General features: G+C 36.8%; 2 long non-coding RNA genes across 2 annotated transcripts; both read right to left on the reverse strand.

Annotated features, from left to right (window-relative positions):
• Positions 1-31,806: 31,806 nt before the first annotated feature.
• Positions 31,807-35,844, reverse strand: LOC130635552 (uncharacterized). Its single transcript, XR_008982172.1, has 2 exons — positions 33,586-35,844; positions 31,807-32,037 (listed from the first exon to the last, which is right to left on the reverse strand). It is a non-coding gene; the product is annotated as an uncharacterized LOC130635552 (long non-coding RNA).
• Positions 35,845-39,709: 3,865 nt separating this feature from the next.
• LOC130635553 (uncharacterized) lies at positions 39,710-41,977 on the reverse strand. The gene is made up of 2 exons (XR_008982173.1): positions 41,489-41,977; positions 39,710-39,940 (listed from the first exon to the last, which is right to left on the reverse strand). It is a non-coding gene; the product is annotated as an uncharacterized LOC130635553 (long non-coding RNA).
• Between the last annotated feature and the right edge of the window lie 30,112 nt (positions 41,978-72,089).

Here is a 72,089-nt window from a genome sequence, read left to right on the forward strand (position 1 = left end):
CGCATGAGACTTGTAGTTTTTAAAAATGTTTTCATTTTTGATGAGACGCTGAATAAAAGAAGTTTAATCGCCGGCAAACGAAAACCCGCGATTTCCCGTAAATCCCGGGCTTGGCCCGTATAGTCAAAAGTATACAAAGAAAGTACCCAGGGAGTAAACTCATTTCCCGAACGATTTTTTAAATTACTTTTTCACCACTAAAACGCATGACACTTGTAGTTTTTAAAAATGTTTTCATTTTTGATGAGACGCTGAATAAAAGAAGTTCAATCGCCGGCAAACGAAAACCTGCGATTTCCCGTAAATCTTGGACTCGGCCCGTATAGTCAAAAGTATACAAAGAAAGTACCCAGGGAGTAAACTCATTTCCCGAACGATTTTTTACATTATTTTTTACCACTAAACGCATGAGGCTTGTAGTTTTCAAAAAGGTTTTCATTTTTGATGAGACGCTGAATAAAAGAAGTTTAATCGCCGGCAAACGAAAACCCGCGATTTGCCGTAAATCCCGGGCTTGGCCCGTATAGTCGAAAGTATACAAAGAAAGTACCCAGGGAGTAAACTCATTTCCAGAACGATTTTTTAAATTATTTTTTCACCACTAAAACGCATAAGACTTGTAGTTTTTAAAAATGTTTTCATTTTTGATAAGACGCTGAATGAAAGAGGTTTAATCGCCGGAAAACGAAAACCCGCGATTTCCCGTAAATCCCGGGCTTGGCCCGTATAGTCGAATGTATACAAAGAAAGTACCCTGTGAGTAAACTCATTTCCAGAACGATTTTTTAAATTATTTTTTCACCACTAAAACGCATAAGACTTGTAGTTTTTAAAAATGTCTTCATTTTTGATGAGACCCTGAATAAAAGAAGTTTAATCGCCGGCAAAAGAAAACCTGCGATTTCCCGTAAATCCCGGCTTGGCCGTATAGTCAAAAGTATACAAAGAAAGTACCCAGGGAGTAAACTCATTTCCCGAACGATTTTTAAATTATTTTTTCACCACTAAAACGCATGAGACTTGTAGTTTTAAAAAATGTTTTTATTTTTGATGAGACGCTGAATAAAAGAAGTTTAATCGCCGGCAAACGAAAACCCGAGATTTCCCGTAAATCCCGGGCTTGGCACGTATAGTCGAATGTATACAAAGAAAGTTACCCTGTGAGTAAACTCATTTCCAGAACGATTTTTTAAATTATTTTTTCACCACTAAAGCCCATGAGACTTGTAGTTTTTAAAAATGTTTTCATTTTTGATGAGACGCTGAATAAAAGAAGTTTAATCGCCGGCAAACGAAAACCCGCGATTTCCCGTAAATCCCGGGCTTGGCCCGTATAGTCAAAAGTATACAAAGAAAGTACCCAGGTAGTAAACTCATTTCCCGAACGATTTTTTATATTATTTTTTTACCACTAAACGCATGAGACTTGTAGTTTTCAAAAATATTTTCATATTTAATGGGACGCTGAATAAAAGAAGTTTAATCGCCGGCAAAAGAAAACCTGCGATTTCCCGTAAATCCCGGCTTGGCCGTATAGTCAAAAGTATACAAAGAAAGTACCCAGGGAGTAAACTCATTTCCCGAACGATTTTTAAATTATTTTTTCACCACTAAAACGCATGAGACTTGTAGTTTTAAAAAATGTTTTTATTTTTGATGAGACGCTGAATAAAAGAAGTTTAATCGCCGGCAAACGAAAACCCGAGATTTCCCGTAAATCCCGGGCTTGGCACGTATAGTCGAATGTATACAAAGAAAGTTACCCTGTGAGTAAACTCATTTCCAGAACGATTTTTTAAATTATTTTTTCACCACTAAAGCCCATGAGACTTGTAGTTTTTAAAAATGTTTTCATTTTTGATGAGACGCTGAATAAAAGAAGTTTAATCGCCGGCAAACGAAAACCCGCGATTTCCCGTAAATCCCGGGCTTGGCCCGTATAGTCAAAAGTATACAAAGAAAGTACCCAGGTAGTAAACTCATTTCCCGAACGATTTTTTATATTATTTTTTTACCACTAAACGCATGAGACTTGTAGTTTTCAAAAATATTTTCATATTTAATGGGACGCTGAATAAAAGAAGTTTAATCGCCGGCAAACGAAAATCCGCGATTTCCCGTAAATCCCGGACTCGGCCCGTATAGTCAAAAGTATACAAAGAAAGTACCCTGTGAGTAAACTCATTTCCCGAACGATTTTTTAAATTATTTTTTCACCACTAAAACGCATGAGACTTGTTGTTTTCAAAAATGTTTTCATTTTTGATGAGACGCTGAATAAAAGAAGTTTAATCGCCGGCAAACGAAAACCCGAGATTTCCCGTAAATCCCGGGCTTGGCACGTATAGTCGAATGTATACAAAGAAAGTTACCCTGTGAGTAAACTCATTTCCAGAACGATTTTTTAAATTATTTTTTCACCACTAAAGCCCATGAGACTTGTAGTTTTTAAAAATGTTTTCATTTTTGATGAGACGCTGAATAAAAGAAGTTTAATCGCCGGCAAACGAAAACCCGCGATTTCCCGTAAATCCCGGGCTTGGCCCGTATAGTCAAAAGTATACAAAGAAAGTACCCAGGTAGTAAACTCATTTCCCGAACGATTTTTTATATTATTTTTTTACCACTAAACGCATGAGACTTGTAGTTTTCAAAAATATTTTCATATTTAATGGGACGCTGAATAAAAGAAGTTTAATCGCCGGCAAACGAAAATCCGCGATTTCCCGTAAATCCCGGACTCGGCCCGTATAGTCAAAAGTATACAAAGAAAGTACCCTGTGAGTAAACTCATTTCCCGAACGATTTTTTAAATTATTTTTTCACCACTAAAACGCATGAGACTTGTTGTTTTCAAAAATGTTTTCATTTTTGATGAGACGCTGAATAAAAGAAGTTTAATCGCCGGCAAACGAAAACCCGCGATTTGCCGTAAATCCCGGGCTTGGCCCGTATAGTCAAAAGTATACAAAGAAAGTACCCAGGGAGTAAACTCATTTCCAGAACGATTTTTTAAATTATTTTTTCACCACTAAAACGCATAAGACTTGTAGTTTTTAAAAATGTTTTCATTTTTGATGAGACGCTGAATAAAAGAAGTTTAATCGCCGGCAAACGAAAATCCGCGATTTCCCGTAAATCCCGGGCTTGGCCCGTATAGTCAAAAGTATACAAAGGAAGTACCCAGGGAGTAAACTCATTTCCCGAACGATTTTTTATATTATTTTTTTACCACTAAACGCATGAGACTTGTAGTTTTCAAAAATATTTTCATATTTGATGGGACGCTGAATAAAAGAAGTTTAATCGCCGGCAAACGAAAATCCGCGATTTCCCGTAAATCCCGGACTCGGCCCGTATAGTCAAATGTATACAAAGAAAGTACCCAGGGAGTAAACTCATTTCCCGAACGATTTTTTAATTTTTTTTTTCACCACTAAAACGCATGAGACTTGTAGTTTTCAAAAATATTTTCATTTTTGATGAGACGCTTAATGAAAGAGATTTAATCGCAGGAAAACGAAATCTGGCGTTTTCCCGTAAATCCGGGGCTTGGCCCGAATAGTCGAATGTATACAAAGAAAGTACCCAGGGAGTAAACTCATTTCCCGAACGATTTTTTAAATTTTTTTTTCACCACTAAAACGCATGAGACTTGTAGTTTTCAAAAATGTTTTCATTTTTGATGAGACGCTTAATGAAAGAGGTTTAATCGCCGGAAAACGAAAACCCGCGATTTCCCGTAAATCCCGGGCTTGGCCCGAATAGTCGAATGTATACAAAGAAAGTACCCTGTGAGTAAACTCATTTCCAGAACGATTTTTTAAATTCTTTTTTCACCACTAAAACGCATAAGACTTGTAGTTTTTAAAAATGTTTTCATTTTTGATGAGACGCTGAATAAAAGAAGTTTAATCGCCGGCAAAAGAAAACCCGCGATTTCCCGTAAATCCCGGCTTGGCCGTATAGTCAAAAGTATACAAAGAAAGTACCCAGGGAGTAAACTCATTTCCCGAACGATTTTTTAAATTATTTTTTCACCACTAAAACGCATGAGACTTGTAGTTTTAAAAAATGTTTTTATTTTTGATGAGACGCTGAATAAAAGAAGTTTAATCGCCGGCAAACGAAAACCCGCGATTTCCCGTAAATCCCGTGCTTCGCACGTATAGTCGAATGTATACAAAGAAAGTACCCTGTGAGTAAACTCATTTCCAGAACGATTTTTTAAATTATTTTTTCACCACTAAAGCCCATGAGACTTGTAGTTTTTAAAAATGTTTTCATTTTTGATGAGACGCTGAATAAAAGAAGTTTAATCGCCGGCAAACGAAAACCCGCGATTTTCCGTAAATCCCGGGCTCGGCCCGTATAGTCAAAAGTATACAAAGAAAGTACCCAGGTAGTAAACTCATTTCCCGAACGATTTTTTATATTATTTCTTTACCACTAAACGCATGAGACTTGTAGTTTTCAAAAATATTTTCATATTTGATGGGACGCTGAATAAAAGAAGTTTAATCGCCGGAAAACGAAAATCCGCGATTTCCCGTAAATCCCGGACTCGGCCCGCATAGTCAAAAGTATACAAAGAAAGTACCCAGGAAGTAAACTCATTTCCCGAACGATTTTTTAAATTATTTTTTCACCACTAAAACGCATGAGACTTGTTGTTTTCAAAAATGTTTTCATTTTTGATGAGACGCTGAATAAAAGAAGTTTAATCGCCGGCAAACGAAAACCCGCGATATGCCGTAAATCCCGGGCTTGGCCCGTATAGTCAAAAGTATACAAAGAAAGTACCCAGGGAGTAAACTCATTTCCCGAACGATTTTTTAAATTATTTTTTCACCACTAAAACGCATGAGACTTGTAGTTTTCAAAAATGTTTTCATTTTTGATGAGACGCTTAATGAAAGAGGTTTAATCGCCGGCAAACGAAATCCCGCGTTTTCCCGTAAATCCGGGGTTTGGCCCGTATAGTCGAATGTATACAAAGAAAGTACCCAGGGAGTAAACTCATTTCCCGAACGATTTTTTATATTATTTTTTTACCACTAAACGCATGAGACTTGTAGTTTTCAAAAATATTTTCATATTTGATGGGACGCTGAATAAAAGAAGTTTATACGCCGGCAAACGAAAACCCGCGATTTCCCGTAAATCCCGGACTCGGCCCGTATAGTCAAAAGTATACAAAGAAAGTACCCAGGGAGTAAACTCATTTCCCGAACGATTTTTTAAATTATTTTTTCACCACTAAAACGCATGAGACTTGTAGTTTTCAAAAATGTTTTCACTTTTGATGAGACGCTTAATGAAAGAGGTTTAATCGCCGGCAAACGAAATCCCGCGTTTTCCCGTAAATCCGGGGTTTGGCCCGTATAGTCGAATGTATACAAACAAAGTACCCAGGGAGTAAACTCATTTCCCGAACGATTTTTTAAATTTTTTTTTCACCACTAATACGCATGAGACTTGTAGTTTTCAAAAATGTTTTCATTTTTGATGAGACGCTTAATGAAAGAGGTTTAATCGCCGGAAAACGAAAACCCGCGATTTCCCGTAAATCCCGGGCTTGGCCCGTATAGTCGAATGTATACAAAGAAAGTACCCTGTGAGTAAACTCATTTCCAGAACGATTTTTTAAATTATTTTTTCACCACTAAAACGCATAAGACTTGTAGTTTTTAAAAATGTTTTCATTTTTGATGAGACGCTGAATAAAAGAAGTTTAATCGCCGGCAAACGAAAACCCGCGATTTCCCGTAAATCCCGGCTTGGCCCGTATAGTCAAAAGTATACAAAGAAAGTACACAGGGAGTAAACTCATTTCCCGAACGATTTTTTAAATTATTTTTTCACCACTAAAACGCATGAGACTTGTAGTTTTAAAAAATGTTTTTATATTTGATGAGACGCTGAATAAAAGAAGTTTAATCGCCGGCAAACGAAAACCCGCAATTTCCCGTAAATCCCGGGCTTGGCACGTATAGTCGAATGTATACAAAGAAAGTACCCAGGGAGTAAACTCATTTCCCGAACGATTTTTTAATTTTTTTTTTCACCACTAAAACGCATGAGACTTGTAGTTTTCAAAAATATTTTCATTTTTGATGAGACGCTTAATGAAAGAGATTTAATCGCAGGAAAACGAAATCTGGCGTTTTCCCGTAAATCCGGGGCTTGGCCCGAATAGTCGAATGTATACAAAGAAAGTACCCAGGGAGTAAACTCATTTCCCGAACGATTTTTTAAATTTTTTTTTCACCACTAAAACGCATGAGACTTGTAGTTTTCAAAAATGTTTTCATTTTTGATGAGACGCTTAATGAAAGAGGTTTAATCGCCGGAAAACGAAAACCCGCGATTTCCCGTAAATCCCGGGCTTGGCCCGAATAGTCGAATGTATACAAAGAAAGTACCCTGTGAGTAAACTCATTTCCAGAACGATTTTTTAAATTATTTTTTCACCACTAAAACGCATAAGACTTGTAGTTTTTAAAAATGTTTTCATTTTTGATGAGACGCTGAATAAAAGAAGTTTAATCGCCGGCAAAAGAAAACCCGCGATTTCCCGTAAATCCCGGCTTGGCCGTATAGTCAAAAGTATACAAAGAAAGTACCCAGGGAGTAAACTCATTTCCCGAACGATTTTTTAAATTATTTTTTCACCACTAAAACGCATGAGACTTGTAGTTTTAAAAAATGTTTTTATTTTTGATGAGACGCTGAATAAAAGAAGTTTAATCGCCGGCAAACGAAAACCCGCGATTTCCCGTAAATCCCGTGCTTCGCACGTATAGTCGAATGTATACAAAGAAAGTACCCTGTGAGTAAACTCATTTCCAGAACGATTTTTTAAATTATTTTTTCACCACTAAAGCCCATGAGACTTGTAGTTTTTAAAAATGTTTTCATTTTTGATGAGACGCTGAATAAAAGAAGTTTAATCGCCGGCAAACGGAAACCCGCGATTTTCCGTAAATCCCGGGCTCGGCCCGTATAGTCAAAAGTATACAAAGAAAGTACCCAGGTAGTAAACTCATTTCCCGAACGATTTTTTATATTATTTCTTTACCACTAAACGCATGAGACTTGTAGTTTTCAAAAATATTTTCATATTTGATGGGACGCTGAATAAAAGAAGTTTAATCGCCGGAAAACGAAAATCCGCGATTTCCCGTAAATCCCGGACTCGGCCCGCATAGTCAAAAGTATACAAAGAAAGTACCCAGGAAGTAAACTCATTTCCCGAACGATTTTTTAAATTATTTTTTCACCACTAAAACGCATGAGACTTGTTGTTTTCAAAAATGTTTTCATTTTTGATGAGACGCTGAATAAAAGAAGTTTAATCGCCGGCAAACGAAAACCCGCGATATGCCGTAAATCCCGGGCTTGGCCCGTATAGTCAAAAGTATACAAAGAAAGTACCCAGGGAGTAAACTCATTTCCCGAACGATTTTTTAAATTATTTTTTCACCACTAAAACGCATGAGACTTGTAGTTTTCAAAAATGTTTTCATTTTTGATGAGACGCTTAATGAAAGAGGTTTAATCGCCGGCAAACGAAATCCCGCGTTTTCCCGTAAATCCGGGGTTTGGCCCGTATAGTCGAATGTATACAAAGAAAGTACCCAGGGAGTAAACTCATTTCCCGAACGATTTTTTATATTATTTTTTTACCACTAAACGCATGAGACTTGTAGTTTTCAAAAATATTTTCATATTTGATGGGACGCTGAATAAAAGAAGTTTATACGCCGGCAAACGAAAACCCGCGATTTCCCGTAAATCCCGGACTCGGCCCGTATAGTCAAAAGTATACAAAGAAAGTACCCAGGGAGTAAACTCATTTCCCGAACGATTTTTTAAATTATTTTTTCACCACTAAAACGCATGAGACTTGTAGTTTTCAAAAATGTTTTCATTTTTGATGAGACGCTTAATGAAAGTGGTTTAATCGCCGGCAAACGAAATCCCGCGTTTTCCCGTAAATCCGGGGTTTGGCCCGTATAGTCGAATGTATACAAACAAAGTACCCAGGGAGTAAACTCATTTCCCGAACGATTTTTTAAATTTTTTTTTCACCACTAATACGCATGAGACTTGTAGTTTTCAAAAATGTTTTCATTTTTGATGAGACGCTTAATGAAAGAGGTTTAATCGCCGGAAAACGAAAACCCGCGATTTCCCGTAAATCCCGGGCTTGGCCCGTATAGTCGAATGTATACAAAGAAAGTACCCTGTGAGTAAACTCATTTCCAGAACGATTTTTTAAATTATTTTTTCACCACTAAAACGCATAAGACTTGTAGTTTTTAAAAATGTTTTCATTTTTGATGAGACGCTGAATAAAAGAAGTTTAATCGGCGGCAAACGAAAACCCGCGATTTCCCGTAAATCCCGGCTTGGCCCGTATAGTCAAAAGTATACAAAGAAAGTACCCAGGGAGTAAACTCATTTCCCGAACGATTTTTTAAATTATTTTTTCACCACTAAAACGCATGAGACTTGTAGTTTTAAAAAATGTTTTTATTTTTGATGAGACGCTGAATAAAAGAAGTTTAATCGCCGGCAAACGAAAACCCGCGATTTCCCGTAAATCCCGGGCTTGGCACGTATAGTCGAATGTACACAAAGATAGTACCCTGTGAGTAAACTCATTTCCAGAACGATTTTTTAAATTATTTTTTTACCACTAAAGCCCATGAGACTTGTAGTTTTTAAAAATGTTTTCATTTTTGATGAGACGCTGAATAAAAGAAGTTTAATCGCCGGCAAACAAAAACCCGCGATTTCCCGTAAATCCCGGGCTTGGCCCGTATAGTCAAAAGTATACAAAGAAAGTACCCAGGGAGTAAACTCATTTCCCGAACGATTTTTTATATTATTTTTTTACCATTAAACGCATGAGACTTGTAGTTTTCAAAAATATTTTTATATTTGATGGGACGCTGAATAAAAGAAGTTTAATCGCCGGCAAACAAAAATCCGCGATTTCCCGTAAATCCCGGACTTGGCCCGTATAGTCAAAAGTATACAAAAAAAGTACCCAGGGAGTAAACTCATTTCCCGAACGATTTTTTAAATTATTTTTTCACCACTAAAACGCATGGGACCTGTTGTTTTCAAAAATGTTTTCATTTTTGATGAGACGCTGAATAAAAGGAGTTTAATCGCCGGCAAACGAAAACCCGCAATTTCCCGTAAATCCCGGGCTTGGCCCGTATAGTCAAAAGTATACAAAGAAAGTACCCAGGGAGTAAACTCATTTCCCGAACGATTTTTTAAATTACTTTTTCACCACTAAAACGCATGATACTTGTAGTTTTCAAAAATGTTATCATTTTTGATGAGACGCTGAATAAAAGAAGTTTAATCGCCGGCAAACGAAAACCCGCGATTTCCCGTAAATCCCGGATTTGGCCCGTATAGTCAAAAGTATACAAAGAAAGTACCCAGGGAGTAAACTCATTTCCCGAACGATTTTTTAAATTATTTTTTCACCACTAAAACGCATGAGACTTGTAGTTTTCAAAAATATTTTCATATTTGATGGGACGCTGAATAAAAGAAGTTTAATCGCCGGCAAACGAAAACCCGCGATTTCCCGTAAATCCCGGACTCGGCCCGTATAGTCAAAAATATACAAAGAAAGTACCCAGGGAGTAAACTCATTTCCCGAACGATTTTTTAAATTATTTTTTCACCACTAAAACGCATGAGACTTGTAGTTTTCAAGAATGTTTTCATTTTTGATGAGACGCTGAATAAAAGTAGTTTTATCGCCGGCTAACTAAAACCCGCGATTTCCCGTAAATCCCGGGCTTGGCACGTATAGTCGCATGTATACAAAGAAAGTACCCTGTGAGTAAACTCATTTCCAGAACGATTTTTTAAATTATTTTTTCACCACTAAAACGCATAAGACTTGTAGTTTTTAAAAATGTTTTCATTTTTGATGAGACGCTGAATAAAAGAAGTTTAATCGCCGGCAAACGAAAACCTGCAATTTCCCGTAAATCCCGACTTGGCCCGTATAGTCAAAAGTATACAAAGGAAGTACCCTGTGAGTAAACTCATTTCCAGAACGATTTTTTAAATTATTTTTTCACCACTAAAGCCCATGAGACTTGTAGTTTTTAAAAATGTTTTCATTTTTGATGAGACGCTGAATAAAAGAAGTTTAATCGCCGGCAAACGAAAACCCGCGATTTCCCGTAAATCCCGGGATTGGCCCGTATAGTCAAAAGTATACAAAGAAAGTACCCAGGGAGTAAACTCATTTCCCGAACGATTTTTTATATTATTTTTTTACCACTAAACGCATGAGACTTGTAGTTTTCAAAAATATTTTCATATTTGATGGGACGCTGAATAAAAGAAGTTTAATCGCCGGCAAACGAAAATCCGCGATTTCCCGTAAATCCCGGACTTGGCCCGTATAGTCAAATGTATACAAAGAAAGTACCCAGGGAGTAAACTCATTTCCCGAACGATTTTTTAAATTATTTTTTCACCACTAAAACGCATGGGACTTGTTGTTTTCAAAAATGTTTTCATTTTTGATGAGATGCTGAATAAAAGAAGTTTAATCGCCGGCAAACGAAAACCCGCGATTTCCCGTAAATCCCGGGCTTGGCCCGTATAGTCAAAAGTATACAAAGAAAGTACCCAGGGAGTAAACTCATTTCCCGAACGATTTTTTAAATTACTTTTTCACCACTAAAACGCATGAGACTTGTAGTTTTCAAAAATATTTTCATATTTGATGGGACGCTGAATAAAAGAAGTTTAATCGCCGGCAAACGAAAACCCGCGATTTCCCGTAAATCCCGGACTCGGCCCGTATAGTCAAAAATATACAAAGAAAGTACCCAGGGAGTAAACTCATTTCCCGAACGATTTTTTAAATTATTTTTTCACCACTAAAACGCATGAGACTTGTAGTTTTCAAGAATGTTTTCATTTTTGATGAGACGCTGAATAAAAGTAGTTTTATCGCCGGCTAACTAAAACCCGCGATTTCCCGTAAATCCCGGGCTTGGCACGTATAGTCGCATGTATACAAAGAAAGTACCCTGTGAGTAAACTCATTTCCAGAACGATTTTTTAAATTATTTTTTCACCACTAAAACGCATAAGACTTGTAGTTTTTAAAAATGTTTTCATTTTTGATGAGACGCTGAATAAAAGGAGTTTAATCGCCGGCAAACGAAAACCCGCAATTTCCCGTAAATCCCGGGCTTGGCCCGTATAGTCAAAAGTATACAAAGAAAGTACCCAGGGAGTAAACTCATTTCCCGAACGATTTTTTAAATTACTTTTTCACCACTAAAACGCATGATACTTGTAGTTTTCAAAAATGTTATCATTTTTGATGAGACGCTGAATAAAAGAAGTTTAATCGCCGGCAAACGAAAACCCGCGATTTCCCGTAAATCCCGGATTTGGCCCGTATAGTCAAAAGTATACAAAGAAAGTACCCAGGGAGTAAACTCATTTCCCGAACGATTTTTAAAATTATTTTTTCACCACTAAAACGCATGAGACTTGTAGTTTTCAAAAATATTTTCATATTTGATGGGACGCTGAATAAAAGAAGTTTAATCGCCGGCAAACGAAAACCCGCGATTTCCCGTAAATCCCGGACTCGGCCCGTATAGTCAAAAATATACAAAGAAAGTACCCAGGGAGTAAACTCATTTCCCGAACGATTTTTTAAATTATTTTTTCACCACTAAAACGCATGAGACTTGTAGTTTTCAAGAATGTTTTCATTTTTGATGAGACGCTGAATAAAAGTAGTTTTATCGCCGGCTAACTAAAACCCGCGATTTCCCGTAAATCCCGGGCTTGGCACGTATAGTCGCATGTATACAAAGAAAGTACCCTGTGAGTAAACTCATTTCCAGAACGATTTTTTAAATTATTTTTTCACCACTAAAACGCATAAGACTTGTAGTTTTTAAAAATGTTTTCATTTTTGATGAGACGCTGAATAAAAGAAGTTTAATCGCCGGCAAACGAAAACCTGCAATTTCCCGTAAATCCCGACTTGGCCCGTATAGTCAAAAGTATACAAAGGAAGTACCCTGTGAGTAAACTCATTTCCAGAACGATTTTTTAAATTATTTTTTCACCACTAAAGCCCATGAGACTTGTAGTTTTTAAAAATGTTTTCATTTTTGATGAGACGTTGAATAAAAGAAGTTTAATCGCCGGCAAACGAAAACCCGCGATTTCCCGTAAATCCCGGGATTGGCCCGTATAGTCAAAAGTATACAAAGAAAGTACCCAGGGAGTAAACTCATTTCCCGAACGATTTTTTATATTATTTTTTTACCACTAAACGCATGAGACTTGTAGTTTTCAAAAATATTTTCATATTTGATGGGACGCTGAATAAAAGAAGTTTAATCGCCGGCAAACGAAAATCCGCGATTTCCCGTAAATCCCGGACTTGGCCCGTATAGTCAAATGTATACAAAGAAAGTACCCAGGGAGTAAACTCATTTCCCGAACGATTTTTTAAATTATTTTTTCACCACTAAAACGCATGGGACTTGTTGTTTTCAAAAATGTTTTCATTTTTGATGAGATGCTGAATAAAAGAAGTTTAATCGCCGGCAAACGAAAACCCGCGATTTCCCGTAAATCCCGGGCTTGGCCCGTATAGTCAAAAGTATACAAAGAAAGTACCCAGGGAGTAAACTCATTTCCCGAACGATTTTTTAAATTACTTTTTCACCACTAAAACGCATGAGACTTGTAGTTTTCAAAAATATTTTCATATTTGATGGGACGCTGAATAAAAGAAGTTTAATCGCCGGCAAACGAAAACCCGCGATTTCCCGTAAATCCCGGACTCGGCCCGTATAGTCAAAAATATACAAAGAAAGTACCCAGGGAGTAAACTCATTTCCCGAACGATTTTTTAAATTATTTTTTCACCACTAAAACGCATGAGACTTGTAGTTTTCAAGAATGTTTTCATTTTTGATGAGACGCTGAATAAAAGTAGTTTTATCGCCGGCTAACTAAAACCCGCGATTTCCCGTAAATCCCGGGCTTGGCACGTATAGTCGCATGTATACAAAGAAAGTACCCTGTGAGTAAACTCATTTCCAGAACGATTTTTTAAATTATTTTTTCACCACTAAAACGCATAAGACTTGTAGTTTTTAAAAATGTTTTCATTTTTGATGAGACGCTGAATAAAAGAAGTTTAATCGCCGGCAAACGAAAACCTGCAATTTCCCGTAAATCCCGACTTGGCCCGTATAGTCAAAAGTATACAAAGGAAGTACCCTGTGAGTAAACTCATTTCCAGAACGATTTTTTAAATTATTTTTTCACCACTAAAGCCCATGAGACTTGTAGTTTTTAAAAATGTTTTCATTTTTGATGAGACGCTGAATAAAAGAAGTTTAATCGCCGGCAAACGAAAACCCGCGATTTCCCGTAAATCCCGGGATTGGCCCGTATAGTCAAAAGTATACAAAGAAAGTACCCAGGGAGTAAACTCATTTCCCGAACGATTTTTTATATTATTTTTTTACCACTAAACGCATGAGACTTGTAGTTTTCAAAAATATTTTCATATTTGATGGGACGCTGAATAAAAGAAGTTTAATCGCCGGCAAACGAAAATCCGCGATTTCCCGTAAATCCCGGACTTGGCCCGTATAGTCAAATGTATACAAAGAAAGTACCCAGGGAGTAAACTCATTTCCCGAACGATTTTTTAAATTATTTTTTCACCACTAAAACGCATGGGACTTGTTGTTTTCAAAAATGTTTTCATTTTTGATGAGATGCTGAATAAAAGAAGTTTAATCGCCGGCAAACGAAAACCCGCGATTTCCCGTAAATCCCGGGCTTGGCCCGTATAGTCAAAAGTATACAAAGAAAGTACCCAGGGAGTAAACTCATTTCCCGAACGATTTTTTAAATTACTTTTTCACCACTAAAACGCATGAGACTTGTAGTTTTCAAAAATATTTTCATATTTGATGGGACGCTGAATAAAAGAAGTTTAATCGCCGGCAAACTAAAACCCGCGATTTCCCGTAAATCCCGGACTCGGCCCGCATAGTCAAAAGTATACAAAGAAAGTACCCAGGGAGTAAACTCATTTCCCGAACGATTTTTTAAATTATTTTTTCACCACTAAAACGCATGAGACTTGTAGTTTTTAAAAATGTTTTCATTTTTGATGAGACGCTTAATGAAAGAGGTTTAATCGCCGGCAAACGAAATCCCGCGTTTTCCCGTAAATCCGGGGTTTGGCCCGTATAGTCGAATGTATACAAAGAAAGTACCCAGGGAGTAAACTCATTTCCCGAACGATTTTTTAAATTTTTTTTTCACCACTAACACGCATGAGACTTGTAGTTTTCAAAAATGTTTTCATTTTTGATGAGACGCTTAATGAAAGAGATTTAATCGCAGGAAAACGAAATCCCGCGTTCTCCCGTAAATCCGGGGCTTGGCCCGTATAGTCGAATGTATACAAAGAAAGTACCCAGGGAGTAAACTCATTTCCCGAACGATTTTTTAAATTATTTTTTCACCACTAAAACGCATGAGACTTGTAGTTTTAAAAAATGTTTTTATTTTTGATGAGACGCTGAATAAAAGAAGTTTAATCGCCGGCAAACGAAAACCCGCGATTTCCCGTAAATCCCGGGCTTGGCACGTATAGTTGAATGTATACAAAGAAAGTACCCTGGGAGTAAACTCATTTCCAGAACGATTTTTTAAATTATTTTTTCACCACTAAAGCCCATGAGACTTGTAGTTTTTAAAAATGTTTTCATTTTTGATGAGACGCTGAATAAAAGAAGTTTAATCGCTGGCAAACGAAAACCCGCGATTTCCCGTAAATCCCGGGCTTGGCACGTATAGTCGAATGTATACAAAGAAAGTACCCTGTGAGTAAACTCATTTCCAGAACGATTTTTTAAATTATTTTTTCACCACTAAAGCCCATGAGACTTGTAGTTTTTAAAAATGTTTTCATTTTTGATGAGACGCTGAATAAAAGAAGTTTAATCGCTGGCAAACGAAAACCCGCGATTTCCCGTAAATCCCGGGCTTGGCCCGTATAGTCAAAAGTATACAAAGAAAGTACCCAGGGAGTAAACTCATTTCCCGAACGATTTTTTATATTATTTTTTTACCACTAAAACGCATGAGACTTGTAGTTTTCAAAAATGTTTTCATTTTTGATGAGACGCTTAATGAAAGAGGTTTAATCGCCGGCAAACGAAATCCCGCGTTTTCCCGTAAATCCGGGGTTTGGCCCGTATAGTCGAATGTATACAAAGAAAGTACCCAGGGAGTAAACTCATTTCCCGAACGATTTTTTAAATTTTTTTTTCACCACTAACACGCATGAGACTTGTAGTTTTCAAAAATGTTTTCATTTTTGATGAGACGCTTAATGAAAGAGATTTAATCGCAGGAAAACGAAATCCCGCGTTCTCCCGTAAATCCGGGGCTTGGCCCGTATAGTCGAATGTATACAAAGAAAGTACCCAGGGAGTAAACTCATTTCCCGAACGATTTTTTAAATTATTTTTTCACCACTAAAACGCATGAGACTTGTAGTTTTAAAAAATGTTTTTATTTTTGATGAGACGCTGAATAAAAGAAGTTTAATCGCCGGCAAACGAAAACCCGCGATTTCCCGTAAATCCCGGGCTTGGCACGTATAGTTGAATGTATACAAAGAAAGTACCCTGGGAGTAAACTCATTTCCTGAACGATTTTTTAAATTATTTTTTCACCACTAAAGCCCATGAGACTTGTAGTTTTTAAAAATGTTTTCATTTTTGATGAGACGCTGAATAAAAGAAGTTTAATCGCTGGCAAACGAAAACCCGCGATTTCCCGTAAATCCCGGGCTTGGCACGTATAGTCGAATGTATACAAAGAAAGTACCCTGTGAGTAAACTCATTTCCAGAACGATTTTTTAAATTATTTTTTCACCACTAAAGCCCATGAGACTTGTAGTTTTTAAAAATGTTTTCATTTTTGATGAGACGCTGAATAAAAGAAGTTTAATCGCTGGCAAACGAAAACCCGCGATTTCCCGTAAATCCCGGGCTTGGCCCGTATAGTCAAAAGTATACAAAGAAAGTACCCAGGGAGTAAACTCATTTCCCGAACGATTTTTTATATTATTTTTTTACCACTAAACGCATGAGACTTGTAATTTTCAAAAATATTTTCATATTTGATGGGAAGCTGAATAAAAGAAGTTTAATCGCCGGCAAACGAAAATCCGCGATTTCCCGTAAATCCCGGACTCGGCCCGTATAGTCAAAAGTATACAAAGAGAGTACCCAGGGAGTAAACTCATTTCCCGAACGATTTTTTAAATTATTTTTTCACCACTAAAACGCATGAGACTTGTAGTTTTCAAAAATGTTTTCATTTTTGATGAGACGCTGAATAAAAGAAGTTTAATCGCCGGCAAACGAAAATCCGCGTTTTCCTGTAAATCCGGGGTTTGGCCCGTATAGTGGAATGTATACAAAGAAAGTACCCAGGGAGTAAACTCATTTCCCGAACGATTTTTTAAATTTTTTTTTCACCACTAATACGCATGAGACTTGTAGTTTTCAAAAATGTTTTCATTTTTGATGAGACGCTTAATGAAAGAGATTTAATCGCAGGAAAACGAAATCCCGCGTTTTCCCGTAAATCCGGGGCTTGGCCCGTATAGTCGAATGTATACAAAGAAAGTACCCAGGGAGTAAACTCATTTCCCGAACGATTTTTTAAATTATTTTTTCACCACTAAAACGCATGAGACTTGTAGTTTTAAAAAATGTTTTTATTTTTGATGAGACGCTGAATAAAAGAAGTTTAATCGCCGGCAAACGAAAACCCGCGATTTCCCGTAAATCCCGGGCTTGGCACGTATAGTCGAATGTATACAAAGAAAGTACCCTGTGAGTAAACTCATTTCCAGAACGATTTTTTAAATTATTTTTTCACCACTAAAGCCCATGAGACTTGTAGTTTTTAAAAATGTTTTCATTTTTGATGAGACGCTGAATAAAAGAAGTTTAATCGCCGGCAAACGAAAACCTGCGATTGCCCGTAAATCCCGACTTGGCCCGTATAGTCAAAAGTATACAAAGGAAGTACCCAGGGAGTAAACTCATTTCCCGAACGATTTTTTATATTATTTTTTTACCACTAAAAGCATGAGACTTGTAGTTTTCAAAAATATTTTCATATTTGATGGGACGCTGAATAAAAGAAGTTTAATCGCCGGCAAACGAACATCCGCAATTTCCCGTAAATCCCGGACTCGGCCCGTATAGTCAAAAGTATACAAAGAAAGTCCTCAGGGAGTAAACTCATTTCCCGAACGATTTTTTAAATTATTTTTTCACCACTAAAACGCATGAGACTTGTAGTTTTTAAAAATGTTTTCATTTTTGATGAGACGCTTAATGAAAGAGGTTTAATCGCCGGCAAACGAAATCCCGCGTTTTCCCGTAAATCCGGGGTTTGGCCCGTATAGTCGAATGTATACAAAGAAAGTACCCAGGGAGTAAACTCATTTCCCGAACGATTTTTTAAATTTTTTTTTCACCACTAACACGCATGAGACTTGTAGTTTTCAAAAATGTTTTCATTTTTGATGAGACGCTTAATGAAAGAGATTTAATCGCAGGAAAACGAAATCCCGCGTTTTCCCGTAAATCCGGGGCTTGGCCCGTATAGTCGAATGTATACAAAGAAAGTACCCAGGGAGTAAACTCATTTCCCGAACGATTTTATAAATTATTTTTTCACCACTAAAACGCATGAGACTTGTAGTTTTAAAAAATGTTTTTATTTTTGATGAGACGCTGAATAAAAGAAGTTTAATCGCCGGCAAACGAAAACCCGCGATTTCCCGTAAATCCCGGGCTTGGCACGTATAGTCGAATGTATACAAAGAAAGTACCCTGTGAGTAAACTCATTTCCAGAACGATTTTTTAAATTATTTTTTCACCACTAAAGCCCATGAGACTTGTAGTTTTAAAAATGTTTTCATTTTTGATGAGACGCTGAATAAAAGAAGTTTAATCGCTGGCAAACGAAAACCCGCGATTTCCCGTAAATCCGGGGCTTGGCCCGTATAGTCAAAAGTATACAAAGAAAGTACCCAGGGAAAAAACTCATTTCCCGAACGATTTTTTATATTATTTTTTCACCACTAAAACGCATGAGACTTGTAGTTTTAAAAAATGTTTTTATTTTTGATGAGACGCTGAATAAAAGAAGTTTAATCGCCGGCAAACGAAAACCCGCGATTTCCCGTAAATCCCGGGCTTGGCACGTATAGTCGAATGTATACAAAGAAAGTACCCTGTGAGTAAACTCATTTCCAGAACGATTTTTTAAATTATTTTTTCACCACTAAAGCCCATGAGACTTGTAGTTTTAAAAATGTTTTCATTTTTGATGAGACGCTGAATAAAAGAAGTTTAATCGCTGGCAAACGAAAACCCGCGATTTCCCGTAAATCCCGACTTGGCCCGTATAGTCAAAAGTATACAAAGGAAGTACCCAGGGAGTAAACTCATTTCCCGAACGATTTTTTATATTATTTTTTTACCACTAAAAGCATGAGACTTGTAGTTTTCAAAAATATTTTCATATTTGATGGGACGCTGAATAAAAGAAGTTTAATCGCCGGCAAACGAACATCCGCAATTTCCCGTAAAACCCGGACTCGGCCCGTATAGTCAAAAGTATACAAAGAAAGTCCTCAGGGAGTAAACTCATTTCCCGAACGATTTTTTAAATTATTTTTTCACCACTAAAACGCATGAGACTTGTAGTTTTTAAAAATGTTTTCATTTTTGATGAGACGCTTAATGAAAGAGGTTTAATCGCCGGCAAACGAAATCCCGCGTTTTCCCGTAAATCCGGGGTTTGGCCCGTATAGTCGAATGTATACAAAGAAAGTACCCAGGGAGTAAACTCATTTCCCGAACGATTTTTTAAATTTTTTTTTCACCACTAACACGCATGAGACTTGTAGTTTTCAAAAATGTTTTCATTTTTGATGAGACGCTTAATGAAAGAGATTTAATCGCAGGAAAACGAAATCCCGCGTTTTCCCGTAAATCCGGGGCTTGGCCCGTATAGTCGAATGTATACAAAGAAAGTACCCAGGGAGTAAACTCATTTCCCGAACGATTTTATAAATTATTTTTTCACCACTAAAACGCATGAGACTTGTAGTTTTAAAAAATGTTTTTATTTTTGATGAGACGCTGAATAAAAGAAGTTTAATCGCCGGCAAACGAAAACCCGCGATTTCCCGTAAATCCCGGGCTTGGCACGTATAGTCGAATGTATACAAAGAAAGTACCCTGTGAGTAAACTCATTTCCAGAACGATTTTTTAAATTATTTTTTCACCACTAAAGCCCATGAGACTTGTAGTTTTAAAAATGTTTTCATTTTTGATGAGACGCTGAATAAAAGAAGTTTAATCGCTGGCAAACGAAAACCCGCGATTTCCCGTAAATCCGGGGCTTGGCCCGTATAGTCAAAAGTATACAAAGAAAGTACCCAGGGAAAAAACTCATTTCCCGAACGATTTTTTATATTATTTTTTCACCACTAAAACGCATGAGACTTGTAGTTTTAAAAAATGTTTTTATTTTTGATGAGACGCTGAATAAAAGAAGTTTAATCGCCGGCAAACGAAAACCCGCGATTTCCCGTAAATCCCGGGCTTGGCACGTATAGTCGAATGTATACAAAGAAAGTACCCTGTGAGTAAACTCATTTCCAGAACGATTTTTTAAATTATTTTTTCACCACTAAAGCCCATGAGACTTGTAGTTTTAAAAATGTTTTCATTTTTGATGAGACGCTGAATAAAAGAAGTTTAATCGCTGGCAAACGAAAACCCGCGATTTCCCGTAAATCCCGGGCTTGGCCCGTATAGTCAAAAGTATACAAAGAAAGTACCCAGGGAAAAAACTCATTTCCCGAACGATTTTTTATATTATTTTTTTACCACTAAACGCATGGGACTTGTAATTTTCAAAAATATTTTCATATTTGATGGGAAGCTGAATAAAAGAAGTTTAATCGCCGGCAAACGAAAATCCGCGATTTCCCGTAAATCCCGGACTCGGCCCGTATAGTCAAAAGTATACAAAGAGAGTACCCAGGAAGTAAACTCATTTCCCGAACGATTTTTTAAATTATTTTTTCACCACTAAAACGCATGAGACTTGTAGTTTTCAAAAATGTTTTCATTTTTGATGAGACGCTGAATAAAAGAAGTTTAATCGCCGGCAAACGAAAATCCGCGTTTTCCCGTAAATCTGGGGTTTGGCCCGTATAGTGGAATGTATACAAAGAAAGTACCCAGGGAGTAAACTCATTTCCCGAACGATTTTTTAATTTTTTTTTTCACCACTAATACGCATGAGACTTGTAGTTTTCAAAAATGTTTTCATTTTTGATGAGACGCTTAATGAAAGAGATTTAATCGCAGGAAAACGAAATCCCGCGTTTTCCCGTAAATCCGGGGCTTGGCCCGTATAGTCGAATGTATACAAAGAAAGCACCCAGGGAGTAAACTCATTTCCCGAACGATTTTTTAAATTATTTTTTCACCACTAAAACGCATGAGACTTGTAGTTTTAAAAAATGTTTTTATTTTTGATGAGACGCTGAATAAAAGAAGTTTATTCGCCGGCAAACGAAAACCCGCGATTTCCCGTAAATCCCGGGCTTGGCACGTATAGTCGAATGTATACAAAGAAAGTACCCTGTGAGTAAACTCATTTCCAGAACGATTTTTTAAATTATTTTTTCACCACTAAAGCCCATGAGACTTGTAGTTTTTAAAAATGTTTTCATTTTTGATGAGACGCTGAATAAAAGAAGTTTAATCGCTGGCAAACGAAAACCCGCGATTTCCCGTAAATCCCGGGCTTGGCCCGTATAATCAAAAGTATACAAAGAAAGTACCCAGGGAGTAAACTCATTTCCCGAACGATTTTTTATATTATTTTTTTACCACTAAACGCATGAGACTTGTAGTTTTCAAAAATATTTTCATATTTGATGGGAAGCTGAATAAAAGAAGTTTAATCGCCGGCAAACGAAAATCCGCGATTTCCTGTAAATCCCGGACTCGGCCCGTATAGTCAAAAGTATACAAAGAGAGTACCCAGGGAGTAAACTCATTTCCCGAACGATTTTTTAAATTATTTTTTCACCACTAAAACGCATGAGACTTGAAGTTTTCAAAAATGTTTTCATTTTTGATGAGACGCTGAATAAAAGAAGTTTAATCGCCGGCAAACGAAAATCCGCGATTTCCCGTAAATCCCGGACTCGGCCCGTATAGTCAAAAGTATACAAAGAAAGTACCCAGGGAGTAAACTCATTTCCCGAACGATTTTTTAAATTATTTTTTCACCACTAAAACGCATGAGACTTGTAGTTTTCAAAAATGTTTTCATTTTTGATGAGACGCTTGATGAAAGAGGTTTAATCGCCGGCAAACGAAATCCCGCGTTTTGCCGTAAATCCGGGGTTTGGCCCGTATAGTCGAATGTATACAAAGAAAGTACCCAGGGAGTAAACTCATTTCCCGAACGATTTTTTAAATTTTTTTTTAACACTAATACGCATGAGACTTGTAATTTTCAAAAATGTTTTCATTTTTGATGAGACGCTTAATGAAAGAAGTTTAATCGCCGGCAAACGAAAACCCGCGATTTCCCGTAAATCCCGGGCTTGGCACGTATAGTCGAATGTATACAAAGAAAGTACCCTGTGAGTAAACTCATTTCCAGAACGATTTTTTAAATTATTTTTTCACCACTAAAGCCCATGAGACTTGTAGTTTTTAAAAATGTTTTCATTTTTGATGAGACGCTGAATAAAAGAAGTTTAATCGCTGGCAAACGAAAACCCGCGATTTCCCGTAAATCCCGGGCTTGGCCCGTATAATCAAAAGTATACAAAGAAAGTACCCAGGGAGTAAACTCATTTCCCGAACGATTTTTTATATTATTTTTTTACCACTAAACGCATGAGACTTGTAGTTTTCAAAAATATTTTCATATTTGATGGGAAGCTGAATAAAAGAAGTTTAATCGCCGGCAAACGAAAATCCGCGATTTCCTGTATATCCCGGACTCGGCCCGTATAGTCAAAAGTATACAAAGAGAGTACCCAGGGAGTAAACTCATTTCCCGAACGATTTTTTAAATTATTTTTTCACCACTAAAACGCATGAGACTTGTAGTTTTAAAAAATGTTTTCATTTTTGATGAGACGCTGAATAAAAGAAGTTTAATCGCCGGCAAACGAAAATCCGCGATTTCCCGTAAATCCCGGACTCGGCCCGTATAGTCAAAAGTATACAAAGAAAGTACCCAGGGAGTAAACTCATTTCCCGAACGATTTTTTAAATTATTTTTTCACCACTAAAACGCATGAGACTTGTAGTTTTCAAAAATGTTTTCATTTTTGATGAGACGCTTGATGAAAGAGGTTTAATCGCCGGCAAACGAAATCCCGCGTTTTGCCGTAAATCCGGGGTTTGGCCCGTATAGTCGAATGTATACAAAGAAAGTACCCAGGGAGTAAACTCATTTCCCGAACGATTTTTTAAATTTTTTTTTAACACTAATACGCATGAGACTTGTAATTTTCAAAAATGTTTTCATTTTTGATGAGACGCTTAATGAAAGAAGTTTAATCGCCGGCAAACGAAAACCCGCGATTTCCCGTAAATCCCGGGCTTGGCACGTATAGTCGAATGTATACAAAGAAAGTACCCTGTGAGTAAACTCATTTCCAGAACGATTTTTTAAATTATTTTTTCACCATTAAAGCCCATGAGACTTGTAGTTTTTAAAAATGTTTTCATTTTTGATGAGACGCTGAATAAAAGAAGTTTAATCGCCGGCAAACGAAAACCCGCGATTTCCCGTAAATCCCGGGCTTGGCCCGTATATTCAAAAGTATACAAAGAAAGTACCCAGTGAGTAAACTCATTTTCCGAACGATTTTTTATATTATTTTTTTACCACTAAACGCATGAGACTTGTAGTTTTCAAAAATGTTTTCATTTTTGATGAGACGCTTAATGAAAGAAGTTTAATCGCCGGCAAACGAAAACCCGCGATTTCCCGTAAATCCCGGGCTTGGCACGTATAGTCGAATGTATACAAAGAAAGTACACTGTGAGTAAACTCATTTCCAGAACGATTTTTTAAATTATTTTTTCACCACTAAAGCCCATGAGACTTGTAGTTTTTAAAAATGTTTTTATTTTTGATGAGACGCTGAATAAAAGAAGTTTAATCGCCGGCAAACGAAAACCCGCGATTTCCCGTAAATCCCGGGCTTGGCCCGTATAGTCAAAAGTATACAAAGAAAGTACCCAGGGAGTAAACTCATTTCCCGAACGATTTTTTATATTATTTTTTTACCACTAAACGCATGAGGCTTGTAGTTTTCAAATATATTTTCATATTTGATGGGACGCTGAATAAAAGAAGTTTAATCGCCGGCAAACGAAAACCCGCGATTTCCCGTAAATCCCGGGCTTGGCACGTATAGTCGAATGTATACAAAGAAAGTACACTGTGAGTAAACTCATTTCCAGAACGATTTTTTAAATTATTTTTTCACCACTAAAGCCCATGAGACTTGTAGTTTTTAAAAATGTTTTTATTTTTGATGAGACGCTGAATAAAAGAAGTTTAATCGCCGGCAAACGAAAACCCGCGATTTCCCGTAAATCCCGGGCTTGGCCCGTATAGTCAAAAGTATACAAAGAAAGTACCCAGGGAGTAAACTCATTTCCCGAACGATTTTTTATATTATTTTTTTACCACTAAACGCATGAGGCTTGTAGTTTTCAAATATATTTTCATATTTGATGGGACGCTGAATAAAAGAAGTTTAATCGCCGGCAAACGAAAATCCGCGATTTCCCGTAAATCCCGGACTCGGCCCGTATAGTCAAAAGTATACAAAGAAAGTACCCAGGGAGTAGACTCATTTCCCGAACGATTTTTTAAATTATTTTTTCACCACTAAAACGCATGAGACTTGTAGTTTTCAAAAATGTTTTCATTTTTGATGAGACGCTGAATAAAAGAAGTTTAATCGCCGGCAAACGAAAACCCGCGATTTCCCGTAAATCCCGGGCTTGGCCCGTATAGTCAAAAGTATACAAAGAAAGTACCCAGGAAGTAAACTCATTTCCCGAACGATTTCTTAAATTACTTTTTCACCACTAAAACGCATAAGACTTGTAGTTTTTAAAAATGTTTTCATTTTTGATGAGACGCTGAATAAAAGAAGTTTAATCGCCGGCAAACGAAAACCTGCGATTTCCCGTAAATCCCGACTTGGCCCGTATAGTCAAAAGTATACAAAGGAAGTACCCAGGGAGTAAACTCATTTCCCGAACGATTTTTTATATTATTTTTTTACCACTAAAAGCATGAGACTTGTAGTTTTCAAAAATATTTTCATATTTGATGGGACGCTGAATAAAAGAAGTTTAATCGCCGGCAAACGAAAATCCGCGATTTCCCGTAAATCCCGGACTCGGCCCGTATAGTCAAAAGTATACAAAGAAAGTACCCAGGGATTAAACTCATTTCCCGAACGATTTTTTAAATTATTTTTTCACCACTAAAACGCATGAGACTTGTAGTTTTTAAAAATGTTTTCATTTTTGATGAGACGCTTAATGAAAGAGGTTTAATCGCCGGCAAACGAAATCCCGCGTTTTCCCGTAAATCCGGGGTTTGGCCCGTATAGTCGAATGTATACAAAGAAAGTACCCAGGGAGTAAACTCATTTCCCGAACGATTTTTTAAATTATTTTTTCACCACTAAAACGCATGAGACTTGTAGTTTTAAAAAATGTTTTTATTTTTGATGAGACGCTGAATAAAAGAAGTTTAATCGCCGGCAAACGAAAACCCGCGATTTCCTGTAAATCCCGGGCTTGGCACGTATAGTCGAATGTATACAAAGAAAGTACCCTGTGAGTAAACTCATTTCCAGAACGATTTTTTAAATTATTTTATCACCACTAAAGCCCATGAGACTTGTAGTTTTTAAAAATGTTTTCATTTTTGATGAGACGCTGAATAAAAGAAGTTTAATCGCCGGCAAACGAAAACCCGCGATTTCCCGTAAATCCCGGGCTTGGCCCGTATAGTCAAAAGTATACAAAGAAAGTACCCAGGGAGTAAACTCATTTCCCGAACGATTTTTTATATTATTTTTTTACCACTAAACGCATGAGACTTGTAGTTTTCAAAAATATTTTCATTTTTGATGGGACGCTGAATAAAAGAAGTTTAATCGCCGGCAAACGAAAATCCGCGATTTCCCGTAAATCCCGGACTCGGCCCGTATAGTCCAAAGTATACAAAGAAAGTACCCAGGGAGTAAACTCATTTCCCGAACGATTTTTTAAATTATTTTTTCACCACTAAAACGCAGGAGACTTGTAGTTTTCAAAAATGTTTTCATTTTTGATGAGACGCTGAATAAAAGAAGTTTAATCGCCGGCAAACGAAAATCCGCGATTTCCCGTAAATCCCGGACTCGGCCCGTATAGTCAAAAGTATACAAAGAAAGTACCCAGGGAGTAAACTCATTTCCCGAACGATTTTTTAAATTATTTTTTCACCACTAAAACGCATGAGACTTGTAGTTTTCAAAAATGTTTTCATTTTTGATGAGACGCTGAATAAAAGAAGTTTAATCGCCGGCAAACGAAAACCCGCGATTTCCCGTAAATCCCGGGCTTGGCCGTATAGTCAAAAGTATACAAAGAAAGTACCCAGGGAGTAAACTCATTTCCCGAACGATTTTTTAAATTATTTTTTCACCACTAAAACGCATGAGACTTGTAGTTTTCAAAAATGTTTTCATTTTTGATGAGATCCTCAATAAAAGAAGTTTAATCGCCGGCAAACGAAAACCCGCGATTTCCCGTAAATCCCGGACTCGGCCCGTATAGTCAAAAGTATACAAAGAAAGTACCCAGGGAGTAAACTCATTTCCCGAACGATTTTTTATATTATTTTTTTACCACTAAACGCATGAGACTTGTAGTTTTCAAAAATGTTTTCATTTTTGATGGGACGCTGAATAAAAGAAGTTTAATCGCCGGCAAACGAAAATCCGCGATTTTCAATAAATCCCGGACTCGGCCCGTATAGTCCAAGGTATACAAAGAAAGTACCCAGGGAGTAAACTCATTTCCCGAACGATTTTTTAAATTATTTTTTCACCACTAAAACGCATGAGACTTGTAGTTTTCAAAAATGTTTTCATTTTTGATGAGACCCTCAATAAAAGAAGTTTAATCGCCGGCAAACGAAAATCCGCGATTTCCCGCAAATCCCGGACTCGGCCCGTATAGTCAAAAGTATACAAAGAAAGTACCCAGGGAGTAAACTCATTTCCCGAACGATTTTTTAAATTATTCTTTCACCACTAAAACGCATGAGACTTGTAGTTTTCAAAAATGTTTTCATTTTTGATGAGACGCTTAATGAAAGAGGTTTAATCGCCGGCAAACGAAATCCCGCGTTTTCCCGTAAATCCGGGGTTTGGCCCGTATAGTCAAAAGTATACAAAGAAAGTACCCAGGGAGTAAACTCATTTCCCGAACGATTTTTTAAATTATTTTTTCACCACTAAAACGCATAAGACTTGTAGTTTTCAAAAATGTTTTCATTTTTGATGAGACGCTGAATAAAAGCAGTTTAATCGCCGGCAAACGAAAACCTGCGATTTCCCGTAAATCCCGGACTCGGCTCGTATAGTCAAAAGTATACAAAGAAAGTACCCAGGGAGTAAACTCATTTCCCGAACGATTTTTTATATTATTTTTTTACCACTAAACGCATGAGACTTGTAGTTTTCAAAAATATTTTCATATTTGATGGGACGCTGAATAAAAGAAGTTTAATCGCTGGCAAACGAAAATCCGCGATTTCCCGTAAATCCCGGACTCGGCCCGTATAGTCCAAAGTATACAAAGAAAGTACCCAGGGAGTAAACTCATTTCCCGAACGATTTTTTAAATTATTATTTCACCACTAAAACGCATGAGACTTGTAGTTTTCAAAAATATTTTCATATTTGATGGGACGCTGAATAAAAGAAGTTTAATCGCCGGCAAACGAAAATCCGCGATTTCCCGCAAATCCCGGACTCGGCCCGTATAGTCAAAAGTATACAAAGAAAGTACCCAGGGAGTAAACTCATTTCCCGAACGATTTTTTAAATTATTCTTTCACCACTAAAACGCATGAGACTTGTAGTTTTCAAAAATGTTTTCATTTTTGATGAGACGCTTAATGAAAGAGGTTTAATCGCCGGCAAACGAAATCCCGCGTTTTCCCGTAAATCCGGGGTTTGGCCCGTATAGTCAAAAGTATACAAAGAAAGTACCCAGGGAGTAAACTCATTTCCCGAACGATTTTTTAAATTATTTTTTCACCACTAAAACGCATGAGACTTGTAGTTTTCAAAAATGTTTTCATTTTTGATGAGACGCTGAATAAAAGCAGTTTAATCGCCGGCAAACGAAAACCTGCGATTTCCCGTAAATCCCGGACTCGGCTCGTATAGTCAAAAGTATACAAAGAAAGTACCCAGGGAGTAAACTCATTTCCCGAACGATTTTTTATATTATTTTTTTACCACTAAACGCATGAGACTTGTAGTTTTCAAAAATATTTTCATATTTGATGGGACGCTGAATAAAAGAAGTTTAATCGCTGGCAAACGAAAATCCGCGATTTCCCGTAAATCCCGGACTCGGCCCGTATAGTCCAAAGTATACAAAGAAAGTACCCAGGGAGTAAACTCATTTCCCGAACGATTTTTTAAATTATTATTTCACCACTAAAACGCATGAGACTTGTAGTTTTCAAAAATGTTTTCATTTTTGATGAGACGCTTAATGAAAGAGGTTTAATCGCCGGCAAACGAAATCCCGCGTTTTCCCGTAAATCCGGGGTTTGGCCCGTATAGTCAAAAGTATACAAAGAAAGTACCCAGGGAGTAAACTCATTTCCCGAACGATTTTTTAAATTATTTTTTCACCACTAAAACGCATGAGACTTGTAGTTTTCAAAAATGTTTTCATTTTTGATGAGACGCTGAATAAAAGCAGTTTAATCGCCGGCAAACGAAAACCTGCGATTTCCCGTAAATCCCGGACTCGGCTCGTATAGTCAAAAGTATACAAAGAAAGTACCCAGGGAGTAAACTCATTTCCCGAACGATTTTTTATATTATTTTTTTACCACTAAACGCATGAGACTTGTAGTTTTCAAAAATATTTACATATTTGATGGGACGCTGAATAAAAGAAGTTTAATCGCCGGCAAACGAAAATCCGCGATTTCCCGTAAATCCCGGACTCGGCCCGTATAGTCCAAAGTATACAAAGAAAGTACCCAGGGAGTAAACTCATTTCCCGAACGATTTTTTAAATTATTATTTCACCACTAAAACGCATGAGACTTGTAGTTTTCAAAAATGTTTTCATTTTTGATGAGACCCTCAATAAAAGAAGTTTAATCGCCGGCAAACGAAAATCCGCGATTTCCCGTAAATCCCAGACTCGGCCCGTATAGTCAAAAGTATACAAAGAAAGTACCCAGGGAGTAAACTCATTTCCCGAACGATTTTTTAAATTATTTTTTCACCACTAAAACGCATGAGACTTGTAGTTTTCAAAAATGTTTTCATTTTTGATGAGACGCTGAATAAAAGAAGTTTAATCACCGGCAAACGAAAACCCGCGAGTTCCGGTAAATCCCGGGCTTGGCCGTATAGTCAAAAGTATACCAAGAAAGTACCCAGGGAGTAAACTCATTTCCCGAACGATTTCTTAAATTACTTTTTCACCACTAAAACGCATGAGACTTGTAGTTTTCAAAAATGTTTTCTTTTTTGATGAGACGCTGAATAAAAGAAGTTCAATCGCCGGCAAACGAAACCCTGCGATTTCCCGTAAATCCTGGACTCGGCCCGTATAGTCAAAAGTATACAAAGAAAGTACCCAGGGAGTAAACTCATTTCCCGAACGATTTTTTATATTATTTTCTTACCACTAAACGCATGAGACTTGTAGTTTTCAAGAATGTTTTCATTTTTGATGAGACGCTGAATAAAAGCAGTTAAATCGCCGGCAAACTAAAACCCGCGATTTCCCGTAAATCCCGGGCTTGGCACGTATAGTCGCATGTATACAAAGAAAGTACCCTGTGAGTAAACTCATTTCCAGGACGATTTTTTAAATTATTTTTTCACCACTAAACGCATGAGACTTGTAGTTTTCAAAAATATTTTCATATTTGATGGGACGCTGAATAAAAGAAGTTTAATCACCGGCAAACGAAAACCTGCCATTTCCCGTAAATCCCGACTTGGCCCGTATAGTCAAAAGTATACAAAGGAAGTACCCAGGGAGTAAACTCATTTCCCGAACGATTTTTTATATTATTTTTTTACCACTAAAAGCATGAGACTTGTAGTTTTCAAAAATATTTTCATATTTGATGGGACGCTGAATAAAAGAAGTTTAATCGCCGGCAAACGAAAATCCGCGATTTCCCGCAAATCCCGGACTCGGCCCGTATAGTCAAAAGTATACAAAGAAAGTACCCAGGGAGTAAACTCATTTCCCGAACGATTTTTTAAATTATTTTTTCACCACTAAAACGCATGAGACTTGTAGTTCTCAAAAATGTTTTCATTTTTGATGAGACGCTTAATGAAAGAGGTTTAATCGCCGGCAAACGAAATCCCGCGTTTTCCCGTAAATCCGGGGTTTGGCCCGTATAGTCGAATGTATACAAAGAAAGTACCCAGGGAGTAAACTCATTTCCCGAACGATTTTTTAAATTTTTTTTTCACCACTAATACGCATGAGACTTGTAGTTTTCAAAAATGTTTTCATTTTTGATGAGACGCTTAATGAAAGAGATTTAATCGCAGGAAAACGAAAACCCGCGATTTCCCTTAAATCCCGGGCTTGGCCCGTATAGTCGAATGTATACAAAGAAAGTACCCTGTGAGTAAACTCATTTCCAGAACGATTTTTTAAATTATTTTTTCACCACTAAAACGCATAAGACTTGTAGTATTTAAAAATGTTTTCATTTTTGATGAGACGCTGAATAAAAGAAGTTTAATCGCCGGCAAACGAAATCCCGCGATTTCCCGTAAATCCCGGCTTGGCCCGTATAGTCAAAAGTATACAAAGAAAGTACCCAGGGAGTAAACTCATTTCCCGAATGATTTTTTAAATTATTTTTTCACCACTAAAACGCATGAGACTTGTAGTTTTCAAAAATGTTTTCATTTTTGATGAGACGCTGAATAAAAGAAGTTTAATCGCCGGCAAACGAAAACCCGCGATTTCCCGTAAATCCCGGGCTTGGCACGTATAGTCGAATGTATACAAAGAAAGTACCCTGTGAGTAAACGCATTTCCAGAACGATTTTTTAAATTATTTTTTCACCACTAAAACGCATAAGACTTGTACTTTTTAAAAATGTATCCATTTTTGATGAGACGCTGAATAAAAGAAGTTTAATCGCCGGCAAACGAAAACCCGCGATTTCCCGTAAATCCCGGCTTTGCCCGTATAGTCAAAAGTATACAAAGAAAGTACCCAGGGAGTAAACTCATTTCCCGAACAATTTTTTAAATTATTTTTTCACCACTAAAACGCATGAGACTTGTAGTTTTCAAAAATGTTTTTATATTTGATGGGACGCTGAATAAAAGAAGTTTAATCGCCGGCAAACGAAATTCCGCGCTTTCCCGTAAATCCCGGACTCGGCCCGTATAGTCAAAAGTATACAAAGAAAGTTCCCAGGGAGTAAACTCATTTCCCGAACGATTTTTTAAATTATTTTTTCACCACTAAAACGCATGAGACTTGTAGTTTTCAAAAATGTTTTCATTTTTGATGAGACGCTGAATAAAAGAAGTTTAATTGCCGGCAAACGAAAACCCGCGATTTCCCGTAAATCCCGGGCTTGGCACTTATAGTCGAATGTATACAAAGAAAGTACCCTGTGAGTAAACGCATTTCCAGAACGATTTTTTAAATTATTTTTTCACCACTAAAACGCATAAGACTTGTAGTTTTTAAAAATGTATTCATTTTTGATGAGACGCTGAATAAAAGAAGTTTAATCGCCGGCAAACGAAAACCCGCGATTTCCCGTAAATCCCGGCTTTGCCCGTATAGTCACTAGAAATTAAAAAAAGGGGTTGCGAAGCATTTCGCAAGTTGCAAGCAAAATTAAACTATCCAATACTTTGTCCCTAGCGCTTCTTGTTTAATTGGCGCTAACATCTTCCGAAATACATCAAAATTGAATATCATATAGAAGAACCCTGGGGACGAGGTAGGAAAATGAACGCTCTGCGGAACAATTCGTTGCTCCAAAACAGTTTTTTTGCGAATAGACTGCGCGAGTATTTGATGTGCGTGGGATATTCTTTTGAAAATGTGCGAGAAAGTTAGATTACGCGAAACTAACAAAAACGAATAACGCGTGTTAAAATTTTGTACCGCCTTTTCCCACAGAATGGTTAAAGTAAAGAGCGCAATACAAAATTACACTTTTAGCAGTATTCCGAAAGATATGTGATACATCGAGTTGTACTACCCGCAGAAGTTGGTCCTAACGTTAACGATTTCGTAAATGACCTCACAACAAAACAGTATTTTTTTCACGTAAAAATACCGGCAGTAGAAGCCACAGAATCTGCTGGAACGAATTTCGAAAACTCACGGGAAACAATTAAAACAAAAACAAACAAATCAAAACAGTTTTTTAACTTTATCAAGATTTATTAAATAGCTTCAAATTTGGGCAGAAAAACAATAACGGATTCGCCTTCTTTTCACCACACGCATTAGAAGATTACATCACTCACTCCCATTGTACACAATCTAAAAGAAAAAGAAAACATTTTCATATAGTGAAGCTTCCAGTGCCTTTAAGGGATGGCCAAGTCAATGGAATTGAAAGCACTGTTTTTCATCTTATAAATAATTAAGGCTAATTCGGAAAAGTATAAAAGAAAAAAACTAAACAATTTGGCAACTTTACTAATTTTATACGCAAAGTTCCAACCATACCAACAGTTTCCAAATCTGACAAAATAATTTTAGAAGTGTTTATTTTTTCAGAATTTGATTGATGCAAGGCCAAGGGAAATTAAATAAGTTTATTGTCCTAGACCCATTTAAAAACATATGCTTCTCATCATTCGGTTTTTTTTCAACCAACATTAATGTAATCACCCAGAGGAAATTATAATGTCTCTTGTGTGTGTTTTAGAAGCTGAGTACACAAATATTACAAGTGCTGAACTTTGGCAATCATATTTTGCAATCAGACCCTTCTAAAAACTATGCTGAACCATGTCAATTATTAAATTCAGCACTAATAGAAAAGCACCTTGGATAGGATTCTTTGTTGGGCGAATAAAATGACTGACAAATGGTTTATCGTGAATGAAATAGTAATTTTTACACAAATAATTTAAAAAATAATGAACTTTGTTATGTGGGTTGTTCTCAAACACACGTGGGCGGTGGACAAAAAACTGTGATGTAATTTCTCTTGGTCTATTATTCCTGAGAATATTCTAAAATAAGAGGGTGTCAATAAGCTGCAAACAGCCACATATATAAGGGCGAGTTCAGGCAACTTTTCCAATTAAATTAGTGATTGTCTTCCAAAACCGCCCGCACTTTCCCGAACTTGCCTGGAGCATTTTCAAAATTCAATTCCTTGTAACATACCTTGTGGACAATAGTTGGAAAAAGATGCTTTAAGAGAAAGAAGTTAATAAAAATTAAAAGTTATTTATCAAGTAAATTTTATCAAAAACCATCAAAAACAGTTCTTTTAAGAACTTTACTACCACATAGTTTACTTTATGGTCTATGCAGGTTTTTTCGGGTGAATACTTCAATTTTTTTGCAAAACGCTAAACTTGCCCAAAAACGCCTGCACGTTATACGGCGTATGCAGCTTATCAGCACCCTTGTTCTAAAATTACAAGCAGTTTCGAAGATGCCCATGCCGTTTAGAGGACGTGGTGCGGCTTGGGCATCCTTGAAGTTCTGTTTAATGACAGTTTTAATGTTTTAATGTCGTTTTAAACCTTGTTCTCAGGGAGGGTGTACGGAAAACTAATTCCTATTGACAATTACATTGCTGTTGGTTTGATAGCAAAAGTGGATATTTTTTTAATTACTGAAACAGGTTACTTATATAATAAATAAAAAATGATAAAAAACGGTTGGTCAGCTCACTCTAGCGCCCAGAGCTATTTGTTTTGTCTGCGCCCTGGCTACAGGTTTTCCTATATCTGGCTATCAGTTAGGTAGTAATACAGCTTCTCCATATGTATTCTACAAATTACTTTCAATTCTTTTATACAAAACTGAGCTCTAGCTCTAGCTACCTTTCGTGTGATTAAGCCTTACCTTGATTTGGATAAAACCAATTAAAATTGATAATATTGTATTCTTACATCCTCCTAGAAACAATAAAATAAAACACAGCTCGGCGCGTTATAATTGTACAAATTACTTCAATTTTCTTTAGGAAAGGGTACCTTACACAGGAGCTTTCCAATCCAACTAAAATCTCCAGAAAAAGCACAGCAACAAAAAAGCTTAAAATACACAAGTAAAGTCAATTAGAAACAGGACTAGCAATAAATTTTTTCAAAAGAAGAAAACTGTTTTAATACTATTATGTTTCATTAAAATACAACTATAATAGTATTAGAAGCAAAATTGCAAAGTAATTAATTAATTATTTATACCATAATTAGCTATAATACAAAGAAATAAGGCATATTTTGGGTCTGTAAAATATACGTGTCTAAAATGCCGACTACCGTTTCTTGTTCACGGCATATTCCTCTTTGTGTGTTCAAGTTCGGCGGACGTATAATCCGGACCAAAAGACGGGGGGGGGGGGGTCAAAATCCGGGGGTGGGGGGGTACGAGCCGTACTTATTGCATTTTTTACTAAACTTATACTTTAACCCCTCGGTCCAAACTTATTTGTTTTATTAGAAAAAAAAATACCCTAGCTTTATGTGCAAAAATATCAGTCCTATTTCTTTACGATGATTTTATATGATTTTTTTTCTATCGAAATTTTGAGAATCTCAATAATTCTCTTGGTATACCTCGCGTGTAGCAAACGTGCTCCACAATTTCGCTTCGCTCGCTTCGCTCGCAAAGCTCAATTGCTTCGCAAAAAGTATACAAAGAAAGTACCCAGGGAGTAAACTCTTTTCCCGAACGATTTTTTAAATTATTTTTTCACCACTAAAACGCATGAGACTTGTAGTTTTCAAAAATGTTTTCATTTTTGATGAGACCCTCAATAAAAGAAGTTTAATCGTCGGCAAACGAAAATCCGCGATTTCCCGTAAATCCCGGACTCGGCCCGTATAGTCAAAAGTATAGAAAAAGAGAGTACCCAGGGAGTAAACTCATTTCCCGAACGATTTTTTAAATTATTTTTTCACCACTAAAACGCATGAGACTTGTAGTTTTCAAAAATGTTTTCATTTTTGATGAGACGCTGAATAAAAGAAGTTTAATCACCGGCAAACGAAAACCCGCGAGTTCCGGTAAATCCCGGGCTTGGCCGTATAGTCAAAAGTATACCAAAAAAGTACCCAGGGAGTAAACTCATTTCCCGAACGATTTCTTAAATTACTTTTTCACCACTAAAACGCATGAGACTTGTAGTTTTCAAAAATGTTTTCTTTTTTGATGAGACGCTGAATAAAAGAAGTTCAATCGCCGGCAAACGAAACCCTGCGATTTCCCGTAAATCCTGGACTCGGCCCGTATAGTCAAAAGTATACAAAGAAAGTACCCAGGGAGTAAACTCATTTCCCGAACGATTTTTTATATTATTTTTTTACCACTAAACGCATGAGACTTGTAGTTTTCAAAAATATTTTCATATTTGATGGGACGCTGAATAAAAGAAGTTTAATCACCGGCAAACGAAAATCCGCGATTTCCCGTAAATCCCAGACTCGACCCATATAGTCAAAAGTATACAAAGAAAGTACCCAGAGAGTAAACTCATTTCCCGAACGATTTTTTAAATTATTTTTTCACCACTAAAACGCATGAGACTTGTAGTTTTCAAGAATGTTTTCATTTTTGATGAGACGCTGAATAGAAGCAGTTAAATCGCCGGCAAACTAAAACCCGCGATTTCCCGTAAATCCCGGGATTGGCACGTATAGTCGCATGTATACAAAGAAAGTACCCTGTGAGTAAACTCATTTCCAGGACGATTTTTTAAATTATTTTTTCACCACTAAACGCATGAGACTTGTAGTTTTCAAAAATATTTTCATATTTGATGGGACGCTGAATAAAAGAAGTTTAATCACCGGCAAACGAAAATCCGCGATTTCCCGTAAATCCCGGACTCGGCCCGTATAGTCAAAAGTATACAAAGAAAGTACCCAGGGAGTAAACTCATTTCCCGAACGATTTTTTAAATTTTTTTTTCACCACTAAAACGCATGAGACTTGTAGTTTTCAAGAATGTTTTCATTTTTGATGAGACGCTGAATAAAAGCAGTTTAATCGCCGGCAAACTAAAACCCGCGATTTCCCGTAAATCCCGGGCTTGGCACGTATAGTCGCATGTATACAAAGAAAGTACCCTGTGAGTAAACTCATTTCCAGAACGATTTTTTAAATTATTTTTTCACCACTAAAACGCATAAGACTTGTAGTTTTTAAAAATGTTTTAATTTTTGATGAGACGCTGAATAAAAGAAGTTTAATCGCCGGCAAACGAAAACCTGCGATTTCCCGTAAATCCCGACTTGGCCCGTATAGTCAAAAGTATACAAAGGAAGTACCCAGGGAGTAAACTCATTTCCCGAACGATTTTTTATATTATTTTTTTACCACTAAAAGCATGAGACTTGTAGTTTTCAAAAATATTTTCATATTTGATGGGACGCTGAATAAAAGAAGTTTAATCGCCGGCAAACGAAAATCCGCGATTTCCCGTAAATCCCGGACTCGGCTCGTATAGTCAAAAGTATACAAAGAAAGTACCCAGGGAGTAAACTCATTTCCCGAACGATTTTTTATATTATTTTTTTACCACTAAACGCATGAGACTTGTAGTTTTCAAAAATATTTTCATATTTGATGGGACGCTGAATAAAAGAAGTTTAATCGCCGGCAAACGAAAATCCGCGATTTCCCGTAAATCCTGGACTCGGCCCGTATAGTCCAAAGTATACAAAGAAAGTACCCAGGGAGTAAACTCATTTCCCGAACGATTTTTTAAATTACTTTTTCACCACTAAAACGCATGAGACTTGTAGTTTTCAAAAATGTTTTCTTTTTTGATGAGACGCTGAATAAAAGAAGTTCAATCGCCGGCAAACGAAACCCTGCGATTTCCCGTAAATCCTGGACTCGGCCCGTATAGTCAAAAGTATACAAAGAAAGTACCCAGGGAGTAAACTCATTTCCCGAACGATTTTTTAAATTACTTTTTCACCACTAAAACGCATGAGACTTGTAGTTTTCAAAAATGTTTTCTTTTTTGATGAGACGCTGAATAAAAGAAGTTCAATCGCCGGCAAACGAAACCCTGCGATTTCCCGTAAATCCTGGACTCGGCCCGTATAGTCAAAAGTATACAAAGAAAGTACCCAGGGAGTAAACTCATTTCCCGAACGATTTTTTATATTATTTTTTTACCACTAAACGCATGAGACTTGTAGTTTTCAAAAATATTTTCATATTTGATGGGACGCTGAATAAAAGAAGTTTAATCACCGGCAAACGAAAATCCGCGATTTCCCGTAAATCCCAGACTCGACCCATATAGTCAAAAGTATACAAAGAAAGTACCCAGGGAGTAAACTCATTTCCCGAACGATTTTTTATATTATTTTTTTACCACTAAACGCATGAGACTTGTAGTTTTCAAGAATGTTTTCATTTTTGATGAGACGCTGAATAAAAGCAGTTAAATCGCCGGCAAACTAAAACCCGCGATTTCCCGTAAATCCCGGGCTTGGCACGTATAGTCGCATGTATACAAAGAAAGTACCCTGTGAGTAAACTCATTTCCAGGACGATTTTTTAAATTATTTTTTCACCACTAAACGCATGAGACTTGTAGTTTTCAAAAATATTTTCATATTTGATGGGACGCTGAATAAAAGAAGTTTAATCACCGGCAAACGAAAACCTGCCATTTCCCGTAAATCCCGACTTGGCCCGTATAGTCAAAAGTATACAAAGGAAGTACCCAGGGAGTAAACTCATTTCCCGAACGATTTTTTATATTATTTTTTTACCACTAAAAGCATGAGACTTGTAGTTTTCAAAAATATTTTCATATTTGATGGGACGCTGAATAAAAGAAGTTTAATCGCCGGCAAACGAAAATCCGCGATTTCCCGCAAATCCCGGACTCGGCCCGTATAGTCAAAAGTATACAAAGAAAGTACCCAGGGAGTAAACTCATTTCCCGAACGATTTTTTAAATTATTTTTTCACCACTAAAACGCATGAGACTTGTAGTTCTCAAAAATGTTTTCATTTTTGATGAGACGCTTAATGAAAGAGGTTTAATCGCCGGCAAACGAAATCCCGCGTTTTCCCGTAAATCCGGGGTTTGGCCCGTATAGTCGAATGTATACAAAGAAAGTACCCAGGGAGTAAATTCATTTCCCGAACGATTTTTTAAATTTTTTTTTCACCACTAATACGCATGAGACTTGTAGTTTTCAAAAATGTTTTCATTTTTGATGAGACGCTTAATGAAAGAGATTTAATCGCAGGAAAACGAAAACCCGCGATTTCCCTTAAATCCCGGGCTTGGCCCGTATAGTCGAATGTATACAAAGAAAGTACCCTGTGAGTAAACTCATTTCCAGAACGATTTTTTAAATTATTTTTTCACCACTAAAACGCATAAGACTTGTAGTATTTAAAAATGTTTTCATTTTTGATGAGACGCTGAATAAAAGAAGTTTAATCGCCGGCAAACGAAAACCCGCGATTTCCCGTAAATCCCGGCTTGGCCCGTATAGTCAAAAGTATACAAAGAAAGTACCCAGGGAGTAAACTCATTTCCCGAATGATTTTTTAAATTATTTTTTCACCACTAAAACGCATGAGACTTGTAGTTTTCAAAAATGTTTTCATTTTTGATGAGACGCTGAATAAAAGAAGTTTAATCGCCGGCAAACGAAAACCCGCGATTTCCCGTAAATCCCGGGCTTGGCACGTATAGTCGAATGTATACAAAGAAAGTACCCTGTGAGTAAACGCATTTCCAGAACGATTTTTTAAATTATTTTTTCACCACTAAAACGCATAAGACTTGTAGTTTTTAAAAATGTATCCATTTTTGATGAGACGCTGAATAAAAGAAGTTTAATCGCCGGCAAACGAAAACCCGCGATTTCCCGTAAATCCCGGCTTTGCCCGTATAGTCAAAAGTATACAAAGAAAGTACCCAGGGAGTAAACTCATTTCCCGAACAATTTTTTAAATTATTTTTTCACCACTAAAACGCATGAGACTTGTAGTTTTCAAAAATGTTTTTATATTTGATGGGACGCTGAATAAAAGAAGTTTAATCGCCGGCAAACGAAATTCCGCGCTTTCCCGTAAATCCCGGACTCGGCCCGTATAGTCAAAAGTATACAAAGAAAGTTCCCAGGGAGTAAACTCATTTCCCGAACGATTTTTTAAATTATTTTTTCACCACTAAAACGCATGAGACTTGTAGTTTTCAAAAATGTTTTCATTTTTGATGAGACGCTGAATAAAAGAAGTTTAATCGCCGGCAAACGAAAACCCGCGATTTCCCGTAAATCCCGGGCTTGGCACTTATAGTCGAATGTATACAAAGAAAGTACCCTGTGAGTAAACGCATTTCCAGAACGATTTTTTAAATTATTTTTTCACCACTAAAACGCATAAGACTTGTAGTTTTTAAAAATGTATTCATTTTTGATGAGACGCTGAATAAAAGAAGTTTAATCGCCGGCAAACGAAAACCCGCGATTTCCCGTAAATCCCGGCTTTGCCCGTATAGTCACTAGAAATTAAAAAAAGGGGTTGCGAAGCATTTCGCAAGTTGCAAGCAAAATTAAACTATCCAATACTTTGTCCCTAGCGCTTCTTGTTTAATTGGCGCTAACATCTTCCGAAATACATCAAAATTGAATATCATATAGAAGAACCCTGGGGACGAGGTAGGAAAATGAACGCTCTGCGGAACAATTCGTTGCTCCAAAACAGTTTTTTTGCGAATAGACTGCGCGAGTATTTGATGTGCGTGGGATATTCTTTTGAAAATGTGCGAGAAAGTTAGATTACGCGAAACTAACAAAAACGAATAACGCGTGTTAAAATTTTGTACCGCCTTTTCCCACAGAATGGTTAAAGTAAAGAGCGCAATACAAAATTACACTTTTAGCAGTATTCCGAAAGATATGTGATACATCGAGTTGTACTACCCGCAGAAGTTGGTCCTAACGTTAACGATTTCGTAAATGACCTCACAACAAAACAGTATTTTTTTCACGTAAAAATACCGGCAGTAGAAGCCACAGAATCTGCTGGAACGAATTTCGAAAACTCACGGGAAACAATTAAAACAAAAACAAACAAATCAAAACAGTTTTTTAACTTTATCAAGATTTATTAAATAGCTTCAAATTTGGGCAGAAAAACAATAACGGATTCGCCTTCTTTTCACCACACGCATTAGAAGATTACATCACTCACTCCCATTGTACACAATCTAAAAGAAAAAGAAAACATTTTCATATAGTGAAGCTTCCAGTGCCTTTAAGGGATGGCCAAGTCAATGGAATTGAAAGCACTGTTTTTCATCTTATAAATAATTAAGGCTAATTCGGAAAAGTATAAAAGAAAAAAACTAAACAATTTGGCAACTTTACTAATTTTATACGCAAAGTTCCAACCATACCAACAGTTTCCAAATCTGACAAAATAATTTTAGAAGCGTTTATTTTTTCAGAATTTGATTGATGCAAGGCCAAGGGAAATTAAATAAGTTTATTGTCCTAGACCCATTTAAAAACATATGCTTCTCATCATTCGGTTTTTTTTCAACCAACATTAATGTAATCACCCAGAGGAAATTATAATGTCTCTTGTGTGTGTTTTAGAAGCTGAGTACACAAATATTACAAGTGCTGAACTTTGGCAATCATATTTTGCAATCAGACCCTTCTAAAAACTATGCTGAACCATGTCAATTATTAAATTCAGCACTAATAGAAAAGCACCTTGGATAGGATTCTTTGTTGGGCGAATAAAATGACTGACAAATGGTTTATCGTGAATGAAATAGTAATTTTTACACAAATAATTTAAAAAATAATGAACTTTGTTATGTGGGTTGTTCTCAAACACACGTGGGCGGTGGACAAAAAACTGTGATGTAATTTCTCTTGGTCTATTATTCCTGAGAATATTCTAAAATAAGAGGGTGTCAATAAGCTGCAAACAGCCACATATATAAGGGCGAGTTCAGGCAACTTTTCCAATTAAATTAGTGATTGTCTTCCAAAACCGCCCGCACTTTCCCGAACTTGCCTGGAGCATTTTCAAAATTCAATTCCTTGTAACATACCTTGTGGACAATAGTTGGAAAAAGATGCTTTAAGAGAAAGAAGTTAATAAAAATTAAAAGTTATTTATCAAGTAAATTTTATCAAAAACCATCAAAAACAGTTCTTTTAAGAACTTTACTACCACATAGTTTACTTTATGGTCTATGCAGGTTTTTTCGGGTGAATACTTCAATTTTTTTGCAAAACGCTAAACTTGCCCAAAAACGCCTGCACGTTATACGGCGTATGCAGCTTATCAGCACCCTTGTTCTAAAATTACAAGCAGTTTCGAAGATGCCCATGCCGTTTAGAGGACGTGGTGCGGCTTGGGCATCCTTGAAGTTCTGTTTAATGACAGTTTTAATGTTTTAATGTCGTTTTAAACCTTGTTCTCAGGGAGGGTGTACGGAAAACTAATTCCTATTGACAATTACATTGCTGTTGGTTTGATAGCAAAAGTGGATATTTTTTTAATTACTGAAACAGGTTACTTATATAATAAATAAAAAATGATAAAAAACGGTTGGTCAGCTCACTCTAGCGCCCAGAGCTATTTGTTTTGTCTGCGCCCTGGCTACAGGTTTTCCTATATCTGGCTATCAGTTAGGTAGTAATACAGCTTCTCCATATGTATTCTACAAATTACTTTCAATTCTTTTATACAAAACTGAGCTCTAGCTCTAGCTACCTTTCGTGTGATTAAGCCTTACCTTGATTTGGATAAAACCAATTAAAATTGATAATATTGTATTCTTACATCCTCCTAGAAACAATAAAATAAAACACAGCTCGGCGCGTTATAATTGTACAAATTACTTCAATTTTCTTTAGGAAAGGGTACCTTACACAGGAGCTTTCCAATCCAACTAAAATCTCCAGAAAAAGCACAGCAACAAAAAAGCTTAAAATACACAAGTAAAGTCAATTAGAAACAGGACTAGCAATAAATTTTTTCAAAAGAAGAAAACTGTTTTAATACTATTATGTTTCATTAAAATACAACTATAATAGTATTAGAAGCAAAATTGCAAAGTAATTAATTAATTATTTATACCATAATTAGCTATAATACAAAGAAATAAGGCATATTTTGGGTCTGTAAAATATACGTGTCTAAAATGCCGACTACCGTTTCTTGTTCACGGCATATTCCTCTTTGTGTGTTCAAGTTCGGCGGACGTATAATCCGGACCAAAAGACGGGGGGGGGGGGGGGGGGTCAAAATCCGGGGGTGGGGGGGTACGAGCCGTACTTATTGCATTTTTTACTAAACTTATACTTTAACCCCTCGGTCCAAACTTATTTGTTTTATTAGAAAAAAAAATACCCTAGCTTTATGTGCAAAAATATCAGTCCTATTTCTTTACGATGATTTTATATGATTTTTTTTCTATCGAAATTTTGAGAATCTCAATAATTCAAACGTGCTCCACAATTTCGCTTCGCTCGCTTCGCTCGCAAAGCTCAATTGCTTCGCAAAAAGTATACAAAGAAAGTACCCAGGGAGTAAACTCTTTTCCCGAACGATTTTTTAAATTATTTTTTCACCACTAAAACGCATGAGACTTGTAGTTTTCAAAAATGTTTTCATTTTTGATGAGACCCTCAATAAAAGAAGTTTAATCGTCGGCAAACGAAAATCCGCGATTTCCCGTAAATCCCGGACTCGGCCCGTATAGTCAAAAGTATAGAAAAAGAGAGTACCCAGGGAGTAAACTCATTTCCCGAACGATTTTTTAAATTATTTTTTCACCACTAAAACGCATGAGACTTGTAGTTTTCAAAAATGTTTTCATTTTTGATGAGACGCTGAATAAAAGAAGTTTAATCACCGGCAAACGAAAACCCGCGAGTTCCGGTAAATCCCGGGCTTGGCCGTATAGTCAAAAGTATACCAAAAAAGTACCCAGGGAGTAAACTCATTTCCCGAACGATTTCTTAAATTACTTTTTCACCACTAAAACGCATGAGACTTGTAGTTTTCAAAAATGTTTTCTTTTTTGATGAGACGCTGAATAAAAGAAGTTCAATCGCCGGCAAACGAAACCCTGCGATTTCCCGTAAATCCTGGACTCGGCCCGTATAGTCAAAAGTATACAAAGAAAGTACCCAGGGAGTAAACTCATTTCCCGAACGATTTTTTATATTATTTTTTTACCACTAAACGCATGAGACTTGTAGTTTTCAAAAATATTTTCATATTTGATGGGACGCTGAATAAAAGAAGTTTAATCACCGGCAAACGAAAATCCGCGATTTCCCGTAAATCCCAGACTCGACCCATATAGTCAAAAGTATACAAAGAAAGTACCCAGAGAGTAAACTCATTTCCCGAACGATTTTTTAAATTATTTTTTCACCACTAAAACGCATGAGACTTGTAGTTTTCAAGAATGTTTTCATTTTTGATGAGACGCTGAATAGAAGCAGTTAAATCGCCGGCAAACTAAAACCCGCGATTTCCCGTAAATCCCGGGATTGGCACGTATAGTCGCATGTATACAAAGAAAGTACCCTGTGAGTAAACTCATTTCCAGGACGATTTTTTAAATTATTTTTTCACCACTAAACGCATGAGACTTGTAGTTTTCAAAAATATTTTCATATTTGATGGGACGCTGAATAAAAGAAGTTTAATCACCGGCAAACGAAAATCCGCGATTTCCCGTAAATCCCGGACTCGGCCCGTATAGTCAAAAGTATACAAAGAAAGTACCCAGGGAGTAAACTCATTTCCCGAACGATTTTTTAAATTTTTTTTTCACCACTAAAACGCATGAGACTTGTAGTTTTCAAGAATGTTTTCATTTTTGATGAGACGCTGAATAAAAGCAGTTTAATCGCCGGCAAACTAAAACCCGCGATTTCCCGTAAATCCCGGGCTTGGCACGTATAGTCGCATGTATACAAAGAAAGTACCCTGTGAGTAAACTCATTTCCAGAACGATTTTTTAAATTATTTTTTCACCACTAAAACGCATAAGACTTGTAGTTTTTAAAAATGTTTTAATTTTTGATGAGACGCTGAATAAAAGAAGTTTAATCGCCGGCAAACGAAAACCTGCGATTTCCCGTAAATCCCGACTTGGCCCGTATAGTCAAAAGTATACAAAGGAAGTACCCTGTGAGTAAACTCATTTCCAGGACGATTTTTTAAATTATTTTTTCACCACTAAACGCATGAGACTTGTAGTTTTCAAAAATATTTTCATATTTGATGGGACGCTGAATAAAAGAAGTTTAATCACCGGCAAACGAAAATCCGCGATTTCCCGTAAATCCCGGACTCGGCCCGTATAGTCAAAAGTATACAAAGAAAGTACCCAGGGAGTAAACTCATTTCCCGAACGATTTTTTAAATTTTTTTTTCACCACTAAAACGCATGAGACTTGTAGTTTTCAAGAATGTTTTCATTTTTGATGAGACGCTGAATAAAAGCAGTTTAATCGCCGGCAAACTAAAACCCGCGATTTCCCGTAAATCCCGGGCTTGGCACGTATAGTCGCATGTATACAAAGAAAGTACCCTGTGAGTAAACTCATTTCCAGAACGATTTTTTAAATTATTTTTTCACCACTAAAACGCATAAGACTTGTAGTTTTTAAAAATGTTTTAATTTTTGATGAGACGCTGAATAAAAGAAGTTTAATCGCCGGCAAACGAAAACCTGCGATTTCCCGTAAATCCCGACTTGGCCCGTATAGTCAAAAGTATACAAAGGAAGTACCCAGGGAGTAAACTCATTTCCCGAACGATTTTTTATATTATTTTTTTACCACTAAAAGCATGAGACTTGTAGTTTTCAAAAATATTTTCATATTTGATGGGACGCTGAATAAAAGAAGTTTAATCGCCGGCAAACGAAAATCCGCGATTTCCCGCAAATCCCGGACTCGGCCCGTATAGTCAAAAGTATACAAAGAAAGTACCCAGGGAGTAAACTCATTTCCCGAACGATTTTTTAAATTATTTTTTCACCACTAAAACGCATGAGACTTGTAGTTTTCAAAAATGTTTTCATTTTTGATGAGACGCTTAATGAAAGAGGTTTAATCGCCGGCAAACGAAATCCGGCGTTTTCCCGTAAATCCGGGGTTTGGCCCGTATAGTCGAATGTATACAAAGAAAGTACCCAGGGAGTAAACTCATTTCCCGAACGATTTTTTAAATTTTTTTTTCACCAATAATACGCATGAGACTTGTAGTTTTCAAAAATGTTTTCATTTTTGATGAGACGCTTAATGAAAGAGATTTAATCGCAGGAAAACGAAAACCCGCGATTTCCCTTAAATCCCGGGCTTGGCCCGTATAGTCGAATGTATACAAAGAAAGTACCCTGTGAGTAAACTCATTTCCAGAACGATTTTTTAAATTATTTTTTCACCACTAAAACGCATAAGACTTGTAGTATTTAAAAATGTTTTCATTTTTGATGAGACGCTGAATAAAAGAAGTTTAATCGCCGGCAAACGAAAACCCGCGATTTCCCGTAAATCCCGGCTTGGCCCGTATAGTCAAAAGTATACAAAGAAAGTACCCAGGGAGTAAACTCATTTCCCGAATGATTTTTTAAATTATTTTTTCACCACTAAAACGCATGAGACTTGTAGTTTTCAAAAATGTTTTCATTTTTGATGAGACGCTTAATGAAAGAGGTTTAATCGCCGGCAAACGAAATCCCGCGTTTTCCCGTAAATCCGGGGTTTGGCCCGTATAGTCGAATGTATACAAAGAAAGTACCCAGGGAGTAAACTCATTTCCCGAACGATTTTTTAAATTTTTTTTTCACCACTAATACGCATGAGACTTGTAGTTTTCAAAAATGTTTTCATTTTTGATGAGACGCTTAATGAAAGAGATTTAATCGCAGGAAAACGAAAACCCGCGATTTCCCTTAAATCCCGGGCTTGGCCCGTATAGTCGAATGTATACAAAGAAAGTACCCTGTGAGTAAACTCATTTCCAGAACGATTTTTTAAATTATTTTTTCACCACTAAAACGCATAAGACTTGTAGTATTTAAAAATGTTTTCATTTTTGATGAGACGCTGAATAAAAGAAGTTTAATCGCCGGCAAACGAAAACCCGCGATTTCCCGTAAATCCCGGCTTGGCCTGTATAGTCAAAAGTATACAAAGAAAGTACCCAGGGAGTAAACTCATTTCCCGAATGATTTTTTAAATTATTTTTTCACCACTAAAACGCATGAGACTTGTAGTTTTCAAAAATGTTTTCATTTTTGATGAGACGCTGAATAAAAGAAGTTTAATCGCCGGCAAACGAAAACCCGCGATTTCCCGTAAATCCCGGGCTTGGCACGTATAGTCGAATGTATACAAAGAAAGTACCCTGTGAGTAAACGCATTTCCAGAACGATTTTTTAAATTATTTTTTCACCACTAAAGCCCATGAGACTTGTAGTTTTTAAAAATGTTTTCATTTTTGATGAGACGCTGAATAAAAGAAGTTTAATCGCCGGCAAACGAAAACCCGCGATTTCCCGTAAATCCCGGCTTGGCCCGTATAGTCAAAAGTATACAAAGAAAGTACCCAGGGAGTAAACTCATTTCCCGAATGATTTTTTAAATTATTTTTTCACCACTAAAACGCATGAGACTTGTAGTTTTCAAAAATGTTTTCATTTTTGATCAGACGCTTAATGAAAGAGGTTTAATCGCCGGCAAACGAAATCCCGCGTTTTCCCGTAAATCCGGGGTTTGGCCCGTATAGTCGAATGTATACAAAGAAAGTACCCAGGGAGTAAACTCATTTCCCGAACGATTTTTTAAATTTTTTTTTCACCACTAATACGCATGAGACTTGTAGTTTTCAAAAATGTTTTCATTTTTGATGAGACGCTTAATGAAAGAGATTTAATCGCAGGAAAACGAAAACCCGCGATTTCCCTTAAATCCCGGGCTTGGCCCGTATAGTCGAATGTATACAAAGAAAGTACCCTGTGAGTAAACTCATTTCCAGAACGATTTTTTAAATTATTTTTTCACCACTAAAACGCATAAGACTTGTAGTATTTAAAAATGTTTTCATTTTTGATGAGACGCTGAATAAAAGAAGTTTAATCGCCGGCAAACGAAAACCCGCGATTTCCCGTAAATCCCGGGCTTGGCACGTATAGTCGAATGTATACAAAGAAAGTACCCTGTGAGTAAACGCATTTCCAGAACGATTTTTTAAATTATTTTTTCACCACTAAAACGCATAAGACTTGTAGTTTTCAAAAATGTATCCATTTTTGATGAGACGCTGAATAAAAGAAGTTTAATCGCCGGCAAACGAAATTCTGCGATTTCCCGTAAATCCCGGACTCGGCCCGTATAGTCAAAAGTATACAAAGAAAGTTCCCAGGGAGTAAACTCATTTCCCGAACGATTTTTTAAATTATTTTTTCACCACTAAAACGCATGAGACTTGTAGTTTTCAAAAATGTTTTCATTTTTGATGAGACGCTGAATAAAAGAAGTTTAATCGCCGGCAAACGAAAACCCGCGATTTCCCGTAAATCCCGGGCTTGGCACGTATAGTCGAATGTATACAAAGAAAGTACCCTGTGAGTAAACGCATTTCCAGAACGATTTTTTAAATTATTTTTTCACCACTAAAACGCATAAGACTTGTAGTTTTTAAAAATGTATTCATTTTTGATGAGACGCTGAATAAAAGAAGTTTAATCGCCGGCAAACGAAAACCCGCGATTTCCCGTAAATCCCGGCTTTGCCCGTATAGTCAAAAGTATACAAAGAAAGTACCCAGGGAGTAAACTCTTTTCCCGAACGATTTTTTAAATTATTTTTTCACCACTAAAACGCATGAGACTTGTAGTTTTTAAAAATGTTTTCATTTTTGATGAGACGCTGAATAAAAGCAGTTTAATCGCCGGCAAACGAAAACCTGCGATTTCCCTAAATCCCGGACTCGGCCCGTATAGTCAAAAGTATACAAAGAAAGTACCCAGGGAGCAAACTCATTTCCAGAACGATTTTTTAAATTATTTTTTCACCACTAAAACGCATAAGACTTGTAGTTTTTAAAAATGTTTTCATTTTTGATGAGACGCTGAGTAAAAGAAGTTTAATCGCCGGCAAACGAAAACCCGCGATTTCCCGTAAATCCCGGGCTTGGCCCGTATAGACAAAAGTATACAAAGAAAGTACCCAGGGAGTAAACTCATTTACCGAAAGATTTTTTATATTATTTTTTTACCACTAAACGCATGAGACTTGTAGTTTTCAAAAATATTTTCATATTTGATGGGACGCTGAATAAAAGAAGTTTAATCGCCGGCAAACGAAAATCCGCGATTTCCCGTAAATCCCGGGCTTGGCACGTATAGTCGAATGTATACAAAGAAAGTACCCTGTGAGTAAACGCATTTCCAGAACGATTTTTTAAATTATTTTTTCACCACTAAAACGCATAAGACTTGTAGTTTTCAAAAATGTATCCATTTTTGATGAGACGCTGAATAAAAGAAGTTTAATCGCCGGCAAACGAAATTCTGCGATTTCCCGTAAATCCCGGACTCGGCCCGTATAGTCAAAAGTATACAAAGAAAGTTCCCAGGGAGTAAACTCATTTCCCGAACGATTTTTTAAATTATTTTTTCACCACTAAAACGCATGAGACTTGTAGTTTTCAAAAATGTTTTCATTTTTGATGAGACGCTGAATAAAAGAAGTTTAATCGCCGGCAAACGAAAACCCGCGATTTCCCGTAAATCCCGGGCTTGGCACGTATAGTCGAATGTATACAAAGAAAGTACCCTGTGAGTAAACGCATTTCCAGAACGATTTTTTAAATTATTTTTTCACCACTAAAACGCATAAGACTTGTAGTTTTTAAAAATGTATTCATTTTTGATGAGACGCTGAATAAAAGAAGTTTAATCGCCGGCAAACGAAAACCCGCGATTTCCCGTAAATCCCGGCTTTGCCCGTATAGTAAAAAGTATACAAAGAAAGTACCCAAAGAGTAAACTCATTTCCCGAACGATTTTTTATATTATTTTTTTACCACTAAACGCATGAGACTTGTAGTTTTCAAAAATATTTTCATATTTGATGGGACGCTGAATAAAAGAAGTTTAATCCCGGGCAAACGAAAATCCGCGATTTCCCGTAAATCCCGGACTCGGCCCGTATAGTCAAAAGTATACAAAGAAAGTACCCAGGGAGTAAACTCATTTCCCGAACGATTTTTTAAATTATTTTTTCACCACTAAAACGCATGAGACTTGTGGTTTTTAAAAATGTTTTCATTTTTGATGAGACGCTGAATAAAAGAAGTTTAATCGCCGGCAAACAAAAACCCGCGTTTTCCCGTAATTCCCGGGCTTGGCCCGTATAGTCAAAAGTATACAAAGAAAGTACCCAGGGAGTAAACTCATTTCCCGAACGATTTCTTATATTATTTTTTTACCACTAAACGCATGAGACTTGTAGTTTTCGAAAATGTTTTTATTTTTGATGAGACGCTGAATAAAAGAAGTTTAATCGCCGGCAAACGAAAACCCGCGATTTCCCGTAAATCCCGGGCTTGGCACGTATAGTCGAATGTATACAAAGAAAGTACCCTGTGAGTAAACGCATTTCCAGAACGATTTTTTAAATTATTTTTTCACCACTAAAACGCATAAGACTTGTAGTTTTTAAAAATGTATTCATTTTTGATGAGACGCTGAATGAAAGAAGTTTAATCGCCGGCAAACGAAAACCCGCGATTTCCCGTAAATCCCGGCTTTGCCCGTATAGTCAAAAGTATACAAAGAAAGTACCCAGGGAGTAAACTCATTTCCCGAACGATTTTTTAAATTATTTTTTCACCACTAAAACGCATGAGACTTGTAGTTTTCAAAAATGTTTTCATTTTTGATGAGACGCTGAATAAAAGCAGTTTAATCGCCGGCAAACGAAAACCTGCGATTTCCCTAAATCCCGGACTCGGCCCGTATAGTCAAAAGTATACAAAGAAAGTACCCAGGGAGTAAACTCATTTCCAGAACGATTTTTTAAATTATTTTTTCACCACTAAAACGCATAAGACTTGTAGTTTTTAAAAATGTTTTCATTTTTGATGAGACGCTGAATAAAAGAAGTTTAATCGCCGGCAAACGAAAACCCGCGATTTCCCGTAAATCCCGGGTTGGCCCGTATAGTCAAAAGTATACAAAGAAAGTACCCAGGGAGTAAACTCATTTCCCGAACGATTTTTTATATTATTTTTTTACCACTAAACGCATGAGACTTGTAGTTTTCAAAAATATTTTCATATTTGATGGGACGCTGAATAAAAGAAGTTTAATCGCCGGCAAACGAAAATCCGCGATTTCCCGTAAATCCCGGACTCGGCCCGTATAGTCAAAAGTATACAAAGAAAGTACCCAGGGAGTAAACTCATTTCCCGAACGATTTTTTATATTATTTTTTCACCACTAAAACGCATGAGACTTGTAGTTTTTAAAAATGTTTTCATTTTTGATGAGACGCTGAATAAAAGAAGTTTAATCGCCGGCAAACGAAAACCCGCGATTTCCCGTAATTCCCGGGCTTGGCCCGTATAGTCAAAAGTATACAAAGAAAGTACCCAGGGAGTAAACTCATTTCCCGAACGATTTTTTATATTATTTTTTTACCACTAAACGCATGAGACTTGTAGTTTTCAAAAATATTTTCATATTTGATGGGACGCTGAATAAAAGAAGTTTAATCGCCGGCAAACGAAATTCCGCGATTTCCCGTAAATCCCGGACTCGGCCCGTATAGTCAAAAGTATACAAAGAAAGTACCCAGGGAGTAAACTCATTTCCCGAACGATTTTTTAAATTATTTTTTCACCACTAAAACGCATGAGACTTGTAGTTTTCAAAAATGTTTTCATTTTTGATGAGACGCTGAATAAAAGAAGTTTAATCGCCGGCAAACGAAAACCCGCAATTTCCCGTAAATCCCGGGCTTGGCCCGTATAGTCAAAAGTATACAAAGAAAGTACCCAGGGAGTAAACTCATTTCCCGAACGATTTTTTAAATTACTTTTTCACCACTAAAACGCATCAGACTTGTAGTTTTTAAAATTTTTTTCATTTTTGATGAGACGCTGAATAAAAGAAGTTTAATCGCCGGCAAACGAAAACCTGCGATTTCCCGTAAATTCTGGACTCGACCCGTATAGTCAAAAGTATACAAAGAAAGTACCCAGGGAGTAAACTCATTTCCCAAACGGTTTTTTAAATTATTATTTCACCACTAAAACGCATGAGACTTGTAGTTTTCAAAAATGTTTTCATATTTGATGAGACGCTGAATAAAAGCAGTTTAATCGCCGGCAAACGAAAACCAGCGATTTCCCTAAATCCCGGACTCGGCCCGTATAGTCAAAAGTATACAAAGAAAGTACCCAGGAAGTAAACTCATTTCCAGAACGATTTTTTAAATTATTTTTTCACCACTAAAACGCATAAGACTTGTAGTTTTTAAAAATGTTTTCATTTTTGATGAGACGCTGAATAAAAGAAGTTTAATCGCCGGCAAACGAAAACCCGCGATTTCCCGTAAATCCCGGGCTTGGCCCGTATAGTCAAAAGTATACAAAGAAAGTACCCAAGGAGTAAACTCATTTCCCGAACGATTTTTTATACTATTTTTTTACCACTAAACGCATGAGACTTGTAGTTTTCAAAAGTATTTTCATATTTGATGAGACGCTGAATAAAAGAAGTTTATTCGCCGGCAAACGAAAATCCGCAATTTCCCGTAAATCCCGGATTCGGCCCGTATAGTCAAAAGTATACAAAGAAAGTACCCAGGGAGTAAACTCATTTCCCGAACGATTTTTTAAATTATTTTTTCACCACTAAAACGCATGAGACTTGTAGTTTTCAAAAATGTTTTCATTTTTGATGAGACGCTTAATGAAAGAGGTTTTATCGCCGGCAAACGAAATCCCGCGTTTTCCCGTAAATCCGGGGCTTGGCCCGTATAGTCGAATGTATACAAAGAAAGTACCCAGGGAGTAAACTCATTTCCCGAACGATATTTTAAATTTTTTTTTCACCACTAAAACGCATGGGACTTGTAGTTTTCAAAAGTATACAAAGAAAGTACCCAGGGAGTAAACTCATTTCCCAAACGGTTTTTTAAATTATTATTTCACCACTAAAACGCATGAGACTTGTAGTTTTCAAAAATGTTTTCATTTTTGATGAGACGCTGAAGAAAAGCAGTTTAATTGCCGGCAAACGAAAACCTGCGATTTCCCTAAATCCCTGACTCGGCCCGTATAGTCAAAAGTATACAAAGAAAGTACCCAGGGAGTAAACTCATTTCCAGAACGATTTTTTAAATTATTTTTTCACCACTAAAACGCATAAGACTTGTAGTTTTTAAAAATGTTTTCATTTTTGATGAGACGCTGAATAAAAGAAGTTTAATCGCCGGCAAACGAAAACCCGCGATTTCCCGTAAATCCCGGGCTTGGCCCGTATAGTCAAAAGTATACAAAGAAAGTACCCAGGGAGTAAACTCATTTCCCAAACGGTTTTTTAAATTATTATTTCACCACTAAAACGCATGAGACTTGTAGTTTTCAAAAATGTTTTCATATTTGATGAGACGCTGAATAAAAGCAGTTTAATCGCCGGCAAACGAAAACCAGCGATTTCCCTAAATCCCGGACTCGGCCCGTATAGTCAAAAGTATACAAAGAAAGTACCCAGGAAGTAAACTCATTTCCAGAACGATTTTTTAAATTATTTTTTCACCACTAAAACGCATAAGACTTGTAGTTTTTAAAAATGTTTTCATTTTTGATGAGACGCTGAATAAAAGAAGTTTAATCGCCGGCAAACGAAAACCCGCGATTTCCCGTAAATCCCGGGCTTGGCCCGTATAGTCAAAAGTATACAAAGAAAGTACCCAAGGAGTAAACTCATTTCCCGAACGATTTTTTATACTATTTTTTTACCACTAAACGCATGAGACTTGTAGTTTTCAAAAGTATTTTCATATTTGATGAGACGCTGAATAAAAGAAGTTTATTCGCCGGCAAACGAAAATCCGCAATTTCCCGTAAATCCCGGATTCGGCCTGTATAGTCAAAAGTATACAAAGAAAGTACCCAGGGAGTAAACTCATTTCCCGAACGATTTTTTAAATTATTTTTTCACCACTAAAACGCATGAGACTTGTAGTTTTCAAAAATGTTTTCATTTTTGATGAGACGCTTAATGAAAGAGGTTTTATCGCCGGCAAACGAAATCCCGCGTTTTCCCGTAAATCCGGGGCTTGGCCCGTATAGTCGAATGTATACAAAGAAAGTACCCAGGGAGTAAACTCATTTCCCGAACGATATTTTAAATTTTTTTTTCACCACTAAAACGCAAGAGACTTGTAGTTTTCAAAAGTATACAAAGAAAGTACCCAGGGAGTAAACTCATTTCCCAAACGGTTTTTTAAATTATTATTTCACCACTAAAACGCATGAGACTTGTAGTTTTCAAAAATGTTTTCATTTTTGATGAGACGCTGAAGAAAAGCAGTTTAATCGCCGGCAAACGAAAACCTGCGATTTCCCTAAATCCCTGACTCGGCCCGTATAGTCAAAAGTATACAAAGAAAGTACCCAGGGAGTAAACTCATTTCCAGAACGATTTTTTAAATTATTTTTTCACCACTAAAACGCATAAGACTTGTAGTTTTTAAAAATGTTTTCATTTTTGATGAGACGCTGAATAAAAGAAGTTTAATCGCCCGCAAACGAAAACCCGCGATTTCCCGTAAATCCCGGGCTTGGCCCGTATAGTCAAAAGTATACAAAGAAAGTACCCAAGGAGTAAACTCATTTCCCGAACGATTTTTTATATTATTTTTTTACCACTAAACGCATGAGACTTGTAGTTTTCAAAAGTATTTTCATATTTGATGAGACGCTGAATAAAAGAAGTTTATTCGCCGGCAAACGAAAATCCGCAATTTCCCGTAAATCCCGGATTCGGCCGGTATAGTCAAAAGTATACAAAGAAAGTACCCAGGGAGTAAACTCATTTCCCGAACGATTTTTTAAATTATTTTTTCACCACTAAAACGCATGAGACTTGTAGTTTTCAAAAATGTTTTCATTTTTGATGAGACGTTTAATGAAAGAGGTTTTATCGCCGGCAAACGAAAACCCGCGATTTCCCGTAAATCCCGGGCTTGGCCCGTATAGTCAAAAGTATACAAAGAAAGTACCCAAGGAGTAAACTCATTTCCCGAACGATTTTTTATATTATTTTTTTACCACTAAACGCATGAGACTTGTAGTTTTCAAAAGTATTTTTATATTTGATAAGACGCTGAATAAAAGAAGTTTATTCGCCGGCAAACGAAAATCCGCAATTTCCCGTAAATCCCGGATTCGGCCGGTATAGTCAAAAGTATACAAAGAAAGTACCCAGGGAGTAAACTCATTTCCCGAACGATTTTTTAAATTATTTTTTCACCACTAAAACGCATGAGACTTGTAGTTTTCAAAAATGTTTTCATTTTTGATGAGACGCTTAATGAAAGAGGTTTTATCGCCGGCAAACGAAATCCCGCGTTTTCCCGTAAATCCGGGGCTTGGCCCGTATAGTCGAATGTATACAAAGAAAGTACCCAGGGAGTAAACTCATTTCCCGAACGATTTTTTAAATTTTTTTTTCACCACTAAAACGCATGAGACTTGTAGTTTTCAAAAGTATACAAAGAAAGTACCCAGGGAGTAAACTCATTTCCCAAACGATTTTTCAAATTATTATTTCACCACTAAAGCCCATGGGACTTGTAGTTTTTAAAAATGTTTTCATTTTTGATGAGACGCTGAATAAAAGAAGTTTAATCGCCGGCAAACGAAAACCCGCGATTTCCCGTAAATCCCGGGCTTGGCCCGTATAGTCAAAAGTATACAAAGAAAGTACCCAGGGAGTAAACTCATTTCCCGAACGATTTTTTATATTATTTTTTTACCACTAAACGCATGAGACTTGTAGTTTTCAAAAATATTTTCATATTTGATGGGACGCTGAATAAAAGAAGTTTAATCCCGGGCAAACGAAAATCCGCGATTTCCCGTAAATCCCGGACTCGGCCCATATAGTCAAAAGTATACAAAGAAAGTACCCAGGGAGTAAACTCATTTCCCGAACGATTTTTTAAATTATTTTTTCACCACTAAAACGCATGAGACTTGTAGTTTTTAAAAATGTTTTCATTTTTGATGAGACGCTGAATAAAAGAAGTTTAATCGCCGGCAAACAAAAACCCGCGATTTCCCGTAATTCCCGGGCTTGGCCCGTATAGTCAAAAGTATACAAAGAAAGTACCCAGGGAGTAAACTCATTTCCCGAACGATTTTTTATATTATTTTTTTACCACTAAACGCATGAGACTTGTAGTTTTCGAAAATGTTTTTATTTTTGATGAGACGCTGAATAAAAGAAGTTTAATCCCGGGCAAACGAAAATCCGCGATTTCCCGTAAATCCCGGACTCGGCCCGTATAGTCAAAAGTATACAAAGAAAGTACCCAGGGAGTAAACTCATTTCCCGAACGATTTTTTAAATTATTTTTTCACCACTAAAACGCATGAGACTTGTAGTTTTTAAAAATGTTTTCATTTTTGATGAGACGCTGAATAAAAGAAGTTTATTCGCCGGCAAACGAAAATCCGCAATTTCCCGTAAATCCCGGATTCGGCCGGTATAGTCAAAAGTATACAAAGAAAGTACCCAGGGAGTAAACTCATTTCCCGAACGATTTTTTAAATTATTTTTTCACCACTAAAACGCATGAGACTTGTAGTTTTCAAAAATGTTTTCATTTTTGATGAGACGTTTAATGAAAGAGGTTTTATCGCCGGCAAACGAAAACCCGCGATTTCCCGTAAATCCCGGGCTTGGCCCGTATAGTCAAAAGTATACAAAGAAAGTACCCAAGGAGTAAACTCATTTCCAGAACGATTTTTTATATTATTTTTTTACCACTAAACGCATGAGACTTGTAGTTTTCAAAAGTATTTTTATATTTGATAAGACGCTGAATAAAAGAAGTTTATTCGCCGGCAAACGAAAATCCGCAATTTCCCGTAAATCCCGGATTCGGCCGGTATAGTCAAAAGTATACAAAGAAAGTACCCAGGGAGTAAACTCATTTCCCGAACGATTTTTTAAATTATTTTTTCACCACTAAAACGCATGAGACTTGTAGTTTTCAAAAATGTTTTCATTTTTGATGAGACGCTTAATGAAAGAGGTTTTATCGCCGGCAAACGAAATCCCGCGTTTTCCCGTAAATCCGGGGCTTGGCCCGTATAGTCGAATGTATACAAAGAAAGTACCCAGGGAGTAAACTCATTTCCCGAACGATTTTTTAAATTTTTTTTTCACCACTAAAACGCATGAGACTTGTAGTTTTCAAAAGTATACAAAGAAAGTACCCAGGGAGTAAACTCATTTCCCAACCGATTTTTCAAATTATTATTTCACCACTAAAGCCCATGGGACTTGTAGTTTTTAAAAATGTTTTCATTTTTGATGAGACGCTGAATAAAAGAAGTTTAATCGCCGGCAAACGAAAACCCGCGATTTCCCGTAAATCCCGGGCTTGGCCCGTATAGTCAAAAGTATACAAAGAAAGTACCCAGGGAGTAAACTCATTTCCCGAACGATTTTTTATATTATTTTGTTACCACTAAACGCATGAGACTTGTAGTTTTCAAAAATATTTTCATATTTGATGGGACGCTGAATAAAAGAAGTTTAATCCCGGGCAAACGAAAATCCGCGATTTCCCGTAAATCCCGGACTCGGCCCGTATAGTCAAAAGTATACAAAGAAAGTACCCAGGGAGTAAACTCATTTCCCGAACGATTTTTTAAATTATTTTTTCACCACTAAAACGCATGAGACTTGTAGTTTTTAAAAATGTTTTCATTTTTGATGAGACGCTGAATAAAAGAAGTTTAATCGCCGGCAAACAAAAACCCGCGATTTCCCGTAATTCCCGGGCTTGGCCCGTATAGTCAAAAGTATACAAAGAAAGTACCCAGGGAGTAAACTCATTTCCCGAACGATTTTTTATATTATTTTTTTACCACTAAACGCATGAGACTTGTAGTTTTCGAAAATGTTTTTATTTTTGATGAGACGCTGAATAAAAGAAGTTTAATCGCCGGCAAACGAAAACCCGCGATTTCCCGTAAATCCAGGGCTTGGCACGTATAGTCGAATGTATACAAAGAAAGTACCCTGTGAGTAAACGCATTTCCAGAACGATTTTTTAAATTATTTTTTCACCACTAAAACGCATAAGACTTGTAGTTTTTAAAAATGTATTCATTTTTGATGAGACGCTGAATGAAAAAAGTTTAATCGCCGGCAAACGAAAACCCGCGATTTCCCGTAAATCCCGGCTTTGCCCGTATAGTCAAAAGTATACAAAGAAAGTACCCAGGGAGTAAACTCATTTCCCGAACGATTTTTTAAATTATTTTTTCACCACTAAAACGCATGAGACTTGTAGTTTTCAAAAATGTTTTCATTTTTGATGAGACGCTGAATAAAAGCAGTTTAATCGCCGGCAAACGAAAACCTGCGATTTCCCTAAATCCCGGACTCGGCCCGTATAGTCAAAAGTATACAAAGAAAGTACCCAGGGAGTAAACTCATTTCCAGAACGATTTTTTAAATTATTTTTTCACCACTAAAACGCATAAGACTTGTAGTTTTTAAAAATGTTTTCATTTTTGATGAGACGCTGAATAAAAGAAGTTTAATCGCCGGCAAACGAAAACCCGCGATTTCCCGTAAATCCCGGGCTTGGCCCGTATAGTCAAAAGTATACAAAGAAAGTACCCAGGGAGTAAACTCATTTCCCGAACGATTTTTTATATTATTTTTTTACCACTAAACGCATGAGACTTGTAGTTTTCAAAAATATTTTCATATTTGATGGGACGCTGAATAAAAGAAGTTTAATCGCCGGCAAACGAAAATCCGCGATTTCCCGTAAATCCCGGACTCGGCCCGTATAGTCAAAAGTATACAAAGAAAGTACCCAGGGAGTAAACTCATTTCCCGAACGATTTTTTATATTATTTTTTCACCACTAAAACGCATGAGACTTGTAGTTTTTAAAAATGTTTTCATTTTTGATGAGACGCTGAATAAAAGAAGTTTAATCGCCGGCAAACGAAAACCCGCGATTTCCCGTAATTCCCGGGCTTGGCCCGTATAGTCAAAAGTATACAAAGAAAGTACCCAGGGAGTAAACTCATTTCCCGAACGATTTTTTATATTATTTTTTTACCACTAAACGCATGAGACTTGTAGTTTTCAAAAATATTTTCATATTTGATGGGACGCTGAATAAAAGAAGTTTAATCGCCGGCAAACGAAATTCCGCGATTTCCCGTAAATCCCGGACTCGGCCCGTATAGTCAAAAGTATACAAAGAAAGTACCCAGGGAGTAAACTCATTTCCCGAACGATTTTTTAAATTATTTTTTCACCACTAAAACGCATGAGACTTGTAGTTTTCAAAAATGTTTTCATTTTTGATGAGACGCTGAATAAAAGAAGTTTAATCGCCGGCAAACGAAAACCCGCAATTTCCCGTAAATCCCGGGCTTGGCCCGTATAGTCAAAAGTATACAAAGAAAGTACCCAGGGAGTAAACTCATTTCCCGAACGATTTTTTAAATTACTTTTTCACCACTAAAACGCATGAGACTTGTAGTTTTTAAAAATTTTTTCATTTTTGATGAGACGCTGAATAAAAGAAGTTTAATCGCCGGCAAACGAAAACCTGCGATTTCCCGTAAATCCTGGACTCGACCCGTATAGTCAAAAGTATACAAAGAAAGTACCCAAGGAGTAAACTCATTTCCCAAACGGTTTTTTAAATTATTATTTCACCACTAAAACGCATGAGACTTGTAGTTTTCAAAAATGTTTTCATTTTTGATGAGACGCTGAATAAAAGCAGTTTAATCGCCGGCAAACGAAAACCAGCGATTTCCCTAAGACCCGGACTCGGCCCGTATAGTCAAAAGTATACAAAGAAAGTACCCAGGAAGTAAACTCATTTCCAGAACGATTTTTTAAATTATTTTTTCACCACTAAAACGCATAAGACTTGTAGTTTTTAAAAATGTTTTCATTTTTGATGAGACGCTGAATAAAAGAAGTTTAATCGCCGGCAAACGAAAACCCGCGATTTCCCGTAAATCCCGGGCTTGGCCCGTATAGTCAAAAGTATACAAAGAAAGTACCCAAGGAGTAAACTCATTTCCCGAACGATTTTTTATACTATTTTTTTACCACTAAACGCATGAGACTTGTAGTTTTCAAAAGTATTTTCATATTTGATGAGACGCTGAATAAAAGAAGTTTATTCGCCGGCAAACGAAAATCCGCAATTTCCCGTAAATCCCGGATTCGGCCCGTATAGTCAAATGTATACAAAGAAAGTACCCAGGGAGTAAACTCATTTCCCGAACGATTTTTTAAATTATTTTTTCACCACTAAAACGCATGAGACTTGTAGTTTTCAAAAATGTTTTCATTTTTGATGAGACGCTTAATGAAAGAGGTTTTATCGCCGGCAAACGAAATCCCGCGTTTTCCCGTAAATCCGGGGCTTGGCCCGTATAGTCGAATGTATACAAAGAAAGTACCCAGGGAGTAAACTCATTTCCCGAACGATATTTTAAATTTTTTTTTCACCACTAAAACGCATGAGACTTGTAGTTTTCAAAAATGTTTTCATTTTTGACGAGACGCTGAATAAAAGCAGTTTAATCGCCGGCAAACGAAAACCAGCGATTTCCCTAAGACCCGGACTCGGCCCGTATAGTCAAAAGTATACAAAGAAAGTACCCAGGAAGTAAACTCATTTCCAGAACGATTTTTTAAATTATTTTTTCACCACTAAAACGCATAAGACTTGTAGTTTTTAAAAATGTTTTCATTTTTGATGAGACGCTGAATAAAAGAAGTTTAATCGCCGGCAAACGAAAACACGCGATTTCCCGTAAATCCCGGGCTTGGCCCGTATAGTCAAAAGTATACAAAGAAAGTACCCAAGGAGTAAACTCATTTCCCGAACGATTTTTTATACTATTTTTTTACCACTAAACGCATGAGACTTGTAGTTTTCAAAAGTATTTTCATATTTGATGAGACGCTGAATAAAAGAAGTTTATTCGCCGGCAAACGAAAATCCGCAATTTCCCGTAAATCCCGGATTCGGCCCGTATAGTCAAATGTATACAAAGAAAGTACCCAGGGAGTAAACTCATTTCCCGAACGATTTTTTAAATTATTTTTTCACCACTAAAACGCATGAGACTTGTAGTTTTCAAAAATGTTTTCATTTTTGATGAGACGCTTAATGAAAGAGGTTTTATCGCCGGCAAACGAAATCCCGCGTTTTCCCGTAAATCCGGGGCTTGGCCCGTATAGTCGAATGTATACAAAGAAAGTACCCAGGGAGTAAACTCATTTCCCGAACGATATTTTAAATTTTTTTTTCACCACTAAAACGCATGAGACTTGTAGTTTTCAAAAGTATACAAAGAAAGTACCCAGGGAGTAAACTCATTTCCCAAACGGTTTTTTAAATTATTATTTCACCACTAAAACGCATGAGACTTGTAGTTTTCAAAAATGTTTTCATTTTTGATGAGACGCTGAAGAAAAGCAGTTTAATCGCCGGCAAACGAAAACCTGCGATTTCCCTAAATCCCTGACTCGGCCCGTATAGTCAAAAGTATACAAAGAAAGTACCCAGGGAGTAAACTCATTTCCAGAACGATTTTTTAAATTATTTTTTCACCACTAAAACGCATAAGACTTGTAGTTTTTAAAAATGTTTTCATTTTTGATGAGACGCTGAATAAAAGAAGTTTAATCGCCGGCAAACGAAAACCCGCGATTTCCCGTAAATCCCGGGCTTGGCCCGTATAGTCAAAAGTATACAAAGAAAGTACCCAAGGAGTAAACTCATTTCCCGAACGATTTTTTATATTATTTTTTTACCACTAAACGCATGAGACTTGTAGTTTTCAAAAGTATTTTCATATTTGATGAGACGCTGAATAAAAGAAGTTTATTCACCGGCAAACGAAAATCCGCAATTTCCCGTAAATCCCGGATTCGGCCGGTATAGTCAAAAGTATACAAAGAAAGTACCCAGGGAGTAAACTCATTTCCCGAACGATTTTTTAAATTATTTTTTCACCACTAAAACGCATGAGACTTGTAGTTTTCAAAAATGTTTTCATTTTTGATGAGACGCTTAATGAAAGAGGTTTTATCGCCGGCAAACGAAATCCCGCGTTTTCCCGTAAATCCGGGGCTTGGCCCGTATAGTCGAATGTATACAAAGAAAGTACCCAGGGAGTAAACTCATTTCCCGAACGATATTTTAAATTTTTTTTTCACCACTAAAACGCATGAGACTTGTAGTTTTCAAAAGTATACAAAGAAAGTACCCAGGGAGTAAACTCATTTCCCAAACGGTTTTTTAAATTATTATTTCACCACTAAAACGCATGAGACTTGTAGTTTTCAAAAATGTTTTCATTTTTGATGAGACGCTGAAGAAAAGCAGTTTAATCGCCGGCAAACGAAAACCTGCGATTTCCCTAAATCCCTGACTCGGCCCGTATAGTCAAAAGTATACAAAGAAAGTACCCAGGGAGTAAACTCATTTCCAGAACGATTTTTTAAATTATTTTTTCACCACTAAAACGCATAAGACTTGTAGTTTTTAAAAATGTTTTCATTTTTGATGAGACGCTGAATAAAAGAAGTTTAATCGCCGGCAAACGAAAACCCGCGATTTCCCGTAAATCCCGGGCTTGGCCCGTATAGTCAAAAGTATACAAAGAAAGTACCCAAGGAGTAAACTCATTTCCCGAACGATTTTTTATATTATTTTTTTACCACTAAACGCATGAGACTTGTAGTTTTCAAAAGTATTTTCATATTTGATGAGACGCTGAATAAAAGAAGTTTATTCACCGGCAAACGAAAATCCGCAATTTCCCGTAAATCCCGGATTCGGCCGGTATAGTCAAAAGTATACAAAGAAAGTACCCAGGGAGTAAACTCATTTCCCGAACGATTTTTTAAATTATTTTTTCACCACTAAAACGCATGAGACTTGTAGTTTTCAAAAATGTTTTCATTTTTGATGAGACGCTTAATGAAAGAGGTTTTATCGCCGGCAAACGAAATCCCGCGTTTTCCCGTAAATCCGGGGCTTGGCCCGTATAGTCGAATGTATACAAAGAAAGTACCCAGGGAGTAAACTCATTTCCCGAACGATTTTTTAAATTTTTTTTTCACCACTAAAACGCATGAGACTTGTAGTTTTCAAAAGTATACAAAGAAAGTACCCAGGGAGTAAACTCATTTCCCAAACGATTTTTCAAATTATTATTTCACCACTAAAGCCCATGAGACTTGTAGTTTTTAAAAATGTTTTCATTTTTGATGAGACGCTGAATAAAAGAAGTTTAATCGCCGGCAAATGAAAACCCGCGATTTCCCGTAAATCCCGGACTCGGCCCGTATAGTTAAAAGTATACAAGGAAAGTACCCAGTAAGTAAACTCATTTCCCGAACGAATTTTTAAATTATTTTTTCACCACTAAAACGTATGAGACTTGTAGTTTTCAAAAATATTTTCATTTTTGATGAGACGCTGAATAAAAGAAGTTTAATCGCCGGCAAACGTAAACCCGCAATTTTCCGTAAATCCCGGACTCGGCCCGTATAGTTAAAAGTATACAAAGAGAGTACCCAGGGTGTAAACTCATTTCCCGAACGATTTTTTAAATTATTTTTTCACCACTAAAACGCATGAGACTTGTAGTTTTCAAAAATGTTTTCATTTGTGATGAAACGCTGAATAAAAGAAGTTTAATTGCCTGCAAACGAAAACCTGCGATTTCCCGTAAATCCCGGACTCGGCCCGTATAGTCAAAAGTATACAAAGAAAGTACCCAGGGAGTAAACTCATTTCCCAAACGATTTTTTAAATTATTTTTTCACCACTAAAACGCATGAGACTTGTAGTTTTCAAAAATGTTTTCATTTTTGATCAGACGCTGAATAAAAGTAGTTTAATCGCCGGCAAACGAAAACCTGCGATTTCCCGTAAATCCCGGACTCGGCCCGTATAGTCAAAAGTATACAAAGAAAGTACCCAGGGAGTAAAACCATTTCCAGAACGATTTTTTAAATTATTTTTTGACCAATAAAACGCATAAGACTTGTAGTTTTTAAAAATGTTTTCATTTTTGATGAGACGCTGAATAAAAGAAGTTTAATCGCAGGCAAACGAAAACCCGCGATTTCCCGTAAATCCTGGGCTTGGCCCGTATAGTCAAAAGTATACAAAGAAAGTACCCAGGGAGTAAACTCATTTCCCGAACGAATTTTTATATTATTTTTTTACCACTAAACGCATGAGACTTGTAGTTTTTAAAAGTATTTTCATATTTGATGGGACGGTGAATAAAAGAAGTTTATTCGCCGGCAAACGAAAATCCGCGATTTCCCGTAAATCCCGGACTCGGCCCGTATAGTCAAAAGTATACAAAGAAAGTACCCAGGGAGTAAACTCATTTCCAGAACGATTTTTTAAATTATTTTTTCACCACTAAAACGCATGAGACTTGTAGTTTTCAAAAATGTTTTCATTTTTGATGAGACGCTTAATGAAAGAGGTTTTATCGCCGGCAAACGAAATCCCGCGTTTTCCCGTAAATCCGGGGCTTGGCCCGTATAGTCGAATGTATACAAAGAAAGTACCCAGGGAGTAAACTCATTTCCCGAACGATTTTTTAAATTTTTTTTTCACCACTAAAACGCATAAGCCTTGTAGTTTTTAAAAATGTTTTCATTTTTGATGAGACGCTGAATAAAAGAAGTTTAATCGCCGGCAAACGAAAATCCGCGATTTCCCGTAAATCCCGGACTCGGCCCGTATAGTCAAAAGTATACAAAGAAAGTACCCAGGGAGTAAACTCACTTCCAGAACGATTTTTTAAATTATTTTTTCACCACTAAAACGCATGAGACTTGTAGTTTTCAAAAATGTTTTCATTTTTGATGAGACGCTTAATGAAAGAGGTTTTATCGCCGGCAAACGAAATCCCGCGTTTTCCCGTAAATCCGGGGCTTGGCCCGTATAGTCGAATGTATACAAAGAAAGTACCCAGGGGATAAACTCATTTCCCGAACGATTTTTTAAATTTTTTTTTCACCACTAAAACGCATGAGACTTGTAGTTTTCAAAAATGTTTTCATTTTTGATGAGACGCTTAATGAAAGAGGTTTCATCGCCGGAAAACGAAAACCCGCGATTTCCCGTAAATCCCGGGCTTGGCCCGTATAGTCGAATGTATACAAAGAAAGTACCCTGTGAGTAAACTCATTTCTAGAACGATTTTTTAAATTATTTTTTCACCACTAAAACGCATAAGCCTTGCAGTTTTCAAAAATGTTTTCATTTTTGATGAGACGCTGAATAAAAGAAGTTTATTCACCTGCAAACGAAAACCTGCGATTTCCCGTAAATCCCGGACTCGGCCCGTATAGTCAAAAGTATACAAAGAAAGTACCCAGGGAGTAAACTCATTTCCCAAACGATTTTTTAAATTATTTTTTCACCACTAAAACGCATGAGACTTGTAGTTTTCAAAAATGATTTCATTTTTGATCAGACGCTGAATAAAAGAAGTTTAATCGCCGGCAAACGAAAACCTGCGATTTCCCGTAAATCCCAGACTCGGCCCGTATAGTCAAAAGTATACAAAGAAAGTACCCAGGGTGTAAACTCATTTCCCGAACGATTTTTTAAATTATTTTTTCACCACTAAAACGCATGAGACTTGTAGTTTTCAAAAATGTTTTCATTTTTGATGAGACGCTGAATAAAAGAAGTTTAATCGCCGGCAAACGAAAACCTGCGATTTCCCGTAAATCCCGTACCTGGCCCGTATAGTCAAAAGTATACAAAGAAAGTACCCAGGGTGTAAACTCATTTCCCGAACGATTTTTTAAATTATTTTTTCACCACTAAAACGCATGAGACTTGTAGTTTTCAAAAATGTTTTCATTTTTGATGAGACGCTGAATAAAAGAAGTTTAATCGCCGGCAAACGAAAACCTGCGATTTCCCGTAAATCCCGTACCTGGCCCGTATAGTCAAAAGTATACAAAGAAAGTACCCAGGGAGTAAACTCATTTCCCAAACGATTTTTTAAATTATTATTTCACCACTAAAGCCCATGAGACTTGTAGTTTTTAAAAATGTTTTCATTTTTGATGAGACGCTGAATAAAAGAAGTTTAATCGCCGGCAAACGAAAACCCGCGATTTCCCGTAAATCCCGGTCTCGGCCCGTATAGTCAAAAGTATACAAGGAAAGTACCCAGTGAACTCATTTCCCTAACGAATTTTTAAATTATTTTTTCACCACTAAAACGCATGAGACTTGTAATTTTCAAAAATGTTTTCATTTTTGATCAGACGCTGAATAAAAGAAGTTTAATCGCCGGCAAACTAAAACCTGCGATTTCCCGTAAATCCCGGACTCGGCCCGTATAGTTAAAAGTATACAAAGAGAGTACCCAGGGTGTAAACTCATTTCCCGAACGATTTTTTAAATTATTTTTTCACCACTAAAACGCATGAGACTTGTAGTTTTCAAAAATGTTTCCATTTTTGATGAGACGCTGAATAAAAGAAGTTTAATCGCCGGCAAACGAAAACCCGCAATTTCCCGTAAATCCCGGTCTCGGCCCGTATAGTCAAAAGTATACAAGGAAAGTACCCAGTGAGTAAACTCATTTCCCTAACGAATTTTTAAATTATTTTTTCACCACTAAAACGCACGAGACTTGTAATTTTCAAAAATGTTTTCATTTTTGATCAGACGCTGAATAAAAGAAGTTTAATCGCCGGCAAACTAAAACCTGCGATTTCCCGTAAATCCCGGACTCGGCCCGTATAGTCAAAAGTATACAAAGAGAGTACCCAGGGTGTAAACTCATTTCCCGAACGATTTTTTAAATTATTTTTTCACCACTAAAACGCATGAGACTTGTAGTTTTCAAAAATGTTTTCATTTTTGATGAGACGCTGAATAAAAGAAGTTTAATCGCCTGCAAACGAAAACCTGCGATTTCCCGTAAATCCCGGACTCGGCCCGTATAGTCAAAAGTATACAAGGAAAGTACCCAGGGAGTAAACTCATTTCCCAAACGATTTTTTAAATTATTATTTCACTACTAAAGCCCATGAGACTTGTAGTTTTTAAAAATGTTTTCATTTTTGATGAGACGCTGAATAAAAGAAGTTTAATCGCCGGCAAACTAAAACCTGCGATTTCCCGTAAATCCCGGACTCGGCCCGTATAGTTAAAAGTATACAAAGAGAGTACCCAGGGTGTAAACTCATTTCCCGAACGATTTTTTAAATTATTTTTTCACCACTAAAACGCATGAGACTTGTAGTTTTCAAAAATGTTTTCATTTTTGATGAGACGCTGAATAAAAGAAATTTAATCGCCGGCAAACGAAAACCCGCAATTTCCCGTAAATCCCGGTCTCGGCCCGTATAGTCAAAAGTATACAAGGAAAGTACCCAGTGAGTAAACTCATTTCCCGAACGAATTTTTAAATTATTTTTTCACCACTAAAACGCATGAGACTTGTAGTTTTCAGAAATGTTTTACTTTTTGATGAGACGCTTAATGAAAGTGGTTTAATCGCCGGCAAACGAAAACCCGCGATTTCCCGTAAATCCCGGGCTTGGCCCGTATAGTCGAATGTATACAAAGAAAGTATCCTGTGAGTAAACTCAATTCCAAAACGAGTTTTTAAATTATCTTTTCACCACTAAAACGCTTGAGACTTGTAGTTTTCAAAAATGTTTTCATTTTTGATGAGACGCTAAATAAAAGAAGTTTAATCGCCGGCAAACGAAAACCCACCATTTCCCGTAAACCCCGGACTCGGCCCGCATAGTCAAAAGTATACAAAGAAAGTACCCAGGTTGTAAACTCATTTCCCGAACGATTTTTTAAATTATTACTTCACCACTAAGTCCCATGAGGCTTGTAGTATTTAAAAATACTTTCATTTTTGATGAGACGCTGAATAAAAGAAGTTTAATCGCCGGCAAACAAAAACCCGCGACTTCCCGTAAATCCCAGACTCGGCCCGTATAGTCAAAAGTATACAAAGAAAGTACCCAGGGAGTAAACTCATTTCCCGAACGATTTTTAAATTATTTTTTCACCACTAAAACGCATGAGACTTGTAGTTTTCAAAAATGTTTTCATTTTTGATAAGACGCTGAATAAAAGAAGTTTAACCCTATTCGGTCCGGGGGGGGGCCGGATTCCGCCCCCCCTGACGGTTTTTTTTTTAATAACTCCTGATTGATTTCTTATATGGCTATGATACTTACTGAGTTTTAACATTTATCTATTACACACCTGCATGCTAAATATTTAGGTCCTATACCTTTCAGAGGCTTTGATATTGGCCATTACTCGAAACTACCCCTAAAATCTCTATGAAATCCTTATAATGGGGAAAATATAATAACTCCTGTTAGGATTATCATTAGAACTTGAAACTTGCAACACAACTTTGTTTCATCAAGAAGAATCATTTTGAATAATTTTGACACATGACTAATCCGATTTCCCGATTTTGTCGGATTTTACCCGAAAATCGGAAAAAAACGGATTTTAGGGCAATTTTTGGCAATTTTTTATCCGATCCATGTAAAAACCGGAAAATATGTTAAATACATTTTATTTAGCTTTCAGAAACTTTAAACAGAATGTAAAAATTCGCTCTAGAACAAAAGTAATCATATTATAAGCAGATAGTGGCATTTTTAACAATTTTCAAGCTTCTGGTGACGTCACAGAAAATTTGCAGACGCAAGCAAAAATTTATTGCCGCCATTTTGTTCCTTTTATGACGTACTATAAGTGTGCCAAGTTTGATTCAATTTGAACAATCCTATGAAAAGTTATTGAGGGGGGGCGGAATCCGCCCCCCCCCCGGTCATAGTATGTTCGAAAAACCCCGGACCGAATAGGGTTAATCGCCGGCAAACGAAAACCTGCGATTTCCCGTAAATCCCGGACTCGGCCCGCATAGTCAAAAGTATACAAAGAAAGTACCCGAGGTGAAACTCATTTCCCGAACGATTTTTTAAATTATTATTTCACCACTAAAGCCCAGGAGACTTGTAGTTTTCAAAAATGTTTTCATTTTTGATGAGACGCTTAATAAAAGAGGTTTAATCGCCGGCAAACGAAATCCCGCGATTTCCCGTAAATCCCGGGCTTGGCCCGTATAGTCGAATGTATACAAAGAAAGAACTCAGGAAGTAAACTCATTTCCCGAACAATTTTTTAAATTTTCTTTTCACCACTAAAACGCATGAGACTTGTAGTTTTCAAAAATGTTTTCATTTTTGATGAGACGCTGAATAAAAGAAGTTTAATCGCCGGCAAACAAAAACCGCGATTTCCCGTAAAACCCGGGCTTGGCCCGTATAGTCAAAAGTATACAAAGAAAGTACCCAGGGAGTAAACTCATTTCCCGAACGATTTTTTAAATTATTTTTCACCACTAAAACGCATGAGACTTGTAGTTTTTAAAAATGTTTTCATTTTTGATGAGACGCTGAATAAAAGAAGTTTAATCGCCGGCAAACGAAAACATGCGATTTCCCGTAAATCCTGGACTCGGCCCCTATAGTCAAAAGTATACAAAGAAAGTACCCAGGGAGTAAACTCATTTCCCAAACGATTTTTTAAATTATTATTTCACCACTAAATCGCATGAGACTTGTAGTTTTCAAGAATGTTTTCATTTTTGATGAGACGCTGAATAAAAGCAGTTTAATCGCCGGCAAACGAAAACCTGCGATTTCACGTAAATCCCGGACTCGGCCCGTATAGTCAAAAGTATACAAAGAAAGTACCCAGGGAGTAAACTCATTTCCAGAACGATTTTTTAAATTATTTTTTCAGCACTAAAACGCATGAGACTTGTAGTTTTCAAAAATGTTTTCATTTTTGATCAGACGCTGAATAAAAGAAGTTTAATCGCCGGCAAACGAAAACCTGCGATTTCCCGTAAATCCCGGACTAGGCCCGCATAGTCAAAAGTATACAAAGAAAGTACCCGAGGTGTAAACTCATTTCCCGAACAATTTTTTAAATTATTATTTCACCACTAAAACGCATGAGACTTGTAGTTTTTAAAAATGTTTTCATTTTTGATGAGACGCTGAATAAAAGAAGTTTAATCGCCGACAAACGAAAACCTGCAATTTCCCGTAAATCCTGGACTCGGCCCGCATAGTCAAAAGTATACAAAGAAAGTACCCAGGGTGTAAACTCATTTCCCGAACGATTTTTTAAATTATTATTTCACCACTAAAGCCCATGAGACTTGTAGTATTTAAAAATACTTTCATTTTTGCTGAGACGCTGAATAAAAGAAGATTAATTGCCGGCAAACAAAAACCCGCGATTTCCCGTAAATCCCAGACTCGGCCCGTATAATCAAAAGTATACAAAGAAAGTACCCAGGGAGTAAACTCTTTTCCCGAACGATTTTTTAAATTATTTTTTCACCACTAAAACGCATGAGACTTGTAGTTTTCAAAAATGTTTTCATTTTTGATCAGACGCTGAATAAAAGAAGTTTAATCGCCGGCAAACGAAAACCTGCGATTTCCCGTAAATCCCGGACTAGGCCCGCGTAGTCAAAAGTATACAAAGAAAGTACCCGAGGTGTAAACTCATTTCCCGAACAATTTTTTAAATTATTATTTCACCACTAAAGCCCATGAGACTTGTAGTTTTTAAAAATGTTTTCATTTTTGATGAGACGCTTAATAAAAGAGGTTTAATCGCCGGCAAACGAAATCCCGCGATTTCCCGTAAATCCCGGGCTTGGCCCGTATAGTCGAATGTATACAAAGAAAGAACTCAGGAAGTAAACTCATTTCCCGAACGATTTTTTAATTTTTTTTTCACCACTAAAACGCATGAGACTTGTAGTTTTCAAAAATGTTTTCATTTTTGATGAGACGCTGAATAAAAGAAGTTTAATCGCCGGCAAACAAAAACCCGCGATTTCCCGTAAATCCCGGGCTTGGCCCGTATACTCAAAAGTATACAAAGAAAGTACCCAGGGAGTAAACTCATTTCCCGAACGATTTTTTAAATTACTTTTTCACCACTAAAACTCATGAGACTTGTAGTTTTTAAAAATGTTTTCATTTTTGATGAGACGCTGAATAAAAGAAGTTTAATCGCCGGCAAACGAAAACCTGCGATTTCCCGTAAATCCTGGACTCGGCCCCTATAGTCAAAAGTATACAAAGAAAGTACCCAGGGAGTAAACTCATTTCCCAAACGATTTTTTAAATTATTATTTCACCACTAAATCGCATGAGACTTGTAGTTTTCAAGAATGTTTTCATTTTTGATGAGACGCTGAATAAAAGCAGTTTAATCGCCGGCAAACGAAAACCTGCGATTTCACGTAAATCCCGGACTCGGCCCGTATAGTCAAAAGTATACAAAGAAAGTACCCAGGGAGTAAACTCATTTCCAGAACGATTTTTTAAATTATTTTTTAGCACTAAAACGCATGAGACTTGTAGTTTTCAAAAATGTTTTCATTTTTGATCAGACGCTGAATAAAAGAAGTTTAATCGCCGGCAAACGAAAACCTGCGATTTCCCGTAAATCCCGGACTAGGCCCGCATAGTCAAAAGTATACAAAGAAAGTACCCGAGGTGTAAACTCATTTCCCGAACAATTTTTTAAATTATTATTTCACCACTAAAACGCATGAGACTTGTAGTTTTTAAAAATGTTTTCATTTTTGATGAGACGCTGAATAAAAGAAGTTTAATCGCCGACAAACGAAAACCTGCAATTTCCCGTAAATCCTGGACTCGGCCCGCATAGTCAAAAGTATACAAAGAAAGTACCCAGGGTGTAAACTCATTTCCCGAACGATTTTTTAAATTATTATTTCACCACTAAAGCCCATGAGACTTGTAGTATTTAAAAATACTTTCATTTTTGCTGAGACGCTGAATAAAAGAAGATTAATTGCCGGCAAACAAAAACCCGCGATTTCCCGTAAATCCCAGACTCGGCCCGTATAATCAAAAGTATACAAAGAAAGTACCCAGGGAGTAAACTCTTTTCCCGAACGATTGTTTAAATTATTTTTTCACCACTAAAACGCATGAGACTTGTAGTTTTCAAAAATGTTTTCATTTTTGATCAGACGCTGAATAAAAGAAGTTTAATCGCCGGCAAACGAAAACCTGCGATTTCCCGTAAATCCCGGACTAGGCCCGCGTAGTCAAAAGTATACAAAGAAAGTACCCGAGGTGTAAACTCATTTCCCGAACAATTTTTTAAATTATTATTTCACCACTAAAGCCCATGAGACTTGTAGTTTTTAAAAATGTTTTCATTTTTGATGAGACGCTTAATAAAAGAGGTTTAATCGCCGGCAAACGAAATCCCGCGATTTCCCGTAAATCCCGGGCTTGGCCCGTATAGTCGAATGTATACAAAGAAAGAACTCAGGAAGTAAACTCATTTCCCGAACGGTTTTTTAATTTTTTTTTCACCACTAAAACGCATGAGACTTGTAGTTTTCAAAAATGTTTTCATTTTTGATGAGACGCTGAATAAAAGAAGTTTAATCGCCGGCAAACAAAAACCCGCGATTTCCCGTAAATCCCGGGCTTGGCCCGTATACTCAAAAGTATACAAAGAAAGTACCCAGGGAGTAAACTCATTTCCCGAACGATTTTTTAAATTACTTTTTCACCACTAAAACTCATGAGACTTGTAGTTTTTAAAAATGTTTTCATTTTTGATGAGACGCTGAATAAAAGAAGTTTAATCGCCGGCAAACGAAAACCTGCGATTTCCCGTAAATCCTGGACTCGGTCCGTATAGTCAAAAGTATACAAAGAAAGTACCCAGGGAGTAAACTCATTTCCCAAACGATTTTTTAAATTATTATTTAACCACTAAAGCCCATGAGACTTGTAGTTTTTAAAAATGTTTTCATTTTTGATGAGACGCTGAATAAAAGAAGTTTAATCGCCGGCAAACGAAAATCTGCGATTTCCCGTAAATCCTGGACTAGGCCCGCATAGTCAAAAGTATACAAAGAAAGTACCCGAGGTG

This window comes from Hydractinia symbiolongicarpus, chromosome 3, assembly GCF_029227915.1.
Source record: "Hydractinia symbiolongicarpus strain clone_291-10 chromosome 3, HSymV2.1, whole genome shotgun sequence".
NCBI classification, from domain to species: Eukaryota; Metazoa; Cnidaria; class Hydrozoa; order Anthoathecata; family Hydractiniidae; genus Hydractinia; species Hydractinia symbiolongicarpus.